At 40.2% G+C, this 60948-nt stretch overlaps 1 protein-coding gene across 1 annotated transcript; it reads right to left on the bottom strand.

Moving 5' to 3' along the window:
- Positions 1-1055: 1055 nt before the first annotated feature.
- LOC117413131 (cysteine-rich and transmembrane domain-containing protein 1-like) lies at positions 1056-45648 on the bottom strand. The gene is made up of 3 exons (XM_034021887.3): positions 45485-45648; positions 22334-22644; positions 1056-1639 (listed from the first exon to the last, which is right to left on the bottom strand). Exons 2-3 carry the CDS (start codon positions 22623-22625, stop codon positions 1533-1535), a joined length of 399 nt encoding a protein of 132 aa, XP_033877778.1. The 5' UTR covers positions 22626-22644; positions 45485-45648; the 3' UTR covers positions 1056-1532.
- Between the last annotated feature and the right edge of the window lie 15300 nt (positions 45649-60948).

The following is a 60948-nucleotide window of genomic DNA, read 5'->3' as shown; positions in this document are numbered from 1 at the left end:
CTGATGAGAAGCACCCCCACAGCATGATGCTGCCACCACCATACTTCACTGTAGGGATGGTGTGTCTTGAGGCATGGGCAGTGTTAGGTTTGCGCCAAACATAGCGCTTTGAGTTTTGGCCAAAAAGCACAATCTTGGTCTCATCTGACCACAAAACCTTTTCCCACATCGCAGCTGGGTCACTCTCATGCTTTCTGGCAAACTCCAGACGTGTTTTCAGATGGTACTTTTTGAGTAACGGCTTCTTTCTTGCCACCTTCCCATACAGCCAGTGTTATGCAGAGCTCTTGATATGGTTGACTGGTGCACCATTACTCCACTCCCAGCCAATGAACTCTATAGCTCCTTCAAAGTGATTGTTGGCCTCTCTGTGGCTTCTCTCACAAGTCTCCTCCTTGTTTGAGCGCTGAGTTTTGCGGGACGGCCTTTTCTTGGCAGTGCCTGGGTGGTGTGATGCAGCTTCCACTTCCTGATTATTGATCCAACTGTGCTCACTGGGATATCCAAACACTTGGATATTATTTTGTACCCTTTCCCTAATCTATGCATTTGTATTACTTTATCTCTAACTTCTGTAGAATGCTCTTTGGTCTTCATTTTCCTTCAGATTCACAGCCTGACCAATGATCCTTCAACAGTGGGGTTTTTATCCAGAAAATGTGACAGCAACTTTAATGGTTCACAGGTGGAGGCCAATGGTAAGGTAATTGTGTCCTCGTTAGGGCAATTTCTTTCATCGGTGTAAACTGGGAGCTTCCACAGCAAAGGGGTCTGAATACTTTTGCAAGGCACTATATATATATATATATATATATATATATATATATATATATATATATATATATATATATTATATAAATAAAATAAAATTAGGAAAGTTACTAAAGTATCATTTGAGAAAATGGACCTCTGATGCTGACAGTCTAATGCATGCCTTTGTTTCACCTAGGATGATTATTGTAATGCACTTTTCTCTGGTATCCCAAAATGTGTCTTGCTTACAGCTCATTCAGAACACCGCCGATAGTTGTGAAAAAAACACTTTACAAAGGGAAGAATTTTTCAATCATTTATTCATTATGCAATTCTGAATTGTGGCATAGGCAACTATAATTAAAAGTTATTTCTTTTAATTTTTTTACAGGCTTCATTCTAGGAATGTAAATATTAAAAAGGCTAGTGAGTTTAAAATATGTATTCCTTTAATAAAGACTTTGGCAGAAAATAATACATTGCACACACATTTGCCTAATAATAATAACAGTAATAAATCACAATAACAAAAATAAACAACACACACAGAATAACAATCTAAACATGATTAGAAACCTAAAGATTTAATTTAAAGAAAGATAGACAAGTGTATCTATAAAAATCAAGGTAGAATAGAACCACGGCCACCACGTGTGGACAACATTCACGTGCCATGGAGGGCTGGAGGGAGCATTGTCCGCAGTACATTGAGTTGAGTGCGAGCAGGGGAGGCTCCTCCAGGGAGAAGGCCCATGTGGTGTGCTGACATCCCGGCTGGTCTATGTGAGCATGTCCCAGAGACAGCAGCAGCACAGCGCAGTCCAGCAGGCAGTGAGGCAGGTGCTATCTCCAGAGTCATCCCGTCTCCGCTCCTCTACAACATACACTGCAAAACAAACAAGACACACAGCATGAGGAACCTGCGGGGAGCTCTTCAGAGCTGCAGAGTGTTTACTGTAGATACAAAAAGACACACAGCATGAGGAACCTGCTGAGAGCTCTTCAGAGCTGCAGTGTTTACTGTAGATACATACACACAGCATGAGGAACCTGCTGTGAGCTCTTCAGAGCTGCAGTGTTTACTGTAGATACAAAGACACACAGCATGAGGAACCTGCTGGGAGATCTCCAGAGCTGCAGTGTTTACTGTAGATACACACACAGCATGAGGAACCTGCTGTGAGCTCTTCAGAGATGCTGAGCATTTACTGTAGATACAAACAAGACATAGCATGAGGAACCTGCTGTGAGCTCTTCAGAGCTGCAGTATTTACTGTAGATACAAAGACATACAGCATGAGGAACCTGTTGGGAGCTCTTCAGAGATGCTGAGCATTTACTGTAGATAAAACAAGACACAGCATGAGGAACCTACTGGGAGCTCTTCAGAGCTGCAGTGTTTACTGTAGATACAAAGACACACAGCATGAGGAACCTGCTGTGAGCTCTTCAGGAGATGCTGAGCATTTACTGTACATACAAACAAGACATAGCATGAGGAACCTGCTGTGAGCTCTTCAGAGCTGCAGTATTTACTGTAGATACAAAGACATACAGCATGAGGAACCTGTTGGGAGCTCTTCAGAGATGCTGAGCATTTACTGTAGATAAAACAAGACACAGCATGAGGAACCTACTGGGAGCTCTCCAGAGCTGCAGTGTTTACTGTAGATACCAAGACACACAGTATGAGGAACCTGCTATGAGCTCTTCAGAGCTGCAGAGTGTTTACTGTAGATACAAAAAGACACACAGCATGTGGAACCTGCTGTGAGCGCTTCAGAGCTGCAGAGTGTTTACTGTAGATACAAAAAGACACACAGCATGTGGAACCTGCTGTGAGCGCTTCAGAGCTGCAGAGTGTTTACTGTAGATACAAAGACACACAGCATGAGGAACCTGCTGTGAGCTCTTCAGAGCTGCAGTGTTTACTGTAGATACATAGACACACAGCATGAGGAACCTGCTGTGAGCTCTTCAGAGCTGCAGTGTTTACTGTAGATACATACACACAGCATGAGGAACCTGCTGTGAGCTCTTCAGAGCTGCAGTGTTTACTGTAGATACAAAGACACACAGCATGAGGAACCTGCTGTGAGCTCTTCAGAGCTGCAGTGTTTACTGTAGATAAAGACACACAGCATGAGGAACCTGCTGTGAGCTCTTCAGAGCTGCAGAGTGTTTACTGTAGATACAAAGACACACAGCATGAGGAACCTGCTGAGAGCTCTTCAGAGCTGCAGAGTGTTTACTGTAGATACAAAGACACACAGCATGAGGAACCTGCTGTGAGCTCTTCAGAGCTGCAGAGTGTTTACTGTAAATACAAAGACACACAGCATGAGGAACCTGCTGTGAGCTCTTCAGAGCTGCAGAGTGTTTACTGTAGATACAAAGACACACAGCATGAGGAACCTGCTGGGAGCTCTTCAGAGCTGCAGAGTGTTTACTGTAGATACAAAGACACACAGCATGAGGAACCTGCTGGGAGCTCTTCAGAGATGCAGAGTGTTTACTGTAGATAAAACAAGACACAGCATGAGCGAGAATGTGCCTTTGTAATTTAAATACTCCGATCCAGACCTCGTGGTGCTTGAATTGTGACATGTTTGCTTTCTATGGCACCAACACAATTAGGGAACTTCCACAGGATTGCTAAAGTCATTAGTGATAGCCTTCCATTTCTCCTGTGTGGGTACAGGCATCACCGTCAATTAATTCCATATGACATCACATGCCTTCTCAACAATCTTTTTCACTGCTGACTTTCCCATTCTAGAACTGAAGGCTATTGTCAAAAATGAATCTATGCTGACAAATCCCTGAAATCAAATAACAGTAACATGTCTATTGTCTTTCTGTATTTATTTATATATTTATGTATGTGATTTGCTAAAAAAAAAAAAAAGAGCAATAAAGCTAATCTTCAGAAGACATCAGGGATGCCCATAAAGCATCAACAAAAAACAGACAAGCTGCGAATAAAACTATGAAAGCATACCAATGAAAGAACAATAGAGGTCTTGCTGCTTGCATTGGAGACAAGGAAGTGAGTAAACAGTATCTATAGAATGAATTGAAGGAAATATTAATAACCTATTGTTATTAATAATAACCTATTAATATTATTATTATTATTATTATTATTATTATTATTATTATTATTATTATTATTATTATAATAATAATAATAATAATAATAATAATCTAGGTCTTATTAGCAGTAGTAGCAGCGGTAATAGTACTATATTTTATTTTCCAGCACAACCACAAATCCGATGCGCCCACAAGACGACAGAGATACACTAAGTGTGGACTGTGAAGAAGAGAATGTATTAATAAATGTGGCAGTGCCAACACCCCCAGATACGCCATCCCACAATACAGCAGTTGACATCGTCCAACTATCAGTCAATAGACACGCCTCCTCCTGCTCCAACAAGTGCCCAACCGGCAACCAGACAGAATAAAAACACCAGAGCGCACCCCCACAGAAAGGGTCTCTGCATACCTTCTGATCGAAGTACACTCCGAGATCAAGCACAACAGCAAAGGAGAGAGGAAAGAGGCAAAAGGGGCAGATTGATGACGTTGACATGTTTTTAATTAGTATAGCGAAAACAACAAAAACGCCAACAACCTATCCGACCAAATCATTTGAACAGAGATTACTCTAGAGCCGTGTTTCTCAACCCTGGTCCTGGGGACCCCCCGTGTCTGCTGGTTTTCATTCCAATCGAGCTCTCAATTACTTAACTAAATCCTTAATTGAACTAAAAATTAGCTTAATTAGACCTTAATTGTTTTCAGCTCAAACCGTTGCAGATTTCAAGTCAGCTATAACATTTTACAAGTAACTTGAACGCTGCAACTGTTTAACAGCTGAAAGCAGTTAGAAAGGTCTAATTAAGCAAATGATCAGTTCAATTAAGGATCTAGTTAAGTAATTGAGAGCTCAGGTGGAATGAAAACCAGCAGACAGAGGGGGTCCCCCAGGACCAGGGTTGAGAAACATGGCTCCAGATTATACATCTACATCAGTCCACTATCAAGAGACAAAAGACGATTCCCAATACACTTTGATGCACCTACCATAAAACAAATGTAAACCATGCAACAGATGTCTTGCTGTGTTAATTTGTACTTAATTTTGGCATTGACATGGTCACAAATATGGGGTGGAATCCCACCTATTGCTATGAATAAAGCTTTTTTTTTCATCCATTTGCTGTTTATTATGATTTGTGTGATTAATATGTTAAACCCAAATTACAGTCAAAACATTTTGGCAGATTCTATTTGGTGCCTACAGTTCTTGATATTTAATTCTGTAAGAACAGAAAGTTCAGGGGGAGAAATGAAGCTTTCAGAAACACAAGAACATTTTTTAAAAGCAAAAGGAAGGGTTGCCCTTGTACTAAATGAACACCTCTTTCATTGCCGTTTATTTAAAAATGTAACTGAGAAATCTCAAAACACAGAGTGAGCAATACATGCACATTTCAATGCTGTAACCTTTACCTTAGCTTGCTATTCATGAATGACAAGGTAGCGTTGAGATAATACACAGTGCAATTCCTCCCATTTCTTTCCTGGTCCGTAAATAACAATATGTCATTTAATACATGAACTGCATATACTGGACTTGTATTGTATTGTCTTGAACCATTCATGGTCTAATTCAGTCTGTGGTATTTCACCAAGCTCCTTTCATCAGGGTCTCATGACCCATAATCTGTGCTTTTCCTATCCCAAAGCAAGAGCCAGAAGGAGACCCTGCTCTTGAAATTCTTCCTCTTCCATCTCATCATCACTGAAACTCCAGTCCATCATTTGTGTCCAGTTCGGCTGTATTGGTAGGGACATGACTTACTTTAGAAATCGCCGCTGCATACGCTGTTTTAATGTGTTTCCAGCAGTTTTGCGGTATCGCCCCTCCCCACTCGTGGACCCGCGCCACTTGTGTGTCCCAGGCTTAAGTCTATCACTCTGAAATCTACTGTAATCCCCTGTATTGAAGTGGTCGTCTGATTTCTGGTGGCATAAAACATTGAAGATGCAGCTTTGAATTTAGCTTGAAAAGGTTGAACAGGAGATTTCCGGGTGCTATTTATGAATTGTGATGAGCTGGTGTTAAGACAGTTACAGTAATGCACTACAGCCAGTCGGAAGGCATATTCCCTCTGAAGCTCGTTTGCTGAATAATTAACAGTGGGCCTGGCTCTCCGAGTTTCAGATGTATTGGTTCCTAACAACTACAATCCATAATAATAAAACGTTCAGGACTCCTCTCTCCACTTCCTGGACTGATAATGACCACTTAACAGTCCTGCTCCATTAGCTGGCATGGCTCAGAGCTCACTGCTGTCAAAACGGTTTTATTTGGACAGAAAGCACAGCACTGGCGCTCCCTATTTTAATAGGATTACTATGTTCATTGCACAACTGATACAGTATACTCCTATCATTGAACATACAGGCTCAAATTAACATGCTTTGATGGAAATTCAAGTATTTTATTCCACTAAATGTCCCCTTTAATTAAATAAAAATGCTAAATTATATTATTTTGTAATTCAGACTTTCTTTGTTCAGCAACCTTGATTTTATTTTTTATTGGAAGAGACCAATAATCAAAGGCAACTGAGGGAATCAAAAGAGGAGAGTCAAGCAAAAAACAGGGAAACATACAGCAGGGGGGTGTTTTAAGAGCTGTGCTGTGGTGCTCTCTCTGTCTTGAGAAGAGAGATCCAAGCCTTCAGTTTAGAAGCAGTAAATCAGCACCACCATCATTTGCATTAGCACAACAGGAAGCAGGCTGCTCTGGGGATGGGGATTAGAGAGCTTGGACTGCAGAAGGACCTCTCTGGAAGCCTGGGCTCAGAAATCACTTTGAATGAGGCTGTTGTCCCGAATGAAGTGAAATGAGTTTCTCATCTTCGCTCCCCCCACGTAATTCAGCTTGACTGGCAGTCTCAGATCAGGATTGTGGATTAAGGGTTCTGGACTCGAGACAGTGCCATTGTACTTTATAATCTATTTCACAACAGCCACATTTTAAAAAGGGCTGCCAGCAGAGGTCAAAAATGCCAAATAAAAGCAATTCTGATAGCTTTAGTGTGCCTGCCCCCCCCCCCCCCCCCCCTTTGATCTCCTTACATAGCGCAGATTAAAGTTAAGTTCTTTGGGCTTTCCACTGGCTTTCAGAGTAACCGGGTAGTAAGAATGAAATGTTAATAATCCTGCTGTAGTATGTCTGTATAAAACTGGGACTCCACCCCACACCATCCCTCAACTCCAAGTGAAGGTATCAGTGAGGGACAGGCATGCAGGCATGCAAGCACACAGAGGCAGTAACACAGGCACACAGAGCAACCGAGCATGCATTGCACACAGGCACACAGAACACGCAGCGCGCACAGGGCTCACGAGCACACAGGCACATGAGCACACAGAGCCCTTTGCAGAATCTGTGTGGGGTGAACTGTACCAGGATGTTTAGGAGTCATGTGCTCTTCACCGACAGAGTGTTGGAAAATTGAGACACTGCAGATGGTCTCTTAGCTTTGTTACATACAGAGGCCTCATTAGTGCTGCACACAGGGGAGGGAGAATGCATGTCCTCAGTCTCTGTGGGTCGCCCATGGAAAGCGTTTGTGTGCTCTACAAACACATTTAACATGCAAGGTTTATGCAATATGAAGTCACAACCTATACTTAGAGTGTGTCAAATGGGTTCATTTTTCTTGTACAAGACCCACCATCAAAGTCTGGAAATGTGGGTGATAGAGTGACCCTTTAGGGCAAGGACGGTTTTCTCTGATAAAGAATAGTGCACAGAAGGCTAAAACTAAAGACAACATGATGAGGTGCGTTTGAAAGCTTTGAGCCTGTTCCCCTGATCCCCAGGTTGTCAAGGACTTATGCACAGTTTATACACTGTGGGAGCAGCATACAATGTGCTCCAGAGAACCAGCCTCCTCATCAGGCTATGATCCCTTGACGAAGGGTGGTCACTGCCACACCACACCACACCACACCACACCACAGTCAGCCAGTCACAAGATATAACCAAACATGAACCTCTGTGCTTAGTCACTGCCCATACCACACCACAGCAAATTCAGTCTGTGGTATTTCACCAAGCTCCTTTCATCAGGGTCTCATGACCCATAATCTGTGCTTTTCCTGTCCCAAAGCAAGAGCCAGAAGGAGACCCTGCTCTTGAAATTCTTCCTCTTCCATCTCATCATCACTGAAACTCCAGTCCATCATTTGTGTCCAGTTCGGCTGTATTGGTAGGGACATGACTTACTTTAGAAATCGCCGCTGCATACGCTGTTTTAATGTGTTTCTAGCAGTGTTGCGGTATCGCCCCTCCCCACTCGTGGACCCGCGCCACTTGTGTGTCCCAGGCTTAAGTCTTTCACTCTGAAATCTACTGTAATCCCCTGTATTGAAGTGGTCGTCTGATTTCTGGTGGCATAAAACATTGAAGAGGCAGCGTTGAATTTAGCTTGAAAAGGTTGAACAGGAGATTTCCGGGTGCTATTTATGAATTGTGAACGAAAGGAAATGTAAAATATCAAACAAGCAAAGAATGAAACACAAAAAGAGCCGTTGCCAGATGCTCCCAGGAAGACTGGATTTCACATATATAATCAGGGTGACCTATGGTAGAGGCGGCATGCTTGTCACAAAAAAAAAAAAAAAAAAAAAAGGATTGCCTTGTTTCCCCTGCTGTAGTACAGGGCACTTGCAAGGTTGCAGCGGCCCTCTTGATTAGCGGTATGATCTCTGCCGGCAAGGAGTGCTTATCCACTGGGGATGTGCTGTACGACTCCACGTACTCAGACAGGAATGTCAGCGCCTGTTCACCCATCTCCTCAGAGGCGGTGATGGACAGCAGGTCCTCCTGTGGCCAAACAGCTGCCCAGGCTTTCTCCATCTGCTGCGAGTCTGCCTACTGCCTGGAATGATTACTCTTCCTCGTGTTCCGCAGGGGAGGGGAAGGAGGCAGAGCTCGAGGAAGAGGAGGAAGACCACGAAGACGGTTTCCTGCCTGGGCTTCTTTCCCGGGTGTGTCGTCTGCTCTCCCTTGGAGTAGCGTATGGGGTGAGGATGCAGCCATCTCTCTAAGAGAGCAAAACCATCAAACTAACAAAAAAATAGGGGGAACTGAAACTGAGTGAGTATCTCCCCCATGTCAGCCGAGACTGGTTCTGTTATTCAAGCTTTTTAGAGTAATGTGGTCAGCAATATTTAGTTTTTAAATGATCTTTTATTTAAAACACTGAGACAAGCTTTTTTTAAATTGTAAATTCTGTCAAAATTCCATTAATTAATAAATGTTGTGTATTTCTGCCTAAAAATGATTTTTGCAGGAGAAGCAAATCCAAAATGTAGAGTTCATTCAAGAAGTTCACTACTGCTGTTTGTTGCATACATTTCTATATTTTTTAAATGACAATTAAATAAAACTTTAAAATCAATAACACAATCTATAAATAACGTATAATAATGGTAAATCACTCTTATCTGCTTATAAACTAAAACCTCCATTCATGATTTCTTACAGTATACCACCCAATGTACCTGGATTACCATTTAAAATGCTACTGAATTTACCCCTGAAATTTACCATTTAAATTACTATTCAGTTTACCATTGGAAATACCATTTAAAATGACCATTAGCTGCCATACCGAGTGTTCTAAAACACCACTGAAATCACCTTTTAAAATCCAATGGTATACAAATGGTAATATTCAATGGTAAACTCTTATGGCAGCGAATGTTAAATTTTTGTAAAGGTACCAGGCCGTTCCGTGACACGTTGCGAGATCATCCACATTCCGGGGTCGATTTACTGACTGAAACACACACTGTGAAGGCAGCAGCCAAAACGTGTCTGCGTGACTTTAGGGGTTCATTTGACTATCCTACCCCCAGGTAAGCCACAGCTAGATTTGTGCGAACAGTCTACAGCACTGCGGAATCCAGCTGAACAACTATGTATTTTTAGGGCTCATTCTGGGATAACCAGAGACAAGTGGCTGATGCAGTCCAGGGGGACTGCCCAGTGCTGTATACAGCAGCTTCATGGAATCCACGGGATTGCCCAGGGCTGTATACAGCAGCTTCATGGAATCCACGGGATTGCCCAGGGCTGTATACAGCAGCTTCATGGAATCCACGGGATTGCCCAGGGCTGTATACAGCAGCTTCATGGAATACACTTTAGTTTCAGACATTTTTCCTCCACCTCCTGACTACTTGCACAGACTGTTTTAAATGTTTCCCTCACGTTGAATGCCACTAACAGCAGCTTTGTTTGAAACGGCCAAATACAATCCCACACAAGAAAGCAGTTCCAAAACCAATCAGAACTGGCTCCATACAGAAACACTTTCCTGGTTCGACTTGCCTTTACATCCTCTGCAGTCACAGCGGCCAGCTGTCTAGCAGCGTGGGATACTAGCCAGTGCTCAGTATGAATTCCTTTGTGTGTTTGAAACCACACACAAAAGGAAGCCTTTGCTGCTCCTCATTCATTAATTAAAGAGGTAAAACAAACACACATGCACTGTGTCTGAAGTCGCTGTATTTCAGGAAGTGACAGATAGGAGTGTATACAAGAGATGCACCATCACCAAGGAGAGAGGAGGAGCAATGCCACCCAGGTAATGGGACACCCGGGGTCGGCTACATCTACTAAACAAGGAGGTGCCTGCTGCAATAATGCCAGCTGTACGAGTAATGAAACCAGAGAATCAGGAACATGCATCACCCGCCAGGGCTGTGAATATAAAATCAGAGCCATCAGTCACAAGGAAAAGCTCCATTCACCTTCTATACATATATAAAGACTGGTGCCTCTACAGGGGAGCCAGTCACCACTATAACATGTGCATTGCTAACCAAGTTTCATCACAGTTTTACAAAGAGTTCAAGATGAAGTAAAAATGGAAGTGTGACATGCATACAGTGCAGGAGCCTGTGACCAGGATATGCAAGCTGTAGAAACGAACTCAATGACAACAGCACAGCAGCTTCCTCCAAGGGGCAAGGGAAACAACAGGTCTTTGTTAACCAAACCAACTACTTTGAGAACGAGCCAGGGAGTGCTTAAGCAAACACACACGTCTACAGATGAGACTAAAAACTGTCATCCAGTTAAAAAAAAAAGTGTATTTATTTTATTAATTTAGGTGATTAAAATATGAACTTTATCAATTTAATTTTCTGAAAGAGGTCAGCTGTAATGTTTATACAGAAGGTAATGTATTCAATGTTTATTTTGTGAAGAATTACTTTTATTAAATTTTCCTTTCCTTTCCCCACCCCTTGAGAAGAGGGAAAAGGGGGAGACAATACAGATAAAAAAAAAAAATCACAATACAGAAATACAACATAATACCAAGACAAAAACAAGATTACAACAAAATACAATACACTACTAAAACTAAAATATTAAAAGAAAGAATATACCTTAATTAGTTGAATGATTAGGGGGAAATGCCATAACATGCACTTGATCTTACTCAGACAACTGTGCCTCTATCGGCAGCAGCATCTCATGTTGCCATCGTATTAGTGGGGGCTAAGTGTAGCCGAGTCATAGATCTTTCCAAAAAGAATGAAAAATTGGAAGTGCATGACACAGGGGCATGGTCCGAGATTAATATATTCTGGACTTCACAAAATTGCAAAATATTACAGGATGCTTATGCAATTACCTTGTAATGTTTATTTTAAAAACAGACAACATCGCTTGAAACCAAAATGAGCTTCCTGCAAACATGCAATATCAGCTTTTTTCTTAAAAGATAATCTAAGCACTATGCTCTTTTTACAGGATGATTGGCCCCTCGCATATTTCAGGAATTAATGACAACACTACCCATGGTCAAAAATAGAGCAGAGGTCACGTCAACGCAAAATTTTGCGTCCGACGCAAAATAAATCCATTGAATGAAAAACATTTTGTGTTGCGTTCACGGGACGCACAGAATAGAATGGGACACAGACATGCATATTCATGGTAATCTATTACACTGCAGCAATGACCGTAAAATATCTGCTTGTTTAAAAAAAACAACACTGTTCAATATAACAGCATTGATTAAGGTACACTCCAGTCCTGTAGGTGGCAGCAATAAGCCTCATATTTGGCTTTGCCAGCAATATTAAGGATATTTACTTTTAGGCCCTGTCCACACTACATAACTGATCTTGAGAAACGTACTCAAAAACATTAATTAATCCAACTCAAAGTTTAGCGTCCACACTGAAGTACCGTTTCATGTATAGTCGGTCGTAATGCGTACACACACACACTGCTATTAGAATAATAACGATGTAGTCTCATCCACATTAATGTTGCACCCTCAAAAAGCAACAGAACTCTACTGGAGGGCTTCATGATGGCTTTTCTGAATGATTACAAAAATTCACAATATCTTAAAGTTTAAAACACGTTTACACCTCAAGTTTAGACGTCAAGGAAATAAAACCAAATCTGAAGATAGCATACAAGACAATGGCACAGTAAAGTCAGGTAAACCAAGTGCTTAATCCAAAAAAAGAGAAACTGCTACAACGAGTAGCAATACATATCGAACCCAACCTGAGTGCCGCTGTGGAGAAACAGAAGCAATAGGACTGGCAGTGGCGTCTCTGGCCGGTCTGGGAAACCCCTCCCCAAAGTGTTAGAGCTTGTTAAACACAGCTCATTAAATCAGGGTGTAATCAGACAATCCAATTTCCTGTAATACCTCACTGCAGGGCAGGCAGGCGGAGGGCCGGAGTGGACACTGGAGAGCACTGTGCTGATACATTTCATTTGAACCCCCAGGGTTTATGATGTAAATATTTAAATACTATCTGTTGTGATTACAACAAAAGATAAAACCAAAAGGAAACTTTATGCTGCAGGTAGACTGTTCATATTGACACGGTATGCTCCTCCTTTGCCTGGAGGTCTGCGTGATGCTTTTGTCTTTAGAAAGCTGCTGTAATAGATCCTTCCTGCCTGCTGGTGCGCAGAGCGGGTAATCATGTGCCCTCTGTGAGCTCTCTGGTTCCAGCGGGTCTCCGTGGCTCCCACAGCAGCAGAGGCGGGCAGAATGTTGCTAGAAAATGCACTTGCCTCGAGGATCTCTTCACATCTCATTATTTAGGCTTGCGTGCTCCTGCAAACACTACAGCTAGGGACTGGGGAATGAGAGTGCCTTGCAGCCTTGCTTCCGTGTGGTGATGATGAATAAGGTGCTCTCTCACAATACTGGCTGGCTGACAGCACAGAGGAGCGACACTTTCAATGAATATCAGCTGGGCATTGTCTTCGTAAAACGGAAGACAACAGCGGACACCCTGCAGACCACAGCAAATGTGCTAACAGGCCCTTAGAAAGAAGTTTACCACGGTAACAATGCATGGTTATACTATGCATTTTCCAGTGTACCATGGTTTGCCATTGTTTTTAATATGCTTTACCATACCTCTCCCTGCTTTACAGTTTTATCAGTGATTTACCATGCATTCACTATGTATAATTACTGCTTGCTATGCTTTAACTATGAGGAGATCTTTTCATGAGGAGATCGCAACAATCTGTGAGCAAAAGATTTACTGAAATCAGAGTTTAGCATCACAAACATACAGTAAATAATTCAGAATGCCAATGATAACAGCATGGAAGTACAGGTGTCAGTTCCAAGCACAGTCACTGTTTCTGTAGATTGGGGTGATCTAACTTAGCGAGGACCCTCCGCTCCTGCAATCCTGCTCCATTCCAGGTATAAAATCAGATTCCTTTTACTGCGGCAGGGTGTTTGCAATCGTTCCAAACGGCTATGTTTCTCCTATCACTTTTCTCTAAATCTGCCTTTACCTGGCTTTGATCTGCTTTGAGCTTGTCTGGAGAAACCCAATTACCAGGACCTGCAGTATTCAGGTCACGCTCTGTTGGCCTCAGAGCCCTGGACTGGGTATTGAGGTAACGGAGGTAACTGATCTTACAGTGGAGGTTTATACACACACACACACACACACACACACAAACTCCGACACACACACACACACACAAACACAAACACACACACACACTGACACACCCTCCGACACACACACACACACAAACAAACACAAACACACATACACTGACACACCCTCCGACACACACACACACCCTCCGACACACACACACACACACACACACACACACACACACACACACACACACACACACACGGACACACTCCGACACACACTGACACACGGTGCAGATCCATTCAACAGACTGCATTTTCTTTTCAAATTCCTATTTGCACGATATGTGCTGCTGTCTGTAATAGTATTGCATCAAAGGAACGTTTCAGAGAATGACTGCATCACCTTTGTTCTCTTTAATTACTTTTCATTTAGATGCTGTAACTTAATCCGCCAATGTACAGAATGTATTGGGTGAATGGACTGAATACAAGCCTTTTGAAAAGCCATTCTAGTGTCAATTAAAAACAAAAGATCGGCGAGGTCTGCGTCCCTCTAAAACAGCTTGCATCAGATATAAAATAATTACATCACAAACAGGCTCATGATTGGGAACTGCGATTCACTCACTGCTTTATTTATTTTTTTGCGAGGGAGGGGGCTGTCGGAAAGAATCTAAAGGTAACCTCAACGCAAGGTGCACACGGTTTAACCTGGTATGACGTATCGGTCATAAAGGTACCAGCATGATTAACAAACGTTTCATGCGGAGCTCTGTAACACTCCTTTGTATTGTGTGGCTATGGCTGTGTGTAGGAATGTGAAGTAGTACATGTCTTCACAAGAGGTATGGGATATAAAATGCTCTGGACATTTCCAAGTTCCCAAATAAGGACAAAGAAACAGGTCGTTGACGTAGAACAGTGTGAGATTGGGAAACGTTACACCTGTCTCATTCACTAGCACGTGCTGCATAAAACAGAACAGGAGTGGCTGTGTTGTGTTGAAACAAAGTCTTGGTTCCAACAGAAATATGGCAACTTTCACAGAGTAACAGAAACGTCACTATTTTAAATGTCAGTCTTAATTGAGCACCACTCGAGAGATGAAAATCACATTACACAGCCAGCAAAGTTGCACCTGCTGGTTTACTAGAAAATGAATACAAAAATATGTATTTGTTTGCGTAAAACAGAAAACTGGGTCAAGTATTCAGCCCCTTAAGTCAGTACTTGGTAGAAGCACCTTTTGCAGCAATTACTGCTAGGAGTCTTTTTGGATAGGTCTCTACTAGCTTTGCACAGTAGGATGGTTTCACAGGAAAATTGCTCCAGTTCTGAGAAGTTTGTTGTGGATTGTCGATGGACAATCTTCAAGTCTCGCCATTAATTTTTAATTGGATTCAAGCATTGGCTGTTAAATTGTTTGAACCAACTGCTAAATCGCAATGGAGTCAGTTTATTACTTACCTTACAGCATTTCAAATTAAACTGTATTTTCTGATCAGTTTCCTTTAACCCTTAGTGGTCAATTTATTCAGCACGTCTCAGGCTCATCAGGTCAAATTTATTTTCACACACACAGTTTATTTTAGACGTGCTATTTAAAAGTATTTTTTTCCATCACAGTAAAACAGGTTTAAAAGGCACTGCATACCAACAGGACACTCAGTACTGCATCTCCAGCTCCGCCCCACCCCTTGTTCCTGTATTTTTCACATACCTCTTCATAGTCGTGCATACCGATAAATCATCTCCTGATCACTCGTTTTATCACCAAACTCCTCAATAATGCGAGCCAAGTCATTATTTTATTACTATAACATATCAAAAAGCTCTGCAAATGTATGTGATATTCTTTGAGTACTGGATGCAGAAGCAGCCATCTTGTTTGTTTATGTCCGTGTTATCTCTGTGGTGCCGGGGCTATGTGTATTGCTAAGATCCGCCCCCTTTTTTTTTTTTTTTTTCACGGCTTCTCTCGACTCCTATCGGTCTCACCTCGGCCATTGAATGGTTTTCTCTGCTTTTTCTGGAGAAAAAACTAGAGACCTTTGTTTTACGTCTTTTTGATGATGTCGGACAGGGTCCGACATCGGACCGGAAAGGGTCAAAAAGGGTATAACATCATTTTTTATAACTTGAAAATACCTAAATAAAACATAGCACTCGCTGAGTAACGATTATATGTTCAATTTTAAACAATATGTTTTAAAATAAATTTGGTAATTGAAATACAATTAAAAGTCGGTAGCTTTGCAACACTTTGCAACAGCATTGGTTATACAGGGTGTCCCAATGAGAGTAGCCCAGTAAGGAGTACAACATACACATAAATAATATAGAAATAATCCCATGACGGAGCAGCACAGACATCCTTCTTATTACAAACTCGCTTTATATAGGAATGTCATTCCCAACGTGGACATGGACTGAATGCCAACATCTAACTGAAATACCTTACAGGGCTACTTTCAAGTGGGACACCCTGTATCACACCGACACGATTTAGCTTGATTCACAGGCTTGCAGTGGTCCAGAATTTTAACCCTTTGCGGTCCATTGTCGGACTGGGTCCGACATTGCAATTATTCCTCACAGGTCCTTTGTCGGACTGGGTCCGACATCATTATAGCAACGCAATAAACGGGTGTTTAGTCGTTTTTTCTCCGGAAAAAGCCGAGAAAACCATTCAATTGCCGAGTGGGAGCGACAGGAGCCGAGACAACAAACAAGCTGGCTGTGACTGCATCAGCGCACAGAGACTATCATGGACATTTGCAGAGCTTTTTTCAGATGTTATAGTAATAAAATAATGACTTGGATCACATTATTGAGGAGTTTGGTGATAAAACGAGTGATCCGGAGATGATCGATCGGTATGTACGACTATTATTATTATTATTATTATTTATTTCTTACATAGGTGAACGCGATAGCAAACGAAATGGTGGGGCTGGGCTGGAGATGCCTAGTGAGTGCTTTGTTGATATGCAGGGCCATTTAAACCCGTTTGACTGTGAACAGCGCGTATAAAATTAACTGTGCGTGTGAAAATTAATTAGACCTGGCGTGCCTGACGCGCAATTAATAAATGGACTGCAAAGGGTTAAAAAAAAAAAGTACTCTGTTGAAACAAACCCATTTCTTTGTTGTTCTGGGCTAGAATCCACAACTTAAGCAACTTAAGAAAAAAACCATGGAAACTTAAGAATTTTCTAAGCGCATAATTTTTCTTAAGTGCAATTCACGATGATTCTTAAACATAATATTTTCTTAAATATAAGAAAACTTAAACAAGAACTCGAGGTGACTTAAGAAAATTCGCAGCTCATTCTATCATTAGTAGCTGCGTATTATGGCTGCGTTTGTTGTTCAAGACATAAATGAAAAGGCATTTAAATATATCAAGAGAATCCCCTAGAATAGCTCTAAAGTCATGAATTACATCAAATATATCGTTTTACTCGGGATGGCTTCATTTATTTAGAGAAATTACTTCACAATGACCTTGCTCATCATACAAATAGGTCAAATGCACTCTCCCCAATGCATCAGATACTTGCACTCCATTTATATGCGTATTTGCGGTCCATGTTTTAAGTTTAAGAACATAAGTTTTATATATTGCTCCAGTATAAATGTAAAAATAATGTGTTTTCCAGAAAAATGTGGAATATCATTCTATTAATTCTCTGTTATGTTACGCATTTAAATGGGATTTTTTTTCCTTTGATTTACACAACCTACTCAACACTTTCAATGTGTGAAAAAAATGAGGGGGGGGGGGGTGAAAAAACAAATCAATTAAATAAAAACCTGATAAGTCTTAATTAGATATGTACTCACCCCCTTTGCCATGACACTCCTAAATAAGCTCAGGTGCAACCAACTGCCTTCAGAATTCACACAATAAGTTAAATGGAGTCCATCTGTGTGCAATAAAAGTGGTTCACATGATTTCAGATTAAATACACCTGTCTCTGTAAGGTCCCACAGTTGGGTAGTGCATTCAAAGCAAAGATACTACCATGAAGACCAAGGAGCTTTCAAAACAACTCCGGGATAAATTTGTGGAAAGGCACAGATCAGGGGAGGGGTAGAAAAAGATTTCAAAGGCATTGAAAGGCATTTAGAAGTGGAAGGTATACGGCACCACCCAGAATCTGCTTAGAGCAGGCCGTCCTCCCAAACTGAGCAGCCGGGTAAGAAGGGCATTGGTCAGCGAAGCCAGCAAGAGGCCAATGACAACTCTGAAAGACCTACAGCATTCCATGGCTGAGATGGAAGAAACTGTCCATGTGTCAACAATAGCTGAGGTACTCCACAAATCTGGTCTGTATCGAAGAGTGGCAAAAGGAAGCCATTTCTAAAAAAAGCCCATGTAAAATCCCTTTTGGAATTTGCAAAAAGGCACGTGGGAAACTCTGAAAAGATGTGGAAAAAGATTCTGTGGTCCGATGAAACAAAAATTGAACTATTTGGCCGAAATGCAAAGCGTTATGTCTGGCGCAAACCCAACACAGCACATCACCCAGGTAACACCATCCCTACTGTGAAGCATGGTGGTGGCAGCATCATGCTATGGGGATGCTTTTCATCGGCAGGGACTGGGAAGCTTGTCCGGGTCGAGGGCAAAATGGATGGAGCGAAATAAGGGGAAATCCATGAGGAAAACCTGCTTCAGTCTGCAAAAGACCTAAGACTGGGACGGAGATTCACCTTTCAGCAGGACAATGACCCGAAGCACACAGCCAAAGCGACTCTGGAGTGGCTTAAAAACAAGAAAAAAGTAAATGTCCTAGAGTGGCCCAGTCAAAGCCCAGACTTGAATCCGATTGAGAATCTATGGCAAGACATGAAGATTGCTTTTCCACCAATGACCCCCATCCAACTTGACAGAGCTTGAACAATTTTGCCAAGAAGAATGGGCAAATATTGCACAATCCAGATGTGCAAACCTGGTAGAGACTTACCCCAAAAGACTCACAGCTGTAATTGCTGCCAAAGGTGGTTATACCAAGTATTGACTCGGGGGGGGGGGGGGGGGGGGGGAACTTATCTAACCAAGACATTTCAGTTTTTTTATTTTTCATTAACTGTTGTTTCACAATAAAAATTCTCTTGCCTCTTCAAAGTGTTGAGTAGGTTGTGTACAATCAAAGGAAAAAATCCCATTTAAATGCATCAAGATTTCAGGTTGTAACACAACAAACTGTGAAAATGTCCAAGGGGGGGTGAATAGTTACTATAGGCACTGTAATTTTATATTTTTTTATTTTTATATATAAGGACAACCTTGTACTTGGCTTGATTCATGCCAAAGCTGCCCGATTCCAGCCTTGCTGAAGCACCCCCAGATCATCACCGATCCTCCACCACATTTCACAGTGGGTGCGAGACACTGTGGCTTGTAGGCCTCTCCAGGTCTCAGTCTAACCATTAGACGACCAGGTGTTGGGCAAAGCTGAAAATTGGACTCATCTGGGGGTGCTTCAGCAAGGCTGGAATCGGGCAGATTTGTCTTTGTGAAGGACGCATGAATCAAGCCAAGTACAAGGTTGTCCTGGAAGAAAACTTGCTTCCTTCTGCTCTGACAATGTCCCCCAACTCTGAGGATTGGTTTTTCCAGCAGGACAATGCTCCATGCCAACAGCCAGGTCAATCAAGGTGTGGATGGAGGACCACCAGATCAAGACCCTGTCATGGCCAGCCCAATCTCCAGACCTGAACCCCATTGAACACCTCTGGAATGTGATCAAGAGGAAGATGGATGGTCACAAGCCATCAAACAAAGCCGAGCTGCTTGAATTTTTGCGCCAGGAGTGGCATAAAGTCACCCAACATCAATGTGAAAGATTGGTGGAGAGCATGCCAAGACACATGAAAGCTGTGCTTGAAAATCAGGGTTATTCCACCAAATATTGATTTCTGAACTCTTCCTAAGTTAAAACATTAGTATTGTGTTGTTTAAAAATGAATATGAACTTATTTTCTTTGCATTATTTGAGGTCTGACAACACTGCATCTTTTTTGTTATTTTGACCAGTTGTCATTTTCTGCAAATAAATGCTCTAAATGACAATATTTTTATTTGGAATTTGGGAGAAATGTTGTCAGTAGTTTATAGAATAAAACAAAAATGTTCATTTTACCCAAACACATACCTATAAATAGTAAAACCAGAGAAACTGATAATTTTGCAGTGGTCTCAATTTTTTCCAGAGCTGTAATTATATATATATATATATATATATATATATATATATACACACACACATATATATATACACACACACACACACCTGCTAAATATCTGCAATAATAATAATAAAAAAGTTCTCCAAATACAATAAATTAGTTAGTAAAGCTTAACATAAAAACCATCTCAAAATATGTTTTAAAATGCTTTTTCATGCACCAAAATACGGCCCTTTTTGTCAACGGTGCCTTGGGCTTACTTAGTACAGTGGGCTTTTTAAAAATATATATTGAGTGTTATTAGCTAGTTTAGCTTCCTTGGTAATGGTAAAGCTTCCTTGGTAATGGGTTATGAAATTCCCTGGTAACGGCTTAAGAATTTCTTAAGAATTTCGTAGCTAAGAATTCTATTATCACCCTTCATGAATAGAAGAATATCCATGTCAAGAAAAACGTAAGAAATCGTTGTGGATTCCAGCCCTGTTGTTGCTGCCTGTAGCAGAATAAAGAGAGAAAGTGTATTTTGAGATATGAAGGCATGTTTACAGCACACAGGTTGTACAGCAGACTTGATACATTTTGTGATACTGGAACAAACAGATACAAGAAGAGTCTTTCTATCTAATGAACTGTCAAAGTAAAATAAATAAATAAATTCATACATACACTTCCCATTCATAAGTCCTTCACTTTTAGTGCTTTGCTCCATAATGCAGTTCTGTGACTAACTTTCTATTCAAATGACGACTGCTCTTATTGTGCTGCATGCACTCAAGTACATTAAAATAGTGCTACAGGGAATGAATTGCGGTGTGCTGAGAGGGTCATAACAGAGGGCGATTAATGCACAGTAAAAAAATATATCTAAAAAAAAGTACGTGTTAATCGCAGACGTCAACTGACAGCTCTATTTTTTAAATGTATATATAACAATCAGTGGTTGGAAATTCTGGCCTGTGATTGGTTAAAATCTCATCATAGGAGCAAAAATATATTGAACTACTGCCCTGACATCCTTACACCACCGCGCAATAGTCTCCATCTGTCATGTGATTGGTTCACATCACTGTCAGTCCCACCCCTTTTCAAAAGAACGCCTTTCATCTTCACTCCTCACAAGAGAAAATGGGGAAATGTGAAAAAACTGCTCAATATGCGATTCTGTGAGTTAACAGAAAATTAATTACAAAACATACTACAAAAGAAAGATGCTCCAAACACTAAAATAGTGATTAAAATGTCACTGCTTTCTGAAATTCAACTCGACAGAAACAAATGAGACGGTCGGGATATAAACTGGATTATGCAGCAGTCAGCAAACTAGACGGAGAAAAACTTTCCTAACTATGCGGTATGAACTTTAAAAAACATTTTCTGTTATTTATTTCATTTACTTATGCTGTCTGAGCTATATTTAAACAAAATATATAACGGCGTATTTACTATCCAACCTTAGCTCACTTATTGTCTTGACCGATTCATATATTAAATATGTGGAAAATTAAATTCCCCTCCAGTGTGCAACTCTAGCACCCTGTCGGTAACAATAGTCTGTCCTTGGGTCAATTTTCTTGGGTTCTACTGTAGACAAAAGCAATGTAAATTAGTAATTATATTGTTGCATTAATTTAAGTTTGTTACTGTGTGTGTGACTGAGGGTTTGTGAATTAAACGGACGTGTATATGTGAGTATATAGTTTTGGTTTGAGGTTTTTTTGTTTGTGTGTGTGTGTGTATGTGTGTGTGTGTGTGTACGTGCTAGACTTCCGAGTTCTGAGAAACTTGTGTGGTTCTCAGAAATCTACTGCCGCGTTTTTTCTAGCAACAGAACAATACTAGAAAAAATAAATAAAACATAAAAAAGGCAAATCTTGTTGTCTCGGGTGTCTGGTGATATGAATTCCATACCCTTGCATTAGTCTATCAAATAATGATCTAAGCAAAGAATTATACATCTAGTCAATGGAAAGTCGCATATCTGACCGTCACATAACCGCCCTGATCAATTAACCGCCTTAATTAATAAATAAATAAATAAATAAATAAATAAATAAATAAATAAATAAATAAAATATATTAAAATTAGGCTACGAGAGTAAGAGCTGTGTGCGTGTGCCAGTCAGCTGCGTGTAGCAGTGACGTTTCAATACACCAGTCGAGAAATCTTCTTTTTGTGCAATGTGTTTATATGATGGAGTGCACACTTGCAGATATTTGCAGGGTGTTGTTGTTGTAGCTTTTAAATGCATTTGAATTAAAACAAAGCAAGCTTCATAAACACAATGCTTACCGGCCCTTTGTTAAAAATAGCCAAAGCAATATTCAAACCGAGCTGCTTATCGGCTGAAGGCAATATCAAGAAAGAGTGCAAAGTACTGTGGACTGACCTGTGTTCTTTGGAGCATCTCCATACACCTGTCCAGGTTGCGGGGCGTACTGTGGGTATCCCGGGTAGCCAGGCTGTCCAGGGACAGCGTAGGGGCCGCCGGGGCCAGGATAGGGGCCCTGGTAGGGGCCCCCGGAGCCCGGGGGGTAGTTGGGGTAAGCCTGGTTGACCCCTGGGCCCGGGTAGGCAGGGTTGGGGCCGGGGTATGCTGGGTTAGGCTGCTGTGTGTACGGGGGGTACCCAGGAGCTGAGGGACCAGGCCCGGAGTACGGTGGAGGGTTCTCGTAATTCATCAGGATCGGATAATGCTTCCTGCAAGAGAAGAAGGAGGCAACAGTGAGCCACTCCCATTTCAAAAGGATGAGTTTTTCATAGCAGTTCTTATAAAATTAACAGGAACAATACCACATACAAACATTTCACAAACTCTTTTCCAAATGATGAATTAGTTCCACAAAAACAGATCCTGACAATGTGATTGGCCCAATGGAAATGCTATTACGACACAACACAGCCCCTCATTTCTGAAACAGTCCTGCACTGTCCTATCCATCACATTAAGATTCAGGTTGAGGGACACTTCCCAGTGACTTACATTTCACTAAAGCAAGGGGTAGGAAAGGCTACTGCAGACAAAAGTAGGCTTGATACTGGACAGCTGAATGGAGCAGATGATAATCATCACCACCACCACCACCACCACCATCAATGAATTAACTATGCATCACAACTGCTGCTGCAGAGTCACTTGCAAAAGGACCTGGGTTTTACGTCTCATTTGAAGGATGGCAGATGATAACGTGCTGATGAAGGCACTAGCCGAAACGCTTGTCTACTTGACACACTTTCTTTTAGTTTTACCTAAGATGGAGGCTAGAAAGAGAACAAAACTCACGCACACACAAGAGTCCACAGAAACTGTATGTACTGGTTTATTTTGGTTCCCCTCAGCTGAAGTGCAGGTAAATACCACGGGCTGCATGCCTAGCACTCTCAAGCACTTTCAACAACGTTTCCTCAACTCAAGGGCTTTACACTGAACTAGTTATTGACACTAATTATTTTAAATAAGCAATTGAACCCAAAAGAGAGGGCTTTAACATATGGTAAGACCCGCCCTGTGCCGTTAAATGTCCTGAGCCGAATGCAAGGCCATTTAACAGAACGAGAAGGGCCTTACCAGACAGTAAAGCCCTCTTCAAGGGTTCTAATGCTATTAGAAAATGGATAAAAAAAAAATAAAAAGTGCAGTGCTTCCGTTAGTTTTTTCCTTGATTATATGCAGCACTAGTCTTTTGTTGCTACAAATATAAACATTTTCCTCATTATTCACGAGTAATGTGGTTTGCTCAGAATTCCACCTGTGGTCTGGTAGCTTCTGGCTTCATTGTCCCATCAGTGGACAATGTCATGTCCTGGCCATTTCCAATAGCCTTAATAATACCTCAATGCTAACAAAAACCCTTGTACACACATAGAGCTGTTCTTCAGTTCAGGAACCTGGTACACCAAAGCAAACATGGTCTGTGAACTGTTTATAAGACATGTAAAAGAATAAAGGCACTGCTAACTTCTAATTTTTTTATTCGGATTGGAGTGTATTTTATGGAAGTTTCAGTTCTAAAGTTTAGTAACTAAAAATATCTCTTGGTCTACATGTGCTAATGCTGCTTGCGCTGTTTGTTCAGTGACATGCTCACAGTGTGTTTAAAGTTTATTCAAAACCTCCTTCCTGGCTTTGTTAGAGAGCAAAGTCCCTTGATGTTATTGCGATATGCTGAAATAACGTTCCTGAAAGTAATCGCACTACAGCCAGTTGTTTTGATCTCAACTCATCATCATTCAAACCGGAGACTAGTTGCTAGTGTGGTTACCGTATTGCCGTTTACAGCAAACAGTACTCTTGATTTGTATTTTATTTGCTATACTAATAAAATTAATCTACATTGACAGGCAACATTCATAGGGAGTACGAATAAAGAGATTTTCTTTCAAACAGAAAAAAGGTAAAATACTGTATTTATATATTTTCTGGCAGATTGACTTGGAACAGTGATTAAATGATAACATTCAAGATCCTTTAGCAGAGATGAGCCCTTTAAGGACCAAGCATTTTTCAGTGGGATGCTCCCCCAGGACCATTTTATATATATATATATATATATATATATATATATATATATATATATATATATATATATATACACACATTAGAGTTTTTTTTTTTTTTTTACAGTAGCATCTTGGAATTGGTGTCCTTTTGTCAGAACACTCTGGAGAACATTATAAAACACTTCAGAAACTTAACAGCTTAATTATATATAGTATTATTTTTTAAAACTAAGTATTTGTATTATGTATTCCGCTTAGCGGTGTTTTCAAAGAGATAGGCCTACATGTATAAATTCTAAGTCGCCCTGGATAAGGGTGTCTGCTAATAAAAAAAAATAATAATAAAAAAATATATAATAATAATAATAATAAATAATAATAAAAAAATGTGTTACTCTGACCTGAGGGGCCTTACAATACTTCCTGAAGGTTTTGTTAAAAAATATTGATGTTTGGTGTGTTTTTATTTATTTATTTTTTACACATTTTCAGCTCACTGCCTTTGTCTTTGAAATTAATAAAAAAACAATACACTGAATATTTTTAGAAGTAGAGATTTCAAAATGGTATTTGTGGGTACTAGGACACTAGAGAATATTATAGGAACTATAAAAAAAACACACTTTTACAGCTTTTCCGCTCCAATAAGCAAACTACAGATATGTTTCTAATTATTCAGTAGACTTGGTGTTTCATAGAGAGAAACAAAAACATTTTATTCTGTTACCTGAAGGACCCTACAAACACAAGTTTTTTTTTTTTTTTTAAATATGGGCAAAATAGACATTCTTTCATCTGATTGATTGAAGAGGGTTTTTTGTGTGTGTGCAGTGTTCGCGCTAGGCCGCGCCAATGCCCACCTGAAATAAGAAAATGTCCCACTGAAATTCTCTTAACGCGCCCGTATGTCCCCCTTCCAAGACCAGTCCCAATACCAGTACAAAGTAAATTAATGCATTTTGTATTACCATGACATGTCTGATGACAGGCTAATCTTTACTTGTTTCTTTACACTTGCGTTTTCATAATTAAACTCCAGTGTTTTTATTCTCCAGTCCAGCAGAATGCGATCACACACCCTCCCTGGTTACAGTCAGTTTCACAGTAAAGCCTGGACGACAACATCAGGCTTGTTAACAACATGGTCCGTAGCAAATAGTATCCCTGTTAAACCCCACCATTACCTCTGGAAGAATAAATAACCAGCTTCGGCAGTGACTTTTGAAATGCAGACTATTATATTTGTGCCTAAAAATACTGTGTGCAGTAGATTTGCGAAACGAAAACCACATCATTGACTATTAAAAAAAAAAAAAAAAAAAAAAAAAGTAGCTACGGTAACGTTATAAAATATGTGAAATTTGTAATTTTATATATTATATATATATATATATACATATATATATATATACATATATATATATATTGTGTAACACATCAGGGAGGGGGTAAGTATCCTCCCTGAAGAAAACATGTGCGTATGCACATTTTGTTTAATTGTTTTATTATTTTGGTAATTTGTTTATTGTTTAATTATCACCCGCACCTGATATATATTGTAAATTAATGCCAGGCGCGGGGTATTTGAGACGTGCAGCTTGTCTGCACAGGGCTGCCAAGTAGAAGGAGGCAGAAGGTGCGCTCTGCTTCCGAGCAGTCAAAGTACTGAATTAAAACGTGTGTGGTTTCAGTGTTTTTATGACAGGTAAACAGCTTAGCCGTCCTGCGAGCTAGTCAAGGACCTGCATAAAATGTTTAGTTAGTGCTCAAAACGGAGCTAGGTGTTTTGTATCGTTTTGTTTATTTATTGTTGTGTGTATTAAAATTAGCGCGTAAGCGCTTAAAAATCAATTTCTTGTGTCCTGGGTCCTGCTTTTAAAGGGGCAACGAACATACATACATACACTATATATATATATATATACACATATATATATATATATATATATATATATATATATATATACACACACATATATATATATATACATACATACATACATACATACATACATACACACACACACACACTACCGGTCAAAAGTTTTAGAACACCTCAATTTTTCCAGTTTTTATTGAAATTTACGCCGTTTAATGTCTCAATGTACTCTGAAATTAAAGCATAGAACAAATAAACAATTGGAGATAAAAAAGAAATCATGGAATCGTTTTGTTTAACAAAATTTAATCTAAATTTTTGACTCAAAGTAGCCACCTTTTGCAGATATAACAGCCGAACACACTCGTGGCATTCTTTCTACAATGGAAATCAAATATTGTTCGGAAAGTTCTTCCCAACACTGTTGCAGAAGTTTCCACAAATGTGTTGCACTTGTAGGTTGCTTTGCTTTCACCCTTCTGTCCAGTTCATCCCAAACCAGCTTGATGAGGTTTAAGTCTGGAGACTATGCTGGCCATTCCATGATTTGAAGCCTACCGTCTTGTTCTTTTCTTCTAAGGTAGTTCTGACATAGCCTGGAGGTATGTTTTGGGTCATTATGTTGCTGTAGGATGAACCCCTGACCAACTAGGCGTATACCAGAGGGTATTGCATGCCGCTGCAAAATGCTGTGGTAGCAGTTTTAGTTCAGGGTGCCACTCACTCTGTGCAAGTTGCCGACTCTGGATCCAGCAAAAGAGCCCCAGACCATCACGCTTCCTCCTCCATGTTTGACAGTTGGTGTCACACACCGAGGAACCATCCTTTCACCTACTCAACGGCGTACAAAAACCCTGCGTGATGAACCGAAGATTTCAAATTTTGATTCATCGGTCCATAAGACTTTCTTCCAGTCTTCAGTAGTCCACTGGCGGTGCTTCATGGCCCAGGCAAGCCTCTTTTTCTTATTTTTGCCATCTTAGCAATGGCTTTCTTACTGCCACTCGACCTGTCAAACCTGCAGCTCGAAGTCTTCTCTTCACAGTTGAAACTGAGACTTGCTTACTTCGACCAGTGTTAAGCTGTGCTTGAAGCTGTTGTCCTGTGAGCCGCCTATCACGCAAGCTGTTGACTCTCAGAAACTTGTCTTCTGATTCTGTTGTGGCTTTTGGTCTGCCAGACCTCTTCCTGTCAGAGTTTCCTTCAGTTTCCAAGTGCCTTTTGATGGTGTAGGAAACTGTACTCACTGACACCTTGGCTTTCTTTGCAATTTCTCTAAAGGAAAGACCTACACTTTTAAAGGGTTATAATGGTCTGTCTTCCTTTGTTAATTGCCTTTTTCTCGCCATTATGAAAGCAATATACTACTTCCTGCAGTATAATACTGTCCAAATAATGCTTAAGAGGGTGTAGTAACACAGTCTGTTCCAACACTGCTTTTATACAGTTTGTAAGTAATCAACAAAAGTTGGGACACCTGTAGGAATTGTTAGCATCAACTTTCAAGGCTTAATTTACTTCCATTGCTGCAGAACAGCTGTAAGTTGTTAACCCATTACTTGTTCCCTGAAAAAGGCCTTTTTGTATAACTCTGAAAATGTACATTATTTTTCAGTTTTTGGTAACCTAAACTTTTTTTTTTAACCTCTGGCAGTTTACCGTTTACCTTTGTACCATTTCAGGTTATTCACTGGACTTGAACTGCTTAAATTTCAATAAAAACTGGAAAAAACGGGGGTGTTCTAAAACTTTTGACCGGTAGTGTGTGTGTGTAATATATATACATATATATACATATATATATACATATATACACACATACACACACACACACAGTGTATGTGATTTTATACAGCACTGTATATAATACATCTTGCACTGAGAAAAACCCCACTGGAATCGGAATAAAGGAAATTATTATGTAATACAGTTCAAGTGCAGTCACAGTTTTGGTAAGTAGCATTTTCAAAATTCTATCATCATGTGCAGTATTAAACAAAGTTAAAAAAATATATAGCAAATCCACAAAACCAACAAAATATATTGTATAGTTGACATTTTTTTTTTAGTGTTCTGTGTAACACGGGCCATCGTTTAACCTTGAAAAAAATTAAACACAGTACCTGAAGCAGGTATACGCGTTTATCATATCAACATCAACGCATGTTGTAAAAATAAAGCAAAACTTGCTTTGAAAACTGTGCAAAATATTTACTTGGGGGCCAAGAATGAAAAAATTGTCAAAATAAAGGGGAAGCTGGAAGGTAAGAATTTACCAGTCAGGACAATGGCATTTAAATACGACTACTATCAAACGGGGGGTACGTGAGAAATTCTGAAGTGGCAGACAATTAATTTTATTTAGTACCACTTGCCAATCTATTGCAAACTTATCATGTAATCAACGTTTAGTTGCTAACACCAGACTGATGAGCTGTGACAGAGCGTTCAGTGCACACACGACTAATTTACATATTAAATATGTACATTTTAAATAAGCCCTGTTTAAATGTCATATAAACAGTTGGTCTGTCTGGGGAAAAAAATTACATATTTTAAAAAACTAAAAGCCTAGTCTTTAACTCCATTTTATTTCCTGTGTGAGTTCATGCCTGCAAATAGATATTTATTTTTTTCAATGACCCGATTAAAGTTTATTGTAACTTAAGTAATACATTTCAAAATACAGAATGTATGGCCAATCAGAAACCAAAGTATTGCCATGCGGTCTAGTATTGCCATGCGTTACGTCTGGTGTGAGAGTTGAGTTTTTAGCTTTCAATCCAGTGAAAAAAATATGGATTGTTGGCTCAATACTAGAACATTACTAGCAAAAGGCGATCAAGACGAAATACCGTTAGAGATTAAAAACGCCAAAAATGTCTTGCGACTGAAGCTCTCTCCAATTTCTCTGCATCATCAGGGAGTTGTGTGATAACAAGCAGGGACATCCATCACATACTAGGCAAGCGTTTTATTATTATTTTTTTTTAATTAGTATCAGTACTATACATTTTAATCACCAAGGATTTAAAAATGCCAATAATATGTTTTCGTAATGGAGGTCAGCTGTAGAGATGCATGGACAGTGAACTTTTCTTTGCCTTTTCTGCAATTTTATTATCAATAAAAATACATGATTGCCATTTGCTATCATGGAATAGTCCTATGTCATTTCTGAGTGATTGAGGCGAGCACGGAGGCTTCGTTGATTTTAATCAATTAATATTTACAATAAAATGATGATGTTTCCAAAAACTAGAAACCTGTCTGAGGGACTATTTTTAGCTAAAAGTAAATACAATATATATTTTTTCTTTTATAATACTGTAACTTTTATAATTGTATCCATCACACACGCCAAGGCTTGTGCGTTTTGTTGTATCATGTTATTGTACAAACCTTTTTTTCTATTTTCATTTTATGACTCTCTCAGTGGACTACATTTTTTTGGAAAGAGTTATGCAGCTTAAAGATTGAAAACCCCTGTTCTAATGGGATGTGGTATAATTAATATCCTTTACTCAGTGATACATCAGCGTAACTGTGACACATTCCCAATATTTTCCCCAAAAGTGACAGTGAGTATTGTAGAGACACCTTGGTTGTATCTACAGCTTTACAGTTTTATTTTTTATTCAGAAACAAAAGGTCAGTAAACTCTGCTGGCATATTTAAAAACAAACAAAAATAAGAAATGGTGGTTGGTTCTGAATCAAACATATTGACCCCCTCACTGAAGAAAATGTCCCCTTAAAATTTTGAGAGGCTGGCCACATTGACCCTCAGTCTGTAAGTCCTGGAGCAAACACTGTGTGTGTGTGTGTGTGTGTATAATATATATATATATATATATATATTACACACTTGTGCAAAGATTGTAAATAAATAATGAAGTACCTGACGCTCCTGGGAGAGCCTGTCTGCTGTGTGTGATTACCAGGTGTGGAATCTAAATCAGCAGGTTTATTCATCTCAGGGCTGCTGCAAAGCCTTTTTTTTTTTTTTTTTTTTTTAAAACAGAAGATCCAATACTAAAAACACTGTTGTGCATAATAGTTAAACACAAAGGCACAACTTACATTCAAATTAGAACACTTCCGATTTATAAAAAAAATACAAAGACAAACAACTGAATAGTATATGCGTGCGTCCGCATCAGATGCCCTTTAACATTGTAATAATAAAAAATAAATAAAAAATAATTTTAACAGAAATCATTTCTATCTGAACTACGGTTGTACATTACTGTTAACATTATGTCCAAAGCAAAACATTTGACTTAATCTCACAAATCCTGACTAATTTAACTATTGTACTAAATTCAGCTTCTTTTTTTATATAATATTGCCATATAATCCAAACACAACATGCTTTGAAACAAAAAGGTAATATCGGTAGATTTAATAGATTTAAAACAAAACAACGTATTGTCTTAATTTATTTTTAATAAAGGAAACTTGAATACAGTAGGCCCACTTCTGATTTGGCTTGTCCAACGCGAATGTAGAGGCCTAAAGCCAGAGACAGACAGGCGTGGCGCAGCACTGCTGGGTATTTTCATGCTGCGGTACCACTAGTCTGCACCCGGACACACAGGAGCGGTATGCACTACGTAGTACAGTAGTTGTCAGTACCACATCGTAGGCTATGTACTTGAATATAATTTACATATATGACCAAAAGTTTTGCAACACCTGGTAGAATATTAGAATGCAGAAACTACAAAATGGTATCTCAAAAGTCTACAATAGCAGTACAGTATTTCATATTAGATTGTGTTGTATTTAAAAGGTATTTTGTGTATTTAAAAACGTGATGTTTATGTTTGTTATTGTTTGGCAGCATGGATGGGGTTAAAGCTCATCCCACTAAACCCGCGCAGAGTGTGGCTGTCTCCGAATTGATTAATTGGGTGTTAATTCGGAGATGGCCACATTTATATAAACATGTTTGGTGTGGGTGTTCGAGGAGTAATGTGTGTGTGAGCGCCAGAGAGAAACAAAAACAAAAATTAAGAAAGAAAGCAAGCAAGCAAGCAATTGCTACTCGTGCTGGGCAGACCAGCGCGGCATCTGTTTGGATTAGGTGTTCGGGAGTTGTTTTGTTTCAACCTTTTATTTTACTCTGTGAGCAGTGTTTCTTTGTACAACCTTTTGATTTGGAATAGAAACACTTTCACCCATAGTACCTGCCTGTGTGTCTCTCTGTCAGCTGTACGGTCTGGGAACGTCACTGCTCAGCCATCCTGTCACGATGCCCCAGTTTATTTCAGCCATTCTTAATAAATTCAAATACAAGGAGTTCTTACGATATTACCAGGGAAGAGCACGGTCTAGGCATCTCAACAGTGGATTTTGAAAAATCTGCATGTTGATTATTATACCTTAACATTAGGCACTGGGAACAAAGCACCTAGGAGTGAATCTTCTGCTCCAGATCCCTAAACAATCTGAATCGAAGTGGAGATTTCACACCTGAGGCACTAACTCACACTGCTCCCTGTACTGTAGAATTGTTTTTCTGTTTACATATTTAAAACTACAAAACAAATACTAACACACACATGTAATCTGTGCGCAAATCAACATATGACATTTGGTTAAGAAATATGAAAATCACATTGAGAGGTGTGCCAGGTATAGAAAGGTTCAATTTATTCACCTCAGGGCTGCTGCAGAACCAAAGCCAACATGTCTGTGTGTGTGTGTGTGTGTGTGTGTGAGCGAGAGTGTAAGAGATAACCAGAACCAGGGTTGGATAACGAAGAGTGACTAAGCAAGTCGAAACCGCCACTAGCTGGGCGAGTATCCAGAGTTTATTTATTATTGAACACAGAAGATTAGTTCAGAGATTGCAGATCTCTCCAAAGTTTTTGGACACTGTGTTGTATGCACTCCGTGTGCTACCATTGCTGGCAGTGTCACGTGAGGTGTTTAGTGTGTTCATATGTAAATAAATCCTGTTCGCCTGCGGGGCGTATCAGCTTCAACCTCCATCTCGATCTCTTGCTTGTCACTCAGCAGCGAATGCACGCACTCACACCGCAGACGGCTACTCTGTCACAAGCATTAATACCCTGTATCTTTCTAAACAAGGGATTTAGGGGAGCTCCCTAATAAAAGCTGAATCTCAAAACAATAATTGTGTGAATATAGTAATCATTACAGCTGTGTAGAATGGTATTTAAAATAGAATTCATGTATCTGTCTTTTTACATATGCGCCCTTACTCTGGTCCCACTGCAGTCAGATACATGACAGACTACTGTAGTAATAATAATAATAATAATAATAATAATAATAATAATAATGAGAAAATCAAAATAAACCGGCGATCGGCACAATCCACTGCCTAATACTATATTTGCGCCGGCTACTTTATTAAAAATATTAAGATTATATTGCGGTATTATCGTTCAGTCCATTTTTTGTCATATTATTGTTCTGTAAGGCGATATATAGTACATAATAGAACTAGCATGCACCAAAAAGCGTATTCCTTTTGTTGTGATATCGTAAAAATATGTACCCAGGTGCTTGTGAGAGATATTGAGGGTTCATATATAGAGGCTGTACGCCTTTAAGAAGAAAGGCCTGATGGGATGTCAGCTGACATACAAATGCTGAAGTGCAGAGGTGCTGGATTATTACACTCCAGTTTCATGCAAGTTATGATAGTAAATCGGACTAAAAAAATTGCAGCACAATGTTTAAGGGGATTTTTGCACTGTTTCAATAGTGCAATTTAAGCTATGTTATCGTTATCCATTTAAAAAGTCTGTAGATAAGGGCATAAGCATCATTCAACCTTTTATTTCAACTACTGACCCATTGTCTGAGGTCTTGACAGTGGAAAAATCCAAATGTTTATGGCTACATATTTCCAAGTGTGTTCGATTTCCAGGGAGTACCACTGAGAGGAGACGTCTCTGGTTTGAACCCAGATGACCCGAGTCATCACACACTGAAAACCCACATCACAGCAGCCATCTTCATTGCTGTTGATGAGCTTAGAGAAGGGTGTGGAGAGCGAGAGAGAGAGAGAGAGAGGAGAGTGTGTGAGACATTGTGTGGGGAAGGGAGAGAAGGAAAAAGGGGTGAATTAAAGGCAGAAAAAGGAGATTAGGGAGGAAAAAAGAGGAATAAGTGGTCTCAATGCTTTTAAGAGTGTTAAGTGTGGAGAATTTGTCTGTATTCATTTTATTTGATTCACTATTTACTTTAATATATTTAGCCTACTTTTTTTTTTTTTTTTTTACAAAGCAAAAAGAGAATACTTGTCCAATGTTTTGATTTAGTTATTCATTATTTTATGTATATGAAATATACTCTATATAACTGTTCCCTGTTTAAGCACATCTTGAAAAAAAATGTTAATTGTGTATATCAATATACATAAATATACAAATACAGTCTGTGTGCGTGCTCCTAAATTTTTTCAGTGTGTTCCTAACTTTAAATTTAGGAACACCCGTGTTCCTGCCAAAAAAAGTTAGTGTAGAGCCCTGGCTTAGCCGATAGCTTTGTGATGGGGGTATAGAGGAGTAAGGAAGTGGAAGCGTGCGTGCCTTGCTGAAGCTAAAGTAAGAGAAAGAAACAAAAACCAAAACCAAAGAACGAGTAAGAGATCTGTTTGTTCCAGTTCTATACTGTGCAGATAGAGATCTGTTTGTTCCAGTTCTGAAAGATCTGTTTGTTCCAGTTCTATACTGTGCAGATAGAGATCTGTTTGTTCCAGTTCTGAAAGATCTGTTTGTTCCAGTTCTATACTGTACAGATAGAGATCTGTTTGTTCCAGTTCCATACTGTGCAGATAGAGATCTGTTTGTTCCAGTTCTATACTGTGCAGATAGATCTGTTTGTTCCAGTTCCATACTGTGCAGACAGAGATCTGTTTGTTCCAGTTCTATACTGTGCAGATAGAGATCTGTTTGTTCCAGTTCCATACTGTGCAGATAGAGATCTGTTTGTTCCAGTTCCATACTGTGCAGATAGAGATCTGTTTGTTCCAGTTCTATACTGTGCAGATAGATCTGTTTGTTCCAGTTCCATACTGTGCAGACAGAGATCTGTTTGTTCCAGTTCTATACTGTGCAGATAGAGATCTGTTTGTTCCAGTTCCATACTGTGCAGATAGAGATCTGTTTGTTCCAGTTCTATACTGTGCAGATAGAGATCTGTTTGTTCCAGTTCCATACTGTGCAGATAGAGATCTGTTTGTTCCAGTTCTGAAAGAGCTGTTTGTTCCAGTTCTATACTGTACAGATAGAGATCTGTTTGTTCCAGTTCTATACTGTACAGATAGAGATCTGTTTGTTCCAGTTCTATACTGTGCAGATAAGTAAAAGTAGTCACAGTATACAGTGCCTTGCGAAAGTATTCGGCCCCCTTGAACTTTGCGACCTTTTGCCACATTTCAGGCTTCAAACATAAAGATATGAAACTGTAATTTTTTGTGAAGAATCAACAACAAGTGGGACACAATCATGAAGTGGAACGAAATTTATTGGATATTTCAAACTTTAACAAATAAAAAACTGAAAAATTGGGCGTGCAAAATTATTCAGCCCCCTTAAGTTAATACTTTGTAGCGCCACCTTTTGCTGCGATTACAGCTGTAAGTCGCTTGGGGTATGTCTCTATCAGTTTTGCACATCGAGAGACTGAAATTTTTGCCCATTCCTCCTTGCAAAACAGCTCGAGCTCAGTGAGGTTGGATGGAGAGCATTTGTGAACAGCAGTTTTCAGTTCTTTCCACAGATTCTCGATTGGATTCAGGTCTGGACTTTGACTTGGCCATTCTAACACCTGGATATGTTTATTTGTGAACCATTCCATTGTAGATTTTGCTTTATGTTTTGGATCATTGTCTTGTTGGAAGACAAATCTCCGTCCCAGTCTCAGGTCTTTTGCAGACTCCATCAGGTTTTCTTCCAGAATGGTCCTGTATTTGGCTCCATCCATCTTCCCATCAATTTTAACCATCTTCCCTGTCCCTGCTGAAGAAAAGCAGGCCCAAACCATGATGCTGCCACCACCATGTTTGACAGTGGGGATGGTGTGTTCAGGGTGATGAGCTGTGTTGCTTTTACGCCAAACATAACGTTTTGCATTGTTGCCAAAAAGTTCGATTTTGGTTTCATCTGACCAGAGCACCTTCTTCCACATGTTTGGTGCGTCTCCCAGGTGGCTTGTGGCAAACTGTAAACGACACTTTTTATGGATATCTTTAAGAAATGGCTTTCTTCTTGCCACTCTTCCATAAAGGCCAGATTTGTGCAGTATACGACTGATTGTTGTCCTATGGACAGAGTCTCCCACCTCAGCTGTAGATCTCTGCAGTTCATCCAGAGTGATCATGGGCCTCTTGGCTGCATCTCTGATCAGTCTTCTCCTTGTATGAGCTGAAAGTTTAGAGGGACGGCCAGGTCTTGGTAGATTTGCAGTGGTCTGATACTCCTTCCATTTCAATATTATCGCTTGCACAGTGCTCCTTGGGATGTTTAAAGCTTGGGAAATCTTTTTGTATCCAAATCCGGCTTTAAACTTCTCCACAACAGTATCTCGGACCTGCCTGGTGTGTTCCTTGTTCTTCATGATGCTCTCTGCGCTTTAAACGGACCTCTGAGACTATCACAGTGCAGGTGCATTTATACGGAGACTTGATTACACACAGGTGGATTCTATTTATCATCATTAGTCATTTAGGTCAACATTGGATCATTCAGAGATCCTCACTGAACTTCTGGAGAGAGTTTGCTGCACTGAAAGTAAAGGGGCTGAATAATTTTGCACGCCCAATTTTTCAGTTTTTTATTTGTTAAAAAAGTTTGAAATATCCAATAAATTTCGTTCCACTTCATGATTGTGTCCCACTTGTTGTTGATTCGTCATTTTTTGTGAAAGTTTCATATCTTTATGTTTGAAGCCTGAAATGTGGCAAAAGGTCGCAAAGTTCAAGGGGGCCGAATACTTTCGCAAGGCACTGTATGTGTAGTTCCAGAGGGGAATGTATGAACTGTTTTGATTTGTATTTGTTTATAGTTGGGTAAACCGCTTATCCGTCCTGACTTCAGACAGGGACCACACAAAGTATTGTTTAGTTAGTGCTCCACCTGAGAGCGAGCTTTATTTTGTTTGTTTTATTAGCGTTTGTTTCCCCACCGGACTAAGAAAAATAAAACCAACACCGGTTTTAAACTGTAAATCAAGACTCCAGCCTGATCATTTAGACTGCGCTCGGCCACTCTGTCACATTACAATTAGCAAAAGTGCCTCAGCGCAGTTTAAATATAGTATACACATGTCAATGGTGCTCAATACATCAAAACAAATCCTTGTGGGTAAGCAACTTGTTATATGATCACTATTATGTTTACTCAAGGCTGAGTGCAGAATCCTATTTTACTACAGTATACTTGAGAAGCGATCATTTCGTGAGGGTGCCTAGTTTAACTAGCCGTGCGGTGTTACATTTAATGGCCTTTCAATTAAAATGGCATTACAGTAAAGTATTTTACTGCCAGGACTACCACTGCATTTAAGCATCTGTGGCTTACTTTTTCAGTTGTGATGCAAATCTCAGAATTTTTCACTAAGTGGAGATGCAAAGCTCTGCAACCCGCCCCCCCAACCCCCCCCTCGCCGCACGGCGATCCCCCTATCACACAATAACAGTGCTGTACTCCGTATGCATTAAGTGAATGTATATTCACTTTATTGAAACATTTTTTCAATAATAGAGAACAAAAAAACATAGCTGCACAATGCAGTGGTGCACTTATTTTATTTCCAAAAAATCCACTTTTACAATATAGTGGACATGTTTCTGATATAAATGGCCAAACCCATGTGTGATTCCACATGTCATTTGCCTTATTTTCAATGCTGAGGCTTTCCATAGACTTACTTATTTTTTTTTGCTGTTGTGTGGAGAAATTGAAAACTTACAATAGTATCATAACACCTTTTCTTTTTTTTTTTTAAGAAATGTAAGTATATTATATATATATACAGTACTGTGCAAAAGTTTTAGGCAGGTGTGAAAAAATGCTGTAAAGTAAGAATGCTTTCAAAAATAGACATGTTAATAGATTCTATTTATCAATTAACTAAATGCAAAGTGAGTGAACAGAAGAAAAATCTAAATCAAATCCATATTTGGTGTGACCACCCTTTGCCTTCAAAACAGCATCAATTCTTCTAGGTACACTTGCACAAAGTCAGGGATTTTGTAGGCATATAATCAGGTGTATGATTAAACAATTATACCAAACAGGTGCTAATGATCATCAATTCAATATGTAGTTTGGAACACAATCATTAACTGAAACAGAAACAGCTGTGTAGGAGGAATAAAACTGGGTGAGGAACAGCCAAACTCAGCTAACAAGGTGAGGTTGCTGAAGACAGTTTACTGTCAAAAGTCATACACCATGGCAAGACTGAGCACAGCAACAAGACACAAGGTAGTTATACTGCATCAGCAAGGTCTCTCCCAGGCAGAAATTTCAAGGCAGACAGGGGTTTCCAGATGTGCTGTCCAAGCTCTTTTGAAGAAGCACAAAGAAACGGGCAACGTTGAGGACCGTAGACGCAGTGGTCGGCCAAGGAAACTTACTGCAGCAGATGAAAGACACATCATGCTTACTTCCCTTCACAATCGGAAGATGTCCAGCAGTGCCATCAGCTCAGAATTGGCAGAAAACAGTGGGACCCTGGTACACCCATCTACTGTCCGGAGAAGTCTGGTCAGAAGTGGTCTTCATGGAAGACTTGCGGCCAAAAAGCCATACCTCCGACGTGGAAACTAGGCCAAGCGACTCAACAATGCACGAAAACACAGGAACTGGGGTGCAGAAAAATGGCAGCAGGTGCTCTGGACTGATGAGTCAAAATTTGAAATATTTGGCTGTAGCAGAAGGCAGTTTGTTCACCGAAGGGCTGGAGAGCGGTACACGAATGAGTGTCTGCAGGCAACAGTGAAGCATGGTGGAGGTGCCTTGCAAGTTTGGGGCTGCATTTCTGCAAATGGAGTTGGGGATTTGGTCAGAATTAATGGTCTCCTCAATGCTGAGAAGTACAGGCAGATACTTATCCATCATGCAATACCATCAGGGAGGCATCTGATTGGCCCCAAATTTATTCTGCAGCATGACAACGACCCCAAACATACAGCGAAAGTCATTAAGAACTATCTTCAGCGTGAAGAACAAGGAGTCCTGGAAGTGATGGTATGGCCCCTAATCTCAACATCATCGAGTCTGTCTGTGATTACATGAAGAGAGAAAAGCAACTGAGGCTGCCTAAATCCACAGAAGAACTGTGATTAGTTCTCCAAGATGTTTGGGCCAACCTACCTGCCGAGTTCCTTCAAAAACTGTGTGCAAGTGTACCTAGAAGAATTGATGCTGTTTTGAAGGCAAAGGGTGGTCACACCAAATATTGATTTGATGTAGATTTTTCTTCTGTTCACTCACTTTGCATTTTGTTAATTGATAAATATAAACTATTAACATGTCTAGTTTTGAAAGCATTCTTACTTTACAGCATTTTTTCACACCTGCCTAAAACTTTTGCACAGTACTGTATATATAATTTATAATGGTTCTGTTGTGTGGGCTGTGACCTGTTGTGCATCTGACTGCTGCGTCTTATTTTATTTTAATGACTGCCTTTGACGTGTACTTTTTTTTCTTTCTCTAATTGTATACAGGCACTACGAGGGGGAAAGGGAAAAAGTGAAAAAAGGGAAACTATTTTCCTTTTAACTGAGCTTCATCAGTATGTCCATGCATTGACTTTCATTATATAATTATTATTATCACTGTATTATTTTCTCATACACCTGTGTGTGCGGTGCTGTTTTCAAAGGAGAAGGAGATGAACACATAGGACTGTCTCTGTACTTTATAACCCGTAACAACTTCTCATTTACTGTGCAATGCACGGGATGTTGTTGCTTTGTTACTGCACTGCTCGGTTTACTATTTAAATGTAATTGTATTTATTTTTGCTGTCTGCGGGGGACAGTGGTATTTGCTGTTCCTACTGGTGCTAGCTATGGTAGTTAAGTTTTACAGCACAGAGTTAGCAGCTAGCAGACTCAGGTTTGGGGACAGGTTGGTCTAGGGGGAGGGCAGGTGGGGGGGTTGGGGCTCTGTTCTATGTCTATCTTCTCTGATCTCTCATAGTACTTTTTTGCTAGGAGACGAGGGACTGCTGATTTTCAGTGACAGTTTGGGTGCCCTACTACAGTTTAAGAATATTAAAGTTTTTTTCTAATTCATGGCACCTACTACTGGACTAAATACTGGTAGATTCATTGAAATTTTGTTAGCTGGAATGTGAAGGGGTTGAACCATCCTGTTAAGGGAAATAAGGTTTTAACCCATCTACAAAAGCTTAATGCCAGAATTGTGTACCTACAGGAGACCCACCTGCGTACTTCTGACCATTTCCGTATTCGAAAGGGATGGGTGGAGCAGTTATTTCATTCAACTTTTCATACTAAGGTTAGAGGCGCAGCAATTCTTGTGCACAGAAACGTGCCCTTTACTGCTTCCCATCTCCGATTCTAATGGGCGCTAGGTTATAGTGAAGGGCAAGCTATTGGATTTACCAGTGATCTTGGACAGTGATTTATGCACCCAACTGGGATGCGACCCCCTTTTTTACTAATCTTCTGTCTTCCCTTCCTGAACTTCACACTCACCAACCGATCATGGCAGGAGACTATGTGTTTTAGACTTGTCTGGACCGCTCCACTACAAAATCAACTTCTCACTCTAAATCTGCTACTATTATTCATTCTATTATTGACCCATTTTTTTTTTTTTTTTTTATTTCCTTCTGCAAGAGAATTCTTTTTTTCTGCAGTCCATCACTCCCTCACAAATTGATTATGTTCTATTGGATAATAGACTTCCTTCTTTGGCTTCCTGTAAATATCACAGTATTGTAATCTGTGACCATGCCCCTGTAGTCATGGAACTTGCATTTGCTGCTCAATACCCATCTCGCTGTACGTGGCTCTTTAATTCTCTCCTACTGTCTGGCACAGAATTTGTTATGTTTGCTTCGCAAACTGAATTTAACCTTCTTTCTACCAACCATGCTGAACAGCTTTTGCTTAAATCACGCCATACCATCCCTACGAATATGGCAACAAAGCCAGTAAACTGCTAGCTCTTCAGTTCCGCCAGTCTGCTGCTTCACACTTGATCACTGAAATAAATACACAATCTGGTTCAACTACTGTGGATCACTTTAATAACGAATTTAAAAGCTATTATTCTACTCTTTACTCCTCTGAAACTCCTTCGAACCCTTCTCTGCTTCACTCCTATGTTGAGGGTCTTGATGTGCCTTCAGTTACCCTCAATCTAGAGCAGACTTGGAAGCACCACTGTCATCTTGTGAGGTTACACAGGCCATCAAGGCAATGCAGAGTGGTAAATCTCCAGGTCCTGATGGTTTCCCAGTCAAACTTTATAAGAAGTTTTCCACTCAGATATCTCCACTACTGTGTTCAGTTTTTGCAGAGACTCTCTCACATGGCTCTCTCCCACCTACTTTTATAGACCCTCTTAATTGTGGTTCATAGCGCCCTATTTGGCTTTTGAATCCAGATATTAAGATTTCGGCAAAAGCTCTGGCACATCATCTAGAATCAATCCTCCCTACAATAATTTCATCCGATCAGACAGGTTTTATTAAAGGCAGGCATTCTTTTTCTAACCACACTGTTTAACATTATCTATACTTCCCATGCCATTGAACCACCCTCTATCTCCCTCTGTTGTAATCAGGCTATTCGGGGCGTGACATGTGGGGGGTTGGAACACAGAGTGTCTCTATATGCAGACGATCTTTTACTTTATTATTTCTGAGCCCAGTACCTCTCTACTTTTAATTATGGATACTCTGACTAGGTGTGGTAATATCTCTGGCTACAAGATTAACCTTCAAAACAGTAGGGCTACAGAGCTAGAGGAGACACGCTGACCTGTACCCAGCTGAACTACAGAGCTGGAGGAGACACGCTGACCTGTACCCAGCGGAACTACAGAGCTGGAGGAGACACGCTGACCTGTACCCAGATGAACTACAGAGCTAGAGGAGACACGCTGACCTGTACCCAGCTGAACTACAGAGCTAGAGGAGACACCATGACCTGTACCCAGCTGTTCCAGCATTGTCTGCTTCAGTGTCAGACAGCGAGTGGTGATGGATCAGGGACTGCCTCAGGGTTTCAGCCAGTGCCAGGCATTCCATCAGACAGTGCAGCCTGGACGTGTGTTCACAGTGACTGTAGCAAACAAAATACTTCCATGAATCTTACCTGTCGGGCACTTCCACTCCCTATATACAGGAGGTCTCAAACGTGCCAGCAGAGAGCCCTGCTTGTAAATGCTGTTTGTATGTTGGTGGTGGTGGTGGTTGGCAGGGATGGGGTTAATTCCTACCCTTGAAACGCTCCTCTGTTTAGATTTAAAATCTCACCGTGCTAGTGCAAGACTTGGGGAGGGATTTTCTCTTGATTATTCGTGGTGCGTGACTGTTTTTGTTCAAACCTTTCATTTAAAATAAAAACGTGCACCAGCGTTTCAACTAGCAGTCCTGTGACAGTCAACTTCCTGGTCTGGGGACGTCTCCACACAGCCGCCCTGCTACATGGCCGTTACACTTGCAACTATCCCACAAAGCAGGCCTGCAAACAGATGTCTAACATGTTTTGTACCACATATAATGTTTTAAAATGAAAACATTGGAGACCTAATGACCTATAGTAAATGGATGCACATGATGCAGACAATTTATGTAGGCCAATTATTTTGTTAGCTTCACAACTATTTTGAATATTCAACATTTAGATATTCGTCTTACATTAAAATTAGCTGAAACTATGTACCTTCTTTAGCTGAGCTGACAAGAACTAAAACCCACGGCTTTTAAACTAATTTTACCTAAACATTTAACCGCTGGTGAATAATATGCCGGTCAAATCCTTACATTGTGGTGTCCATATTCTGTATTTCTTCAGTCTTTTCCATATACAATAAATGCAGTCGACACACATTCTTAATTCTTAGGATTGCTTTTCTGATTGGTAACAAACATTCCCAGTAAGTTGTACATTGTAAACATGTTTAAACGTTAAGGAAACTAACGCCCCTACTGGAAACAATGATTTCTGACTGTTGATACTAACTTCAAGCAATGTTTCTTTGAATAGTCCTCCAAGCAATAAACAAACCAAAAGTGGAATATTCCATATTCCAATAGGATGCCAAACAAAAGCATGTTTAATCAGCACCCGTACAGAGTGATAACACAGCCACCAGCATCGCCGTGCAGGGCGATAACACAGCCATCAGCATCGCCGTACAGGGTGATAACACAGCCACCAGCATCGCCAAACAGAGTGATAACACAGCCATCAGCATCACCATACAGGATGATAACACAGCCATCAGCATCGCCGTACAGGGTGATAACACAGCCCTCAGCATCGCCGTACAGGGTGATAACACAGCCATCAGCATCACCAAACAGAGTGATAACACAGCCATCAGCATCGCCGTACAGGGTGATAACACATCCATCAGCATCACCATACAGGATGATAACACATTCATCAGCATCACCATACAGGATGATAACACATTCATCAGCATCGCCATACAGGATGATAACACATTCATCAGCATCGCCGTGCAGGGTGATAACACAGCCACCAGCATCGCCAAACAGAGTGATAACACAGCCACCAGCATCGCCAAACAGAGTGATAACACAGCCATCAGCATCGCCAAACAGAGTGATAACACAGCCACCAGCATCGCCGTACAGGGTGATAACACAGCCATCAGCATCGCCAAACAGAGTGATAACACAGCCATCAGCATCGCCAAACAGAGTGATAACACAGCCACCAGCATCGCCGTACAGGGTGATAACACAGCCACCAGCATCGCCGTACAGGGTGATAACACAGCCATCAGCATCGCCGTACAGGGTGATAACACAGCCATCAGCATCGCCGTACAGGGTGATAACACAGCCATCAGCATCGCCGTACAGGATGATAACACAGCCATCAGCATCGCTGTACAGGGTGATAACACAGCCACCAGCATCGCCGTACAGGATGATAACACAGCCATCAGCATCGCCGTACAGGATGATAACACAGCCATCAGCACCGCCGTACAGGATGATAACACATTCATCAGCATCACCATACAGGATGATAACACAGCCATCAGCATCGCCGTACAGGGTGATACACATTCATCAGCATCACCGTACAGGGTGATAACACAGCCATCAGCATCACCATACAGGGCGATAACACATTCATCAGCATCACCGTACAGGGTGATAACACATCCATCAGCATCGCCGTGCAGGGTGATAGTAAAGCTGATGCTAATTGTACAAGTCTCTGCTCCCCACATCTTTGATACTTTTTCTGAAAGCAATTACATTAAAAATCCTCGCTGGAAAAAAAAAAAACCCTCTCATTTGACAACTTTGTGAGTTGCAGTGAAGACAGCATTTTAAACCTTAGCTGCTGACAGCAGTAGCATGAGTGTGGTGCCCATTTGTCTCACAGGGTGACAATATGGTGAGCAGATTTTAAAAGTGTGCGTGAGGGGGGGGCCTTGTGTGCCCACATCTAAAATTATCTTTGAGGAATGTAAGCAACACAAGCCTGCTTCCTAGGGCCATGCTGACTGCTAGATAACCCCCTAGCTACTCATACGTTTCACAATCAGAGGCCAAGGTACAGCTTGGTCACAGGGCAAACAGGTTTGCTAGTGAAGCAAACCCCAGTACCACTCACTGTGCCACACGCTGAGACAGGATTGAGTCTCTCTCTGTCTCCTTGTCTCTTACTGTAACAGCTGCTGCACCAGGCCTGACTGGACACAGCATTACCTTTCATGAGCACTGAATTCACTAACCCTAAAACAAATAAAACACAATCGCGAAACCGACAGAAGAATGCAGCTGGAAACTAGAACATTTACTTTCCACTGAGCTGTAATGATAAGGTATGGCTTTATCAAGGTCAAATAATGATGTAACAGTATCGCACTTTGCTTAACTGCACTCGTTTCATAGTTGCTCTTTACTAAATGCAATTTATTTTTTATATTGTCTGACACAAACTTGGACAGCTTAAAATAAAGCCCCATTTTCAACTTACTAAAGTGCCTGTGAAAAGCACACATTGGTAAATAAATAAATAAATAAATAAATAAATAAATAAATCCTATTCGCCACAAAAAGTTGCTACACACTAAAACTGATGAAGGACAGGCGTGGCAACGGCCCATTGGTCGCAGACTCCACACAGTATATTCAGCTAGGCAATCAAACTACGGTGTATACGATATATAGTGCGGCAGTACCGCAACTTAACTGAAATGAGGCCACTTCACCTCGACGCATAACTTGTAGCCTGAAAAGTGAATCGCAATATTGTAATATTTATATGCGAAATTAAAATCGAACTTGTAGTACACAACTCCCTAGTGTTCCGGTACAATTGAGAACAAAAACACCCCTGCAATAAATAAATAAATAAATACATAAATAAATAAATAAAACGGTACACCATTATAAATTATAAACCTGCAACAGCCACGAACGTTTTTAAAATATAAATATTATAACGTTAACATTTATTACCGTATCTTATTATCATATTTTCCATTATTAATGAGTAACTACCGGCAATTAACTTTGATAGGATGTGCCAGAATCTCCCGAGCGAATTATTCAGTATAGCCTATATCGATGCGTTGTGAAGCTCGGTGTATACACGCAGCATCGTATCACGTGTAAAGCTTGCACCAAACCGAAGCTTAATTTGTAAGAAAAAGAAAAAAATATAACAATGCACCTGACATCAGTTTGCTTTTCTGCACTGCTCGATCCCATTCCGAGCGCACACAAGTGTACATACAGTACTAGACAAGCGTCCAGTGCTCTGGACGAGCAAATATACCGACTGCCTTAGAAAGACTAGGATTTAATTTTAGGCAGTGTTACAGAGCAAAGACTTAAACACCACATACATGTTTTTGTTGAAAGCAGGTGCTTTTTTTGGTTCGCTATTAAAACAGGGTCACAGAAAATGTCGTACCTTTAGTTGGACTCTGTTGTTTGAACTCCGCTCTGCAGTACTCTCCGTGACTCTCTCCTCCTGCACTGAGCACGACTCCAGCGTCCTTCTCGCCGGGGTAGAGCAGTGACGTCATCACAGTGGTGTGCTTTTCCAATGGAACTTGTGATTCAGGTCACCTGATACCCTCCGCACTAAGTGGACACGGGGAATCCTACATTTGAGATAGTTGCAGGCTGCTTTCTACCCCGCATAGTCATTGCTTCATTCTTGTATTATTACAGCATACATCTTTGGAAGTATTTGGGATTCAGAATGGAAACTGACTGTATGCAATTTGCAAACATTCATGGACAATAATATATGTAGCTATATGTTTAAATTATACAAATGTTGTTATGTCGTTTATGAATATAGAATATATAGTACACCCTAATATTGATTTGATGCAGCCACCTGTAATGTACAGATAGAAGGGATGTTACAGTAAGATGGTACCTGATTATTTAAAAAGAAAAAAATATATACAAAAATTAAAACACTACCATACCACCCTCTGTCAAATAGAGTAGGGACAATTTGGACTGCTACATTTTTTTTGGATGGATACATCACATGAACCTCCTGAAACTGACAGCAACAGGGAGATGCAGGTTTTATATAGTACAGCCTCAATTTAATTTTTTGATATACTTTATATACATTTAGAGTCGTGTGATGGCAGAGTTGACAGGTCATGACATGACATGGATGGATTGAGAAGGCACTTCAGATCTCCAGTGAAGCTCTGAGCCAGGCAAAGGCAGATTTAGAATAGATTTAGGGAAATGTAACACACTATTACATGTCTCTTTAAAAGGGATATTGCACACACAGTATGTCAGTCCTCTACAAGCACAAATCCTTTACAATGGAACAGGGACATCCCTGCCAGGTACTGCCTGATAGATTATGGACTAAACATACCCCATAAAGGGTCAAAGTCTAGATTTGTATTTCCTTATATTGTATCAAGGCTATTATCTACATTTGGATAATATTGTGATGCAAGCAGGTGTACATCTTATCAGAATTTCAAACATATTATAAACTGTGTTTGTTTTTGAAATGCCAGAATATACAATAGTGTGCCCAAGCGACAGCCTTGGCTGTTGGATCTCAAGCGTCCGACTTGTTTGTGTTTTCCACATGGTGTTTGATAGCACTGACATCCCAACCCTATCGTATGCTTTCATGTTTCAGAACCCTTTGTGAGCTTGTCAGTTATTCATCCATCCTCACTCAAGTACTACCCAGACCTGTACCTGTCGTGCACTTCCACTTGCTAGGTATCTTATATGTGTATTTTGGAAAGAAGAACACGCTATAACAAACATCTATTTCATTTTAAATACCTAGACATGTTTTGTTTGTTTTGAATGTCGGGGGATGTCTTCTCCACTGGGATAGTAAATAGTAAACATAAGGTAAAGTTGGTTTGAGAGATCTGTGCCGTTGTTATGGCAATTAAATGGTTAAAATCACTGGTAATGGCACTTAACTGAAGCCATGGCCTCAGATTTTCTCTACATTTCCTTATACAATATCCCTGATCAAACTTGATCAAGGTAATCATAAAATACAGTTATGTACCGAGTATCATACCAAAAAAGTCACATGACCACAATACGGCAGCCATTTTAACAGTTGAGATGTTAGCAGTTGAAATAGTGGCAGTCTGTTCCCCTTCTTAGGTCGTTTCACCTCATCCAGGTAAACACCTGGAACTGTCATTAGTCTAGTTGGTTGGTTAATGACAGGGAGAAGAGGGTGGGAACAATTTCACTCTCTGGGTAAATTGACCTATGAAGTACAAGACTACGTGATAGCAAAGCATGTTCACAGAGCTTTAACAGAGTACAGTAGCAGATACCATGTAAAATGAAAATTCATGCTGCTTCAAAGTGTGCATGTGAGCCCTACATAGAAGTGCACAACAGGTATGATTTATGGGATTCTTTCATTAGCGAAAACCCTAAATCCTAGCAGAGGTCAATTAGACTGGCCTGGGTATACTGCCCAGGCTCATTCTCACAAACACTCCCAATACTGCCCAGGCTCATTCTCACAAACACTCCCAATACTGCCCAGGCTCATTCTCACAAACACTCCCAATACTGCCCAGGCTCATTCTCACAAACACTCCCAATACTGCCAAGGCTCATTCTGACCAGGAAATACAGGCACACACAAGGACTGCGTGGGTGAGTCGCTAATGCACTCGTAAGTATTTATTAAATAAAACATTTAAACAAAACACTTTTCATAAACAAAAAGGCACGCTGGCCATTATAAAACAGGCAATAATTAACACAAGTATCGTGCTGGTGTAAAGCCAGCACGAGCAGCAATTGTGTTGTGGGACACCCGCAGCGAGCTATCAATTTGTTCGATAACTATTACCATGCGAGTCCAGATATAGGGTTCTTACAGGGGAGCCAACACTCATGCACCACCCACACAACCAGGAAGAGACAGCACAACAATGAAAGGTCACGATTTTTTGAGAGAGAGAGAGAGAGAGAGAGAGAGAGAGAGAGAGAGAGAGAGAGAGAGAGAGAGAGAGAGAGAGAGAGAGAGAGAGAGCTTGACTCTGTAGGCAAGAGCGACACTGTAAAATCCAAGGCTACTAAAGCAGTTTAATTATAAAGTGGGGACTAAAAAAACAGGTAAAAATACTATAAAATACTGAAGGTGGGGCAGAGTGCAATATTGCTAAGGACAGGGTAAAGATTATAAAATGTGGGGCAGAGTGTAATGCTACTTAAAAACTAATTAAAACCGCTAAAAACAAAAAGTGAAACTAAAGCAGCATAGGAGCTTAAAACGAAGGGAAGTAATAAATAGTGGAACTGGTTCCTGCTATAAACACCACAAGCAGTCACCCGCAGCCAGTATAGTCAACGTGCACAACACTACAATTACAATGTAGCAAGAGGTACTTAGCTCTGTAGGGTGAGTGGGTCGTCCAACCACTCTCCCCAAAGTGCAGGTTCACTTCCCTCAAACTACTGCTGCTGCTTAAAAGCCTCAGAAGCCGTCTCTCGTTCCATCCTTGCTTCTATATTAGCTTTTCTTCCTCTCTGCTTGTTCTGACAGCTTGCTTGGTTGTGAAATTGAGTTGTTTTCTGGTCTGTTTCTTTAGCAGGACTGAGTTACTTTGTATTCACATTGCAATGTTGGGTTAGTTTTTGAATGACTAGTGATTAGTTGAAATACTTTAGAACTGGGGAAAAAAAGTTGAATTCTCAGAAGAATGGGGCAAATGCCTTACTAATGTGTCCCAACATCTCCACAGAACCAGTGATACAGCTGATTAATTCCAAAACCTTATATATTTACCTCAGAATTTAGGACTGAGTGATTGAGTATAATGAATGGAAATGCAGATGTTGTGCAATAGAAGATAAATGCTACATCTGTATTCTTTAATGTACTGTATCGAATCACAAGCAGCTAGATTGGATCTATAGGGTAGGTGTGTGTCTAGGTGGAGTGCTTTGTTCTTACAATCTGCAGTTGTGCTTTGTGTTTCTTTCCCCCGCCATAATGGTGCACAATATTTCAAATCAATCCAGTAAGGTGTAAGACTCATAGGCCTTTGTTGTAAAAAACAGCAACTTTTTTTTTTTTTACAATCTGTGTGATTAATAAGCAGTCAATAGATCATGCATAGGGTGTCTCCTAATATAAAAGACATCTTTCAGCTTCACTCGCAGTCCTCAGAACTGCATGGGGGAGACATCTTTTATAGGATAAGGGACACCCAACACACAGCACTCCACCCGTACAGAAAAACAGAGAAACACAATGCAAGTTTAGGTGCGCTATAAGATAACTGGTCACAAACAAACCAGGCCCCAGGCTGTCAGTAGTGTAAAAGCTGTGGCCCCTTAGCAACCTGTTGCTAAGGGCTCTGTTACTAGTGCATGTGCCACAGAACCTCAAATGACCTGAAACACTTTGCTTCAGAGTGGATCTGTTGCAGAGAATGCCTTGTTGGAAGCAGATGCTTTGAAAGGTCAAATATGGTATATGACAGCTTCTTGTGGACAGGAATACCCAGTGAGTTCAACATATTCAGAATTGGAACTCAAATAGTGAAATTCACAAAATAATAATAAAAAAATGTAAACAAATAAAATTCACAGCAACTATTACAGCAGCAGAAACTGGATTCTACAGATTTGCTTTCCTCTGCAATGACTTCATGTGGTTTGTTTTACCACTCATGTGACTACATTTTGGAATGAAATTAGGAGGGGTGTTCAGTCCTGGCACTTCTCCAGGCAAGCTCAAAGTCAGGTAAAGACAGATTTAAGGCAGAACAATATGAACTCAATATCTGAGAAACAGAACCCAGACCCACTCAGAATGATTGCAAAACGCATACAATAAGCAAAATGTGCAACATTTATTAAAATGACATTTGAATAAAAAAAGAAAAATAAATTCAATGACAGGCGTTTCAACTAGAAGTCTTTTTCAATGTCTTGGAAGAAACGTTTATCATGAATTGTAGTTTATTTTACTGTATTTGATTTGCAGCACTATTTAGTGTTTAATTGTAATGAATGGCATCTGAAGCTACATTAGCCTTAAAAAGGTAATTAAACCCTACAATCAGAAAGCCTTATAATCTCAACATGTATTCCAGTGCCCCAGAGACTGCGGAGGACATAAGCAGCTCTTGTAAACCCATCCCAGTGTTACAGTGCTCTCTGCCAAGTCAGGCTCTGTGAGGCTCTGCTCTGTTTAGAATGAGTGTGAGGCTCTGCTCTGTTTAGAATGAGTGTGAGGCTCTGCTCTGTTTAGAGTGAGTGTGAGGCTCTGCTCTGTTTAGAGTGAGTGTGAGGCTCTGCTCTGTTTAGAATGAGTGTGAGGCTCTGCTCTGTTTAGAATGAGTGTGAGGCTCTGCTCTGTTTAGAGTGAGTGTGAGGCTCTGCTCTGTTTAGAGTGAGTGTGAGGCTCTGCGCTGTTTAGAATAAGTGTGAGGCTCTGCTCTGTTTAGAATGAGTATGCCTTTTAAATCCTGTGCATGTATTTGAAGATCATCAGTCATTCTGTGTTTATTATGTCCCAATGCTGTTGGGAGTGTTTCAGCAATTCATGACAGGTTAGTGGTGCTGAGTAATGCATCAGCAGTTAAAAGTGGGTCATCAACCAAAACCTGCCCTCAGAGAGCGGCCAGCACCAAAAGGGAGAGGTCCTTCGCTGTGTCGGTCTTACAGAGGAAATCAGACACATTTGAGACTGATGATGATGGCCTTACTACTACATACAGGGTGGCCCTGTAATTGTGAGGTGGCCTTAAACCAAGGCTGTACATGTGTTAATATAACTAACTAGCAAACAAGTGTGCCTGCCTCATATTCTAACAATAGTAACAATAAGTGCTGAAGATTGTCCTTAGCCTGCACTATCGGTGCAGATAATAACAAAATCATCTTGTGCACAAGAAAAGAGCAGCAGTGGTGATGTTGCTAGTGCTAACAAGTACGTCAGTAACATCCCCCCTCCCTGCCACGGCTGCATATTCAACATGAAGAAAAAGTGAATGACCCCGATATAGAACAACGGTATGTACAGAATAATGTAAGGTATGCACATTAATAGTTTCATCAAAATTGGATAATTGGTATTTAAGGGCTACATGTCATTAGGTAAGCAAACAAGATGTCATGGTAAAGTAAAATGACTGTAAAGTACGTGGAATCATTTCCTGTGTCCTGAAATTACAGTAATTTATCTGTGAAATACAGGCGGACGTTTCATCACAAGCTTTCCAGTTATAAGTCTGACATACAAATGGACAAATATACAGACACTCCCATAAGTCTTGTACTCTTAATACCAGCTGAAGAAAGTGTAGCACACATGCGTAAGAGTACATGGCCCTGGCGGTGCAGATTTCTTCACTTGCAGGGAATAATAAGAGAGGCTGATTCGAGAGTTCTAAGCTTTAAAGTTCAGAAATTGTGATTCAGAAATCCTACAGTTACAATAATACATTCTTACACACTTATGCCACACAAAGTCTTTTCAGTCTGACGTTAGCACCTCGTTAATAAATTAAACTTGGTTGGAATAGTCCTGAGTCATTCCATTTCGAATGCATTGTTCCTGCTCTTGTGTGATAATGACTCAGCTAGACCCAGCCAACTACGGTAAATACATCCGCTGCTTTACTGAATCAACTAAAACCTCTTATAGTGATCAAACGGTCACTCTCTCTGTGTGCATTAACACCCACACAATATCTAGTTCTGGTAAAGCACAAATGAAAGCCACGCATTGAGACAGACTGCATAATACACAAGCCTGCATTATCCACTCAAAGGAACAAACTGCAGTTGTTCAACCTGTTTCTTTATCTTATTATCGGTATTTATTAAAGATATGAACATACAGTACCTCCTAATGTAATCAAGCAGAGAATCAAAACCACATAACTGAGTCACTGCTTCATTAATTGAGCTGCTTTATAGATAAGAATGAAGGAACACAGACGTGATCGCTTTCAAGTGGATTTAGAAAACAAATCTGAATTACACTAATCTTACCTCTCCTCAGTGTTGAGGAGTATTATTATTATTATTATTTATTATTATTTATTTCTTAGCAGACGCCCTTAACCAGGGCGACTTACAATTTTTACAAGATATAACATTATTTTTACATACAATTACAATATTTTTTACACATTATTTTTACGTACAATTACCCATTTATACAGCTGGGTTTTTACTGGAGCAATCTAGGTAAAGTACCTAGATAATAAAATATTAAATTATATTAACGATAAACAAATCAGATCTTAATCACATTGAACAAAAGATTTATACTTAATTTTATGCGTTTATTTTCACTTTATCTGCTTAATGAATAACTTTATTTTGAATTAATATTACAAACACACTGTTAATATTATTTATTTCTTAGCAGACTCCCTTATCCAGGGCGACTTACAATTGTTACAAGATATCACATTATACATTACTTCACATTATAGATATCAGATTATTTTTTTTACATACAATTACCCATTTATACAGTTGGGTTTTTACTGGAGCAATCTAGGTAAAGTACCTTGCTCAAGGATACAGCAGCAGTGTCCCTCACCTGGGATTGAACCCACGACCCTCCGGTCAAGAGTCCAGAGCCCTAACCACTACTCCACACTGCTGCCCGTTACATGTGGCATGTTACTGTAATCTACTGGTTCCCAACCTTTTTCAATGTAGGGACCACCTTTTTTTACCCAACGGATCACTTGCCATGTATTTTTTGACAACAGCATTTTGAAACTAATTTGTATGTGTATATGTATAAGTACATGTAGAAAGTGAAATATTTATATGACGTACATAACTTAATGAGATTCCTAGGATTGAATCTTCGCTACCAGTTTGTGGCAGTGTGGCAGGGAAGCCCTGCCGGTGCACAGGTGTGGGGGGGGTGGGGATATTGGGTGGCAGGAAGGGGGTTACATTTCTCCATGTCAAAACACAGGTGTATAAAATAGGTGTTACAAGGAGTGGAATTAATATTGGTGATAGAGGTGGAGGTCCGTGGTCTGTGGTCTGTGGTCCATATTGCGTGTTCCGTTCTGTGCTGTCCCTAAATGAGTAAACTCCATGACCACAGGTTGGGAGCCACTGCTGTAATCCGATTACATTTCTCAGTAACTTGTAACTGTTCCTTATTCAGACAGGTAACTACATGTGGTAACAGACTCCATTTTATGTGAAAAGATAATGCAGTTACTTCCAGGTACCTGCTAATGCATAATATGGAAAGCAGACAGCGTTTTGACAGTCAAACCTTATCACATGAATGCGCTTCTCATATCAACATGCTAGAAAATGACATCAGAGGAGGGAACCAGTGAGTTTGATTGCTGGATCTTCAAAGAATATTTCAACCTCAATTCTGACCAAACAGAGAGGTCTCTATTTGTAACTGTAACTAGTTACAGTAACTTATTTGTTTGAAATCAATGTAACTAGTTACAATGTTGTTCCAGTAGCCTGTAACTGTAAAGGATGAGTTCCCAAAACACACTGTTACACTCTTCCTTCCATTCAGTCCCCTTGATGTGATTTTCAATAAAAACAGTTTAATTCTGAGGAAATCCAATGAAACACAGTACAGAACAAAACCACATGCGAACTGCACGGACAAATCTCAAACCAAACAATACTGAAGGTTTAACCCTACAGGACACTTCAGCGCCTTCAGGTGAGCTTGATGAAAGAGTGAAGAGTATAGAAATACAGAGGTTTCAATAGAAGGCAAAACCAGCCCCCCTTCTTGGAGTCACCCAGCCCCAGTCTGAAGATCAAGCTGGCCCAGCCTTGAGACTTGTACCTGTGATCATAATCAGTATTTTAATTAGCAAAGCAACTCATACATAATCAAGGGTCATCAGCCCAAGGTAACAACAGCTCTCTATGCCATAAAATAAACCAGTTTGTTATCTTGGCTACGTGATAAACGCTGGCTCCAGCCCCAGGTGTCTGTTTGTGGGAACTGTTCTTTCGTTGGGTGTGATAAACCCTATTGGAAAACAAAAAGGTCCTTTTAACTACAAAGGGACCAGATCTTGTCCTGCTTTTACAGTCCCTGTGTACAAAGCTACATTTAAAAAAAGAGGGCATTTAATGATTACATTTATATATAAAACTTTAAATCTTACAGGGAAGCTGCTGGTTTGTTATATGAATTTTGTTGAAGGGGTGGGGACAATTTCACTCTGCAGGTGAAGTGACCAAGGAAGTATAAGACTATCTGAAAGTAAGTAAACAGCAAGTATCACACATGATACCATTATGATTATTATTATTATTATTATTATTATTATTATTATTATTATTATTATTTGTTTATTTAGCAGATGCCTTTATCCAAGGCGACTTACAGAGACTAGGGTGTGTGAACTATGCATCAGCTGCAGAGTCACTTACAACTACGTCTCACCCAAAAGACGGAGCACAAGGAGGTTAAGTGACTTGTTCAGGGCCACACTGACCTCCTGTTTACAAGCCCTGTTCGTTAACCACTGGACCACACAGCCTCATACCATGTTTTAAAATGCATGAAATAAAATGTGTGTTTGTTTAAAACAGTACACTCAAGACCAGCAGTGAATGGAAGAGCAGGACAGGCAATATTTCTATAAGTACTGAGTTAACACGACTGCTTTAAGATGTGTTCACTGAAACTGTAATTTACTTTGAAACTGCACTGTGCTGCCCTCTACTGGGCTAATCCCTAAATTCACCCCATTTTGTTGCCAGCTGATTAGGAAAGCTCTGAGCAGCATCATGATTCAAAGCACCCCTTCGCTGCACCCCTACAATCCAGCAGCCTTTATTTTCACTAATTTTATGTTTAGTAAGGCTGAAGGTTTAGTATGAGCCCCCTTTCCTATCTTAAGTAATATTTCACATCTCAAATGTGTTTTACAGGTACAGCACTACAGAGCAGCCCTCCCCTCCATGTTGGTGCGCTGGTATTAGAGTCCCCCAGTGCTCTTGGTACTCACTTAACTAATCTGGGAATAGCCACATTCCACATGTATCTTTTCATGGATATGATTTTAACTCCATCCCTGCCACTTTAATTTAAAATATGCAAACTTTATTTATAATACAAAACACACACAATCAAACTATAGTTACAAAATTAGCTGTGCAAGGCCTCAGCCCTGCCAGGAGTGTGTACAGCATGCTTGTTAAATGATTCAGATGATGAGTCTTTGACAACTTCAAGGGAAGCTGTATTTATAAAGCTGACATGCTCCTGTGTAGTGTTCATTCATATGTCAGGTCTGTGCAGTGTTCATTCATATGTTAAGCTGCACTGCACAGCTCACTGTGTGTACTACGCACTCACTCAAACTGGACCTATTTCCCTGCCAAGTTGAATTTTTAAGTAGACAGCACTTCTTTTATAAAATAGTTTTAATTATTATTTTTATTTATTTAATAGACACAAAATTCTGAAAAATACCTGACATGAGAGATGGGCAATAGGAGCAATGCTTAGCATGTTGTCCTTGCCCTAGTGCTGGTCAGTAGCCACATTGTTCCTTGATAAACATGCTGGAGTCCTGAACCAGGTCACTTTTGCAGGCAGATTCAGTGGCATCGCTTGTGACGAATGTAAACACGGCAGCGTTAATCTATAGCATGAAGTGAAATAAACGCAGAATCCATTAATCCCCACTGTTATTCTGACAAACGATGAAGATCCCACGTGTAACGTTTTCTCCCCGTTATGACTTGTGATTTAAATATAGGAATAAATATCGAGAAGAGTTAAAGAGAACTTGATACATATTTGCAATATGACAGTTTGATGTTGTTTTAATGGATTCTCCTTCTTTAGATTCACTTTGAGCATCGTTTTCAGTCTTTATAAAGCTCAGAAATTTAATGCACCCTGTATCCTCAGGAAGCTCCCCTGCATAGCCTGTCTCGAAGAACAGCTGCTACAGCACTGCCCCTAGTGGATAGGAGGAACATAACAATGTAGTATTTATTATATCCACTGGGGGCAGGCTTCAACAGGCTGCACAAGCTGAACCTAGAAAGTCCCCAGGATGAAACGCCTAAAACAGAAACTGAAACCAAACCAGTAGAACAGTTCATTAGTCGGATGACTGAGCTATTGGAGACCTGTACCAGCCTGCTCTTTATGACTCCTATCAGTTCAGCCTCCTTTTCTGTCTATTAGTCTGTTAATGGTGGGGATCAGGAGTGAGGTCGAGGGCTGAAACAGTTGGGGAGTTGGAGAGGGTGCAAAGCCCAGGGACTTTATGAATAGAAAAAGAGAAAGGGAGGACAGAGAGAAGATAGAGAATATGAGATTAGGCTTAAAGATGTTGTTTAAGTGGTTGATTCAGTAGGGATAATCCATCATACGTTGTGCAATTCATTCCTGTTCTTTTCATTTACGATCAACGGTTATCCTAGGCAGAGAAATGATATAGAGGCTTGCTGTCTAACACTAAAGACGGCCAAACCCGTACCTGACATTCTCCTGTCTGTTCCCTTCCCTGTACCTGTGTATTGAAGTGTATTGTTTCAGTTTCAGTATTTCTCTGGTATCTCCAAACTATTATTTCTCCCTACACCTTATTGTACTTTATAACTACTGTTATCTGTAAGGTGATATTTTGCAATGCGATACCTTGTAATGTGATATTTTGTAACAACTGTAAGTCGCCCTGGATAAGGGTATCTGCTAAAAAATAAATAGTAATAATAATAATAATAATAATAATAATAATAATAATAATAATAATAATAATAATCTCAGCCCTCAAAAAGCAATGAGACACAGCACTGACTTACATACTTTCTCTTACAAGTGTACACAACCCTGGTCCTTCCTCTCGAATCCTGGTAGATTTACACAGTGATTTTGCAGATTATCATGCATACACTGTTGCTACCCTGTTTCACCTTGCCTATCTGTGTATTTTCATGCTTTCACTGTGATTTATAAGGAACATAAGGGAAGTAAGATTATACATTCTGAAGATATTGACTCCTATGCTTTACATCACTAATCACAACATTACAAAACTCCACACAAACAAATGTAATGCTGTATTATGGTAACTATACTGTAGCCCACATATTTGAGTGTGCATATATGTGAAGGAGAGTTTCAGCAGAAGCAAAAACTTGGATATAAAAAGCTATTAATGTAATTAAAGCTAACATTTGTTCCATGGGTCTCAAGTATGCAGTCTTGAATAGCAAATGCATGTTGATTTTAAAACATGATATTTGGTACTACGTTACATTAAAGACATTTCCAAGTTTCCATGTCTTATTCTCAGAGACTATTGCACTCCCCAACAGTGTCTTCTGGGTCCTGTTACTGGATGAAAATAAGCCACCAAAAGGGTGGGAACAATGTCACTCTCCCGGTGAAATGATGAAGAAAGTGCAACAAAATGTAAAAGCATGTCTTGCAAACAGAGATTTCTTCTCTTGTTTTATAATAAAAATACATGTTTACTATAGCATGCTTTTTCTTTCACAATCACACATCTGAGACATACATAATGAATATGAGTATGTACAAACTTTTCAGCTGATGCCTTCATCCATTTCTTCACCACATGCCCATGGCCCGTCTCATTCTGTTGCGTCTGTGCATAGTGTAAACAAGCGCCCCTAGTGGTCAGGTGGTGTGGCGGAGATGGTGCTCCACCAATATTCTGGGAAGCGGGCCCAGCCCCACCATTGTTTGAGTTTATATATAATTATTCTACGTACCTTTTGACAGAAACAATATCGTTATACATGTTTGTAAAATTCCACCTCATAATGATAAAGAAACAGCGTACCTATCGAATAACATTTCACATCAGATTAGTTTAACAGGAAATCAGAGTTATTTCTCCTTTGTTAAAAGTAAAAGTTCTGAGCCCTAGTCATTTGCACAAGCCTTTCATGTCTCCCAGACCACCGGCTCTCGCACAAAGTGACGAAACCAGAGAGGGTCAGGTTGTGCCAGGGTGCACTTTCTTTTGTCATTTCCATATTCAATATTTAAATACTTAAGAACCACTATGTATGAGCCCAGAACGACAGGCAGTTCTACGTGTTCAAAAGAACCTTACCGATGAAATTGACAAAATCTCTTAACAACTTCTTTTTGCGAACTGAACAGCGGCGAAATGTTTCTCTTTAAGCGAGCGGTAAGTCATCAAAGCACTAATCAGCAATTACTTCTATCTTGGTATACACATGAACGTATAATTAAGTTGACTAGTATAAATGCTTGATTATGCATCAGTTTTGTAGTTTTCATGTTCTCCTGGTTTGCTGTGATATTGCTTGGCATGTCGAAAAATACGGGGGTCTGATCAGCATTTCCGATCTGTCCAAGATGTTCTTTGTTTGTCTTTCTCAGCAGTCAGTCACGTTGTTGTTTGTGTACTCGGGTAGTCGTGTCTTTTGTTGCTGATTTTAATACACGCATTACTATACTGTACTCGAATCTAAGATGCAGGCTGTTTTTGAGAATTGTAAAATGGTTCAAAAAGTGCATCTTAGGAACACAGTAATGATTTTGGTGTAGAGGTTCAGCTGTATGCTCTATGTCCATGATTGTACCAGTACCCAATTGTTCTAGTTCTTGCTCATACTGGACTTCACTCGTATAAGCAAATGTTTTTTTTACTATAAGTGAACTGCTCTTAGTCGAACTCGCTCTCAAATGTAATTATTTACTGTGTTCTTTATTTTGCTCTTATTTGAATTTGATCTTATTTGCTAGTGATTTTATTGTAATTTATAACTTCTCTTATCTGTAATATGATACTCTTATGTAATGTGATATTTTGTAATGTGATACTTATAAATAAATACTACTAATAATAAATATGACATTACTGTAGCTGGATAGCATCACGGCCCAAGCCGTTACCAGCAGGAAGGAGTCTCAGAATCTGGAAAGCTGTGGTTTAAGAGCTAAAGCGCACATTTATTAATCCCACAGGGGGACAAAACAACAATAAACAAACAAATTACAAGAGCCAGGCTGAGCTATGCCTTCACTGGCTTTCCTTGTCCAAACACCACTCTCAAACAAAGAGTTTCTCCTTGTTTTTAGACATGCGACCACCTCTCAATTAGCATCAATTCCCTCACTGGGGAATGACCACACCCGTGATAGCCGGACAGATTTAACCCCATCCCTGCCACCCTTACATTCCCTCCCACACACTATTTACAGAATTCTTCTGCCCTGCCACACACACACAATAAAAATAGGGTATGAAATGGTAGTGTTTATTTTATTTGTCAAACAATTTTAGATTTCAACAAACAAAATCCAAAATAGATTATTACATTTCGCTTTTAACTAACTTCAACGGACCAAATTCTGCTTTTTTTTCTGCCCGGCAACCATCTTGGATTTGATTTATGCCCTCTACTGACTTTGTGCCTTCATAATTTAAAAAAATAAAACAGGTATACAAAAAGATCAACACTTTACCAATAAAACACATCTGAGCTAGATGGTGGCTTTAAATTGAAAGATCGAAGTTTTTTTTTTTTTTTTTTAAATTTAGTCGTTGCCAATTATTTTTTTATTATTTTCTCCCAATTTGGAATGGCCAATTATTTTATTACGGTCGGCTCACCGCTACCACCCCTGCGCTGACTCGGGAGGGCGAAGATGAACACACACTGTCCTCCGAAGTGTGTGCCATCAAGCCGGCCGCTTTTTTTCACACTGCAGACTCACCATGCAGCCACCCAAGAGCTACAGCGTCGGAGGACAACGCAGCTCTCGGGCAGCTTACAGGCAAACCCGCAGGCGCCCGGCCAGACTACAGGGGTCGCTGGTGAGCGGTGAGCCGAGAACACCCTGACCGACCTAACCCTCCCTCCCCCCGGGCGACGCTCGGCCAATTGTGCGCCGCCCCTTGGAAGCTCCTGTCCTCGATCGGCAAAGGAATAGCCTGGATTCGAACTCGCGATTTGCAGGCTATAGAGTGCATCCTGCACTCACGTGGAGCGCCTTTACTGGATGCGCCACTCGGGAGCCCCGAAAGATCGAAGTTTTAAGAGTACAAGCAAGCCTCCCAGAAACACGCCTCTCCCTGTGGGCAGGAGTGGCACGGAGGGGCACAGCAGCTCTGCCAGTCTGTACTGCAGATATATCCATGTGTGTCACTTTTAAAAGGCACACGTTTTGTTTACAATATATCAAAACACAATTATTAAATGTGATGCATTATTAATTAAACAAATATTATCTCTGTGCTGCCAAACACGGCTCATGGTTTAAATTACGATACTTTGTAGACAACTTCAAGGGCAAACCTGACTCTGGCCCTAATTGGTTTAGGTTTTTAAATCTCAGAGTACAGGAAGGAAATATGTTTTTTTTTCACCTTGTTTTGCTTCTATTAATATGGAGATAGATACACATTTGTGTAACACATACAAATAAGCAAAGAATACAATAGCCGTAAGTAACCCTTGAGAGATAAGTAATGAAACAGTTTGAATATAGTGTGCCTCTGTTCTGGAACAACAGGTGTGAAAAATGAGTAAGGTGAAGGGAACCTGTATCAACGCTGTGATTTCATTGTGTAGTGTATGAGGATTCACTGTGTAGTGTATGAGATTTTACTGTGTAGTGTATGAGATTTCACTGTATAGTGTATGAGGTTTCACTATGTAGTTAGTGTATGAGATTTCAGTATGTAGTGCATGAGATTTCAGTATGGATTGTATGATAATTTCACGGTGTAATGTATGTGGTTCCACTATGTAGTGGGGACCCCCTCCCCCTCCCCACTCACCTCTTTCAAACTGCTGCTCCTGCTCTGCTACCCTTCATCTCCACCCTTCTCAACACCTCTCTCCTCTCTGGCCTCGTTCCTTCTGCCTTCAAAACAAGCCTCC

This window comes from Acipenser ruthenus, chromosome 23, assembly GCF_902713425.1.
Source record: "Acipenser ruthenus chromosome 23, fAciRut3.2 maternal haplotype, whole genome shotgun sequence".
Taxonomy (NCBI): domain Eukaryota; kingdom Metazoa; phylum Chordata; class Actinopteri; order Acipenseriformes; family Acipenseridae; genus Acipenser; species Acipenser ruthenus.
This window is presented reverse-complemented; position numbering and strand designations above follow the sequence as displayed.

Bases quoted from the DNA above. Each gene is read 5' to 3' on its own strand.
- LOC117413131 (XM_034021887.3), bottom strand. From the start codon at position 22,625: ATGAATTACGAGAACCCTCCACCGTACTCCGGGCCTGGTCCCTCAGCT. The intron at 1,640-22,333 runs GTCAGTCCACAG...TTTGTTTTGCAG, and splicing joins AGATGCTCCAAAGAACACAG to TGTATGTTGTAGAGGAGCGG.